The sequence below is a fragment of the Anas platyrhynchos genome, chromosome 1, assembly GCF_047663525.1.
Source record: "Anas platyrhynchos isolate ZD024472 breed Pekin duck chromosome 1, IASCAAS_PekinDuck_T2T, whole genome shotgun sequence".
Taxonomy (NCBI): Eukaryota; Metazoa; Chordata; class Aves; order Anseriformes; family Anatidae; genus Anas; species Anas platyrhynchos.
In genome coordinates this window covers 162,408,797-162,480,490 of record NC_092587.1, presented here as the reverse complement: position 1 = coordinate 162,480,490, position 71,694 = coordinate 162,408,797, and the positions used below count along the sequence as shown (strand labels likewise).

Below are 71,694 nucleotides of genomic sequence, written 5' to 3'. Positions count from 1 at the left end.
GTAACTTGGCAGGTCAAGTCAGCGATAACAAGCGCTGCTGGATATTTAACAGCAGAGAACCCCTAAGTGAAGGTAACAAAAAAAGGACAGTGCTGTTTGCAGTTGCAACTATTGGTAATAATTTTCAATGACTGGGGACAGCTGCTGGCAGGTCCCAACACAGAGGTGCCTGAATAGTCACACATTGGTCTGAATTGTCAATAATTATATAAATATCTGCAAAGTAAGCATTGTGTCCCAATGCAGCAGACTGGCAAAGATATCAGCCAGCTGAGAAGCCTCTTTGGTCTTGATTATGATCAAATGTACAGCCTTCCACAATATTAGGCAGTAGCTTGTGTTATGTCCTCAAGAGATAAAGATGCCATCACAGAGTACTAAAACATATCCACTTCTCCCCCTCCTATAGCTAGCTCTTCAGTCTTGCAATTCTCACAGCATATGATGGCCTCTTGAAACCTTGCCAGGCAAGGGAATTAAGTGAGTAACTTTTCCTTTTTCATCACTTATTTTAATATCCCTTCCCCTAGTCTTACATCAGATGAACTGGTGCTCTTTGGTATAATGAAAATATGATAGGAGTGTGTGATTAGATAAATGAGATTTTTCACTTCAGTTGATGAGACATTGTGTCTTGGTGTCTTGCTACTCTTATTGTATATATCTATTATACACTCAGAGTGGCAAAGAAGACTCCTTCCCAAATGAAACAAGAAAAATGACCAACTTGGAAAAAATATATATATATATTTTTTCAGACTGTCCTCAAAGCAACAGTTTTAAACATTTTTACACACTGTCACAAATAATTTTTTGGTTGGGTTGCATGCAACAAGAACAGCCATTTTACGACATTTGTGATACATAATATTTGTGTTGTGCAGACTGAAAAAAAAATATATTTTTTTTTGTTTCCAAATGCTAAAAATCTTGTCTCACCTGTAAGAAGTAATTAGGATACCCCTTAAATGTAGATTTTTGTTTCACTATTCCTCTGCATTGAAAAAACAAAAAAAAAACAAAAAAAAAAACAAAAAAACAAAACAAAAAAACAAAAACATCAATTTTGTGATGTAATTGCATTTAGAGGGAGAAAGAGAACAAAAGAGTCAGATTACTAATATACAGGAAATATATGTGTGTTCCTTCTTACCATAAATACTGTCATTTTATTTATTGCAATTAATCAATGCATAGGAAGCCTACCAGGAATCATTATAGCTCTACACAGTAAAGACAAACCAGCAGCAAAAGGAAAAATTAAAAAAAAAAATCAAATGTCAGATGAAATACTTAGCTAAACAACACAGAAATAACCATCCTACTCGGAAAGAAATCAATTTCCAGTTAGTCAGTGAATGAAAAAAAAAAAAAAAAAAAAAAAAAAAAAAACAACAACAACAAGAGAGCAACACACAAAATCAAGAGGACTGAATGCAAAAAGCAAGCAAAGAGGGATTCCTTCAAACAAAAGGCTATGAAGACATATATAAACACAAATATGCCATCACTTCAATATTCTTGAAGTAGCACCCACCTGTAACCAAAGGAACTAAAAACTGAATTGCTTAGGTTCATTTCTTTTTAACCTGAGAGTTTTCTTAAAAGTTTTGTTTTCTATAGTTCAGTATAAGCAAATTATGCACTAAATTAAAATAATCAAAAATGCACATAAAAATAATGTGCTAAAAACCAAAGAATCATGAGAAAAACATGTTTCTTCTAAAACTGCTCTTTTTCAAAAATGTATTTATTTACACGTCAAATAAAACCTTGCTTATTTTCAAGATGTTCACATAGTTTCCTTATTTTTTGCTGTTCCTCAAAACAAACAGTCAAAAAAAACCACGTGGGTCATAATGTTGTATAACTAATATACTATTCATCCTTGTAGTGGTAGAATAGGTCAAAAGGGGTGTTCCAACCATTTGTGCTATTTGACTGCTAATCTGTCCGACTGCTTCATTTTGGACCACTCCAACCATCTCCCCCAAAATATTTCTTTCTCTAGATGGTTTTGACATTCACAGCGCTGAGTGTGTAAAGTTAACAAATCTGGGTATGTGAGCTTAGTACAATAATGTCCAGCTGATGAGAGTGATGAAGTTACATATGTTACATGTATTTAAGTAATTTTCTAGAATGGTTGCTTTCCTGAATCTCTACCTGAAGGAATTTATTATAGGTGAGATGCCTCTCAGCCAGTCTGAGACATTTTGTATTTTGGCATTTACGCATTTGTTAATTGTCTAGATTTTATGTAATGGAGAGCATCAGACATTTATAGAGCTCAATTCATCATTTGACCTCTTTAGACATCTACTTTCAGGAGTGGTGAATCACTCTCTTGAAGCCTTTTTTTTTTTTTTTTTTTTTGGTTGCCTATAAAGACAATTAGGTCAGATAGAAACATACAGTTCTAATCCCAGCCTAACCAAGTAAAGTTATAAATGATTCCTTTTCCCTTGGCCTTCATCAGTCCCAAAATATCTTAATAGAAATGAGCTGCTGCTGCCTTAGACCCAAACCAAATAATGTGAATATATTTTGCCCATTACGTGTCTACAATGTAATAAACCAGAATAAACCAGCATATCTTTTCTTTTGGGTATAATCCCATTACAGCAAATGAAAGCAAGGTAGTTTGTTCTACTCAAAAACTCACAATTAAAACATAGCTTCATACACCTATTTATTTTTAAAAATCATATTGATCCATCTCATATGTCAGGATGACAATACCTCTAATATTTAATCCAATGGATGTGGACTCAGTACCAGGTGTACCAGGAGGATGATGGTAATGAGGGTTACAGAAAGCTGTTGTACACAGATAAATGATCTGCAACAGAACTGAACTTGCACATGGCTTCCATTGTGGTTGATAATAAATGAGAAGCATAGAAATGGTTCTGGAGGGTTCTAGCCAAAAAAGCAGCAGTCAGATGTGCTGAATATTGAGGTCCACTAGCAAATGCGTTTGTGTCAAGAATAATATAAAGAAAAAAAAAAAAAAAAAAAAAGAAGAAAAAAAAATAAAGCGAGAGAGAGAAGACCTGAATATATAGGTCAGGGAGCTTATATTTTCTTGAGACTGTGGAAAACAACAGTAGTCACTAATTTCTCCCTGTATCTCCATCTCTCTTTACAGTATTTAGATTGCCTATGCAGCTAATCACTTACATGTACACATAAGCACATATTCAAACCTATCTTTGTATTCTACTCTGAAGAACTTGATTTTCTCTTAAAAGTGGTATAAAGACAGGACATTATGCCAGACTGGACACTACCATGGCAGTATGCAAAGTTCTTCCTAAATTCTACTGCTTGACTGCCTTTATACCATCTGTAGTTTCATTTTCTGTGATTATGAACTATGGAACTTGGGTTTGGCTCTCAAAACTAAGATCTTCATTAACAATGGCTGTGATTCCTCTTACATCTTAAATTAAATAATACGTTGTTAATTTCACTCTTTTTCATTAATAGTCGTCCTCAAGTAGTCCTTGGCAGGGAGAATTCTGAATAAATAAATAAATAAATAAATAAATAAATAAATCTGAGTTGGTGGAGGTGATCACAATCTCTTTTCTGCCAGCATTTCTCGTTTCTCCGAACAAGTGACTTTAAAGAGTATCTAGAAGCAGTGACTATCCAGTACATGCTCTTTGTTGTCAGAAGCATATCAAAACCTTTGTGTCCTGGAAATTTCTTTTTATTAAGAATGCCCTGTCAAACAACAGTTGTTGATATTTCTGCCCATATAAAAATAAGTTTTGGTGCAAAAAAAAAAATTTCAGTCTTTCAGGATTGAACCCAGAGTACCAGGAGCTCTTACAAGGCTATACCAACTAAGGCCTGATAGTGCTATTAAGCAAAGTAGCAGAAGAAAGGGAAATTCCATGCAGCCCCCAAGATATACTTTTAATAGACTTGCTGTAGTATATAGTAAAGATTTTATTATTATTATTATTAATGACTATTTTATTTGAAGATGCTTAGGTAGTGCAATAGACAGATTGTATCTGTCTAATATGTACATAAAGATACAATGCTTAAGCGTTCCAGCAAGATCCTAGCTGAATTCTAACTTGAGCACATTCTAACTGTCCTGCAATCTCAGCTCCATGTTCTGATGGATCTATTAGCAATTTTGCTCACTGTTTCCAAGTTGTTATACCCTAGTTTCCAATGCATTCTGCTGCAAGGCAGAAGACCATGGAGGTTGTTACTGACACTGCATTTCTGCAATTTAGCAATTGTTCTCTTGTTTTTTATCAATAAACAAGAAAGTTTGAACTGTAGCATTTTGATACTAGTGTTCTTTTTGATGTGCTTCCTGGATTACATCAGTTTTGAACAGTCTTTGTGCAAAGTCAGCTATGAAAACTAAGCATTCAGAAAATATTTTTTTCTAAATGTAAGTCATATTCTAATTTTAAGTCACATTCTTTATTTTATTCTTCATTTTTAACAGGGATAACTTTCTAAAGTTCTGCCTTGCGTCTATCAACACTTTGGAATGGCAGTAGGAAAGGGAGGCCCCCAGGAGAACCTGATTTGTGAGACCAGTTCAGATTGTCACTTTTTCATTTGGACTCTGCTGAGTATGATACCACCCATCTAGTAGATAAAGCAGGTAACCATGTTATATGTTAATCCTGGTCTTAATGTTCCTGCTCAGTGGTGAAAAAGCCAGATTCTAGGTGAACCCAGCCTGCAGTGTCACCCCAAGATTATCCTTTACTCCATAAGTTTATATTAAGTGAGTGCATGGATTCACACCTTTCCTTCTGAAATTCGTTCGAAGGGCACAATTAAGGTGTACTTACCTGTGAATTCATATCCTCAGACTGGGAGGATTGTGGAATACCTGGTCTTCTTCTTTATTAAGAGCTATATATTAAAACAACAACAACAACAACAAAAGTTGTGGCCAATTGAAATTCTGATATAGAAGTACCATATGTAGTATATATAGTATACCTAAGGGAAAGAAATTCAGATATACATTTGCCCCTTGTTATTTCTAACTGGCAACCATTGATGTCACAGAAATCAGTGTGAAGTCTCCCATAAATCCCTATATAAGTGTCTAATTCTCTTGTTTGGCCACGTCCCATGAAAAAATGGGTCATCCTATCTTGCCTGCTGACAACCAAGCACCCTTACTGAACATCTGCCCTAGTGATACTGCAGAAGATTGGTAGCTCTTCTTTTGACAATTCTATCTCTGATTGGGAGACCTTTCACATATTGAAAGAACATCTCAGGTAGGATGACTGCCAGCAGTTGAAACAGAAACATAGCAACTCCGCTACAAATGCCTATTCTGGTCTTTGTGGACAGTGGTGAAATATGTATCAGAAGTGCTGAAAAGGCATGGAAAGACAAACTGGACTGTTTTTGCCATTGTCTCTCATCTTCCCTAAAGATTGTTGCAGGTCAGTTGTCTTCTGATCCTTCGATATTGTCATGTCAGTAACTTATGTGATATTTCTCTGATTCTGTTGATTGTTCTCGTGTCTGCACACATTGTTGGATTTTTTCTTCTGCCACTGAGTTTTATTTTACAAAAGCCATTTCAGCTGTTAAATGTCTCTTCTCTATCCAGCTTGCTCTTTTCTTCTTTTGGTATCAAGTACGCTGACTTTCCACACGTGAATGACAATGTTTTAAAAATCCTTAACTTTTACTTCATCCATTTCCTCATGAGAAGTGCTTTAAAACAGAGTAAAGCCTCAGGCTTATAAACACAAGAACATAAGGACGGTCATGCTGCCTCATATGAAAGGCACATCTAGCCCAGCATCCTGTCTAATGGCCAATGCAAGCCGATAGAAAAAGCTCAGGGAAGAACATAGAGCAAAACCGTAAGACACAGTAGTGACTTTGCAGTATACTCCATATACAACAGTAACCTGTGAGACAAGGACTTCCTGAGTAAGAAATGGTATTTCTAGTAGTTTAAAGCTCTTCGTGAATTTCTCCATAATCATACGTTTGCTTTGGCCTCACACGTACATGAAATGTCTGGCATATGCCAGACATATGCCTATAATATGGCACTTCAGAGTCACTCTTTTAAAATGAACAGTAGCACGTCACAGAGTGAGGACCAGGCTTTGCATTGCCAAGTAGGAGACCTGTCTTTGCTTGATTAGAAGATAAAGGCTTAAGGACAAAAGAGGAATGAGGACAATAGTAAAATAGTTATGAGCAAATTTCTTTCAAGACCTTCCCCATGTGTTCCAAGAATCTTCTTACTTTTAATTAAAATGTGACCTGGTAGCAACCCCAAGAACTTCCCAGTTTATGACTTTATTAGAACATGAATATCAAAAGCCAGGTAGAAGTGGAGCACCAGCAAATAATATATCAGCTGCCCCATCAGAGAAAGCCGTCTACTTCAGTCTGCTTCCATGCTTCTGACCCACACCAAGGAAGCAGATTCCTTGTTGGTTTCTCATTTCTTCACCACTTCTCTCTTTTTTAACATGGCTAAATTTATAATTGTTTAAAATGTCTTCTATATTTTTATTTTCAGTAAGACAGGTAGTGTGGAAAGCTGCTGACGTGTTTAAAAACTAAAAAGGTCATTAACAGCAGAAAAATGCAGAGGCTGTAGGGAGAATTTCTGTATCTCTTGCTATTGTATCTTGCTATGTATCTCTTCCTATTCACTTCTCAGTGTTAATCATGATCCCTTTCAGCCTGGCAGAGCATATGCTAGTTTTCTGTAGCCTAATAGTTTTCTTTTCTAGTACTCTCTCTTTTCCTTTGTGCTTTCAATAGATTTGATGATCAAGGCCTAGCTATTTCTTTCAGGTTGTTGAACTTTAGTGAATAAGAACAAAAAATGAACAAAGCCAACATGTTTTTCGTAAGTGATAGCCAACAGAAAACTTCCTCTGGCTGAAAAGTTCAAAGACGGTGTTTTCAGAGGCAAAGAATCGAAGCTATCCTATCATGGCTTTCTAGATAAATATTTTGTACTACTGGGACAGGAAATGTAGTTGTGAGTGAGTATGTAGCCAAAGTCCTCTGTTAAGGATGATTTTCATTGTCTTTGTGTGCAAGTGAGCCTGGAATGGATGTGGTTGGATAGAGGGAAAATAGGAAAGGAGACAGAGAAGAAGGGAAAAAGGAGATAAATAAAAGGAAATGGTAAAGGGTTAATAGTAAGAAGGAAGGAGGGAGACACAGAGACTGAAACCAAGAACAGAAAGAAGAAAAGACAAAAATGAAAAAGTGGGTAGGTCATGTCTACTATATCTTCTTGCAATAAATAAATAAATAAATAAATAAATAAATAAATAAATAAATAAATCTAGTCCCTTCTTTTTCCTTAACCATTTCTTTCAGATTCTTTATGAAGCAAGAAAAAAAAAAAATAAAAATCAGTTATTCATCTTTCCAGGTACAAATTTACCTCTAGATCATATTCAATTTCACATTGAAAATATTTGTCTAGTTGCTTCTTTTAATTTTTTGATATGTTATATAAGCAATTCAATGTTTGTTTTGCTTTTCTTTCTCTCACAGCATAACAATAGAGGTTCTCAGCATCCAACACGTGTTTTCTTGAGTACCTATAGGTATTCCATGTCCTGAATCAGCAAGTTCATGGACTTAATGTAATGTAATGACTCAGAATCACCCCATACAGCAAAACCCTGAAAGTCCCTAGATAATGCACTGTTGAATCAGAGCCATTCATCTCAATGAGATGTACCAAACTTCAAATAATTTGCATCAATTTACATCATTTTCTATTTGTCATCATAGAAACATGACCATTAAAAATAAATAAATAAATAAAAAGAGGGAAAGTGAGAGAGAAAGAAAAAAGAAAGTGAGAAAGGAAGTGTGAAAGTGAGAGAGGAGAGAAAGAGAAAGAGAAAGAGAAAGAGAAAGAGAAAGAGAAAGAGAAAGAGAAAGAGAAAGAGAAAGAGAAAGAGAAAGAGAAAGAGAAAGAGAAAGAGAAAGAGAAAGAGAAAGAGAAAGAGAAAGAGAAAGAGAAAGAGAGAGAAAGAAAGAGAAAGAGAAAGAGAAAGAGAAAGAGAAAGAGAAAGAGAAAGAGAAAGAGAGAAAGAGAAAGAGAAAGAGAAAGAGAAAGAGAAAGAGAAAGAGAAAGAGAAAGAGAAAGAGAAAGAGAAAGAGAAAGAGAAAGAGAAAGAGAAAGAGAAAGAGGAAGAGAGAAGGAAGGAAGGAAGGAAGGAAGGAAGGAAGGAAGGAAGGAAGGAAGGAAGGAAGGAAGGAAGGAAGGAAGGAAGGAAGGAAGGAAGGAAGGAAGGAAGGAAGGAAGGAAGGAAGGAAGGAAGGAAGGAAGGAACCCTTCAGCTTTGCATCAAGAATATGGGTAGTCCTGGAGAAATTCAACAGAATATTTCACTAATATTTCTCTTTTTAAAACTACATGGGAAAAGTGGGGTATAAAAGACATCCTTGCCGGTACAGCTCTGCCTCTTCTTAAATCCATGGTAAAATTCATCCTGATTTCAGTAGGAGTTATGGAGACAATGCAAAATACCTTTGAGTTTTACTCAAAAGGACAAATCTGCAAGGAATTTTATTTAATGTCACAGCACCTCTCCAAAAGATATGCTTTCATAGCAGAATCTGCAGTCCTGAGTCCTCATAAAATGTATAGGAAAGACATGCTGAGGGAAGAAGTGCTGCCGGAAATGTTGAGGTTAAGGATATGCCTTAAGCTTTCACCTTACTCTGCAACTTATTTTGGATTACAGGAGATGTCATCTTCCATTTGATATTCACAGTTCTAAAACCCTGAGTTACAACAACATTTAACTTCCTAGTAGAAGAAGTTTCCTCTTCTAGCTTTTGGATAATAAAGGACCCAAGTAATACACATGTAGTTTTCTTTGCCACATTGAACTACAGTCTCCCACCTCCCAGTGGAGTGCTCCCTTCTCCCCAGCTAGAGCTTTCTGGAATAATTAAGTAATCACTAAGACAGACAGAAAGTGGGAAGTTCTTGATAGTTACCTTCCCTTGCTGAGAAAAAAGAAGCTGGGTTCCAGTTCGTGAACCAGTGTATGTATTTAATACTAAGTAATCATTACAGCAGTGACTGGAATCCAGATCTCTCTTTTCCCCAGTTGACTGCCTTAAGTACCAGACTCTCCGTTTTCTGAAAAGCTTGTTCTTTAGCTAGCTTAATGAATATTTAATCACTCCCTGTGAAGTGGAACATCACATCTCACAAGGAGAGACTGTGAGCAGCCAACCCCAGAAAATCTACTAGACTCATGCTTAGAACATTTTGGTGAAAGATGCATTTTTAAACCCTAAAAAAAAAAATCCAAAATTTCTACCTTAAATGAAAACAAGTTCACAGACTTAACTTAAGGCATATGCTCTATTCTACTTTTATGCAACAAAACCTGAATATCTTGGCACCCCCCATGCATCTATGGGGCCACAAAAACCTGCAAGGTATATCAGGAGTTAAACCTATTCATATGATATTGCATACACAATAAATGTGTTGGCTAGAATAACTTAAAATCCAAACATTTCATAGGCATGTGCTACATAGCAGATCAGATTTAGGTAATTATCAGACTGTCCAGAAGCAGATTTTAGACTCCTGTATAATTTTAATAATGAAACACTGGCTGCTTGAGCACAGTCTCAAGGATGTATATCATCTCCTAATTCCTTTTTAGAAGTTGGGAAAATTAAGAACATTAATTAGGCAGTCACAAACTGCCTAAATTGGGTGCTTAGGCTTCCTAATTGATTACTGGAGAGAGCAAGGCACTAAAGAGCAGTTCAGAGAGTTTACCTGCTGAGAGCGGACTCACTTAAAGATAGCTGTTATGAAACATTAGCCACAGAATATTGCTATCTCACTGTCTCTCTCTGAAGTTTAGGCATTGACGTTAGGAGCTTAATTCAGTTGACAGTACACAGGCATTTAAAGCTGTATAAGATATTTCAGGGTAGCCCTCCATCTGCCCTCTAGCTGCCATTGTTGCCAGAGGAATAAAGGTTGCACTTGGATTCTCTGTCATGTCCATCAGCTCCTCAAACAGATAAACCTGGGGTATTTGAAACAGCACTCAAGGCTTCGATATAGACAACCAAATCAAACCTTGAGTACAAGATTCAACACCACACTGCAGCAACATAAATTTAGAAGTCTGTATGTATGTGTCTATCTAGTTGTCTAAGTGAATGGGGATAATAGCTATGATTTCTACATGAAATGTGGGTGTTCCTTTGGATCTTCTTTTGGATCAACCTTGCATTTTTTTTTGTATGCAAAAATATCTAAGACAGCACTTGAAGCCAAAAATAGGAGAAATGAATCCAGCCTTTAGCCAATATAGACAGCAGGTCTAGAGAGCTGAGTGCAAATCCACTGCATTTAGTTGGGCTGAAATCTGAAATCTGAAAGAGCAGGTTGACAGTGAGGATTGCAGTTACAATGGAATGACTCCTCACAACACAAGATTAGTGGGACCAGAGGGAAGGAAGCTTTATGGAACTGTGACTCAATGCAGGCCAAAGGAAATGTGTGTTCTCTGCTAGAAGGAAGAAAACTGAGAATGTGAATAGTCTGTCTTTCTTTCTTTCTTTCTTTCTTTCTTTCTTTCTTTCTTTCTTTCTTTCTTTCTTTTTTATTTTTTTGAAAAGGTGCATCTATTTTATTTTAGGCAATTCTTGAGTAAAATTCATAAATGATACCAAGCGAAGAGACCAGACTCTAAGGATTTCCCAAATACCAACCTATATATGCTAACATTTCTTTGCACTCCCAGTGACCAATAACTAAAGAGCATCACACTATTGTCCATCTCTAACAGGGGAGAACATAAGTCCTTTACTCCCCACTGACCTAATGGTGTCATAAACAGGATATTCATTGGGATGAGGTTCAAGTCTTTTCAAGCCACAACAAATCCTGAACCCCAACTTTGAACAAGTAACCTAATGATTAGTCTTTGTTAGAGAAAAGAGCACAATCAACTCCAACTGTCTTAATGAGCGTATCTGGCACCTGTAAACCAATAAGACTCACTTGTTTAGGTGGTCTGGCTTCAACACACTGTTGGTTTTGGAGATGGAGATCTATCAGTTTATGCTTATAAATCCTAATTTAGTTGCCCAACTTCCCAATGAAATCCAGAGGGTGAGTAGGAATAAGGAACTGAAATATTCTGTGGGTCTTCCAGGATGAAGTGTCACCTAGACAGAAGGTTAAGTAATTAAATTTTAGACTCAGGTCCCACAGGTAGGATTCAGCTCATTTACCTTTAGTTCTACTGCACAGATGTCCATGAGTAGGACAGTCATTCCAGATTTCCTTTATAGCTGTCAAAGAAAAAACAGACTCTTCAGGGTCATGTCTTTGTAAAATCAACGTCTCGAGTAGGTCTGCTAGAGACTCCTTTTCCTCAGTATATCATCTAGTGCCATTCCCATTAACACAGGATGTCAGGCCTGGCCTCAACTACAATTCGGAAAGGCAAAGTATATAGGTCCTGTTTTGCATCTGCCAGTCCAACACATCATATAGATATGTTGGTTACCCTACAGCCTCTCCAGTGGCAGTTGCTGTCTCTATAAGAAATGTAACCAAGCTCTTTTCTGCTCACCCAGTGAGCAGAAAAACCTATCACTACTCTGTCCAAGACTTCCACATTGCCACCTGTAAAACACATTTGAAGGTCTGGAACAACACCATTTTTAACAGTATCACCTAGCATGTGTTCCACCTAAGGATGGACTATTCCTATAAAAAATAAAGCCGTATCTATTTCATCACAAACTGTTTTATAGTGTAACATCTAAAATCTAGTTCTTCAGTCATTTTGAAATATAAGCATCTTAAAAAGCTCTTTTAAAAGGAAACAAAATCATCTGTATACTCATTAAGTATTAATACTGAAATGTAAACCATATAAACACATAGTTTTACCTTAAGCCAACAATGTTGTACCTTTTTCATTTTTGCGTTAAATATACAACATTATTATGGATAAACAACTACTATAAATATTTTAAAACAAAGTGGTTATAAAATAATATTTTAAGTATATTATTTTCTCATGCTTTTAAAACAGGTACAGGAATAAAAATGCAAGTTATACATAAAAGTAATACATTAAGGAACTTCACCAATAAATGGATCAAAGTTAAAGCTTATATGTTGCAGTGATATTTCTTTCTTGTTTAATAAGAATGTTTGTTCATTACATGGTCAAAGTAAGGTAAAATATATTCTCCTCCTTGTGTTTATGACCATGGTATTTATAAACAATGTGATGAAGAGCAACATGTTCTCATTCTGAAACTTATCTCCCTTTTAAAGTGTTTGTTTCTGAAGACATTGTCATTGTCTGTGTTATTAAAGCTCCTAATGTGTCATCAATACATACTAAATATTTTCTATAAATAGTACAGTTGAACCAATAGTCATAATTCTTCTGTGCAACAGCAAGCTCGTAGGAGTTAATAAATGCTCACCTATAACTTCTGCCCATTTTTAAATGAAAATATCAGTATACCTATATCTGCACAAATTAAATTGGTGATATCTGTGTAGATAGTACAATATGACTTTGGAGAATAATACTGCTTGGTCACTCATTGACTGTTGCTTCCTCACTACCTTTCTGTGAGAGCTCCCTATTGTGGTTACTTATCTCAGCTATTCCTGCTTTGGTTGCAGTAGTTGCATCCAAGCCAAGAAATCACCTCCAATGCCCCAGCCCAATGGCAAAGCACCATCCTGATCAGGATAAGCATACTCACATTGGCAGTGTCCACAAACTCAGTACGTAATTTGTGTTCTTAACTAGGTCTCACAGTGTTCAGGTAACCTAAAGTCAAATTCTGGAGTGAGAAGGGAGAGAGGAAGGGAAGGTAGGTTTTGGTTTTTTTTTTCTTTAAAAAAAAAAGGTATGAGAGATGCCCATTAAAGTAATTTTTAAGAGTAGGTGTAAGTAGCAAAACTTAAACCAAAACAAAGCTATCTTCCTACAAAATGCGTTTTGCTATTGATTATGGGGGAATGGGATTCTTGCTCTTTTCATGTACCTTCTCTCTCTCCCCCTCCTTCTTCCCCTCCCTTGAAAGTCACGAAAATCAAGCTGGATCTCTGAAAGGGCAATGAAAACTTCTGGTACAACAAATCTGTCCCATCAGTCTGCTGTTGCTCCTTTCAGTCGCAGTAAGGCCATATACGAATTGTCATGTTCACACATCTGTATCCAAAACTAATTCCTGAATGAACAGACTCCTGATATTTCCAAACCTTTTTTGAGACATGCCTGAAAGACAGGTAGACCTAGGTCACAAAGGATGAGTTGAGGACGTATAGGTCTCCAAGGCTGGTCAATCTGCCCAGGACTGCTGTCTGTGGTGAAGCCAGATAAAAGGATGGGCACCTCCAGAGAGCTATTCAGGTCAACTACCACAGTCAGCTGTCTTCAAATGAAATAGATCACCATTCAGAAATGCCTACCTCTCTATTTATGGACAATACCAGAAGTCAACTATTAGCTTAGACTAGACAATTTGTCTCTTTAAAGCTAGGAGAGATAAATGTATAGCTCATTGACCATTTTCTTTGGTCACAAGGTTCACTCTGCAATGACTGATAAATACAGAGCTGCTACTCAGAACTGCAGATGTACTTATGAAGTCACATTTAGGCCATTAATTACAGCATGTACATTGGGGTCTCATACCTCAAGGTGACTTAGTACTGGTGGTAACCACATTTATTATGATGGTAAGAAGCACTGATTCAGTCACATACAAAGCACTGTACAGATTAGTGCCAGATGTAAGGTATGAAACACAAGAAATTGAAAAAGAGCAAAACATGTATATAGATGAAATGAGTTCATGTGATGACAGCAAATTCAATGTTTCCTCTGTTAAGAAGTGAGGGGTGGAGTATGAGGATGAAATGGGATAAATGGTGAAGGGTAGGTGAAGGGACTCGAGGTCAGATAGGTGAGAGGGATGCTGTATTTATGTCATATCCAGAGAGTAACACATGAAGGTTTTCCTTGGGATCAGTGGGCATTCCAAACCCATGTGATGCCTTCAACTGGATTTAAAGGAACACTGCAGCTTGGTGGTGGTAATTATTGTCCACTAGAGATTGTATGGTGACCACCACGTTCATTCCTCTTCAAATTGTAAAATGAACTAAAATTGAGGTCCTCCAGGTGAAAAGATAGTCTTCTTATCCACTATGCTAAAGAAGTCATTCTTTTTTTTTTTTTTTCCGATAAGCAACTGTGAAAGGCAAGATTGTGCAATGACTAGAAGCACACTGTAAATATCAGGGTTACCAAAAGTCACAGAGAAACCTTTCAAATAATCTGAAGTAGTGGTAGAAAGAGTGATACAGTGAATTTGTGTTGACGCAAAAATCATTAACCCTACACCTTCACTTTCATTTGCATTAAAGGAGCAGCTGACTGTTTTTATGGTGTTCATTGTTTTTATCCCACTGAAATTTTTTGGCAGGTTGACAAGTTTACTGTCTGTGAGTACACACATGCATATGTGTGCATGCATGTGTTTAAACAAGTATATTGGGAAATGCATTTAATACTTTAAGGTCCCTATGTTACAAAATAGTGCAAAAGTTATTCAAATATTTTAAATATGCACTACAAAAGACCACTCAGGGTTGCTTTATTATGTGAATCCAGATTATGCCACTTTAGCAGCTAAAGACTATTTCTTCAGGCAATCCTACCTAAGCTGTAAAACTCTCAGGGAATGAGCTAAATGTTCAGAATCTGACCCAACCTGTTATTTCCACAAAACACTGTGAACTGTTATTTGCAATTTTCAGTGTTGTGCAGGAACTGTTGTCACTCCTGCCTTATACATTCTGTATACTCCTGTCTATACATTCTGTTACTAGTCCTATCCGTTATAGGTGAACCCTTGTAAACATAAAGCTCATTGGAATGTCTGACACCATTAGCCACATAAACCAGCAACTATTCACATCTTTTTTCAATGGCAGTGATCTGAAATCCTATACTGGGCAGGAAATTTTGACTGGAAAACTGGGAAAGGCTATTTAATACAGAAATAAGTAAGCAGGAAGCAAGTAACCATGAATCATTACGGTGGTTATGGGAAAAAAAAAAATGAAAAAGCAAAGATAAAATTAAACAGCAATAATGATTTATAGTAAGATAGTCTGAGACATGACAGAAGTCTCAGTACACCAAAAGGAAAATCTTGTTTGCTCAAATTATTTGTTTCTTCTGTCTAATGAATGTAATTCTAATATACAAGTGATAACACTGGCATTTCTTTGAAATGTTGATTCAGTTTAATTATGAAAATCACCAAGGTATTTTCTGGCTGCTGCATCACTCCCTGTACTAAGATTAATCACATCAACATCATTCATTTAATCTTCAAAGAGGAAGCAGTTGTCCACAAAAGCCTTCAAATAGCTTCATTAGTGCAATTTTTCAGACTCAAACACTTAGCTGGCAGCATATGATTGAGAGTAAGGAAGGTCATTATATTCATCTGTTTCCTAATCCGATTTTTTTTTTTTTTAAGATTTCACATTTTCCTGTGGATGTGCATAAGCTTTCTTGCCCTTTGTTTTGGCCAAGCAAACCATGTGCTCTTCAAAAACAAGGAAGAGTAGTTGGTGGCAATCATCCTTCAATCAGTTTCCAGTAAGATGAATCTGAACCAGAATACATTGCTCTCCTGAGCCTGGCACTGATTTAACATACAGCTTGTTTTTATCAGCAATCACTAACACAAAAGATCTTAAGATATGTTTACTTAAACATGCAAACAGGGTTAAAAAGGTGAGACACAGAGCAATGTGCCTAATGTTTTCTTCATCAGACTGAGACCTATTAACAATGTTTTAGAGAATAAAAATTAGCCCAAGTTCTCCCTATTATTAATATTTAATTGCATGCTAAGAGCATCATCCTCTTCAGTCTCCCATGGATGCTGAAAATACCTTCCCTGTTACTGCTTCATATTACTGTAAAACTTCTCTAACACCGCCCTATGCATTTTCAAAAAATCATGATACCCAATGTCCAATTAGCTGCTGTTGTGGCACAGTCTCTGAGCAGTTTTAATTTTTCAGAAGTGTAGTATTGCAATCCAACATATCACACAGAGCACAGCAGCTCACCATCACGATGACAACATGGTCAGGCACAATTATCCTATCTGCACAGCACTAAAAGAAGCCACTGATCAAAATGTACTTAGTTCTATTACTAAGAACCAAAACTGCCAGCTTAGTTTTGAAGCTCTTAAAAACAAAGACTTTATTAAAGTTTCTGCTAACACATTTGCCTGCAGCTGTCAGTGACTTGTGTAAAAAAAAAAAAAAAAAAAAAAAAAAAGTCAGAAAAGTGGAAGCTTTGAGATGTGAGGCAGCAAATGCAAATTTAGTAAAAAAATATTTGAAGGAATTAAATTTTTCCTAACTTTTCATTTTAGGTGAGGAGAAATATAAATTTTATATTCAACAAAAAAGACTTGGGAAAAACAGTTTTCAAAAATGGATCTTAATGCAGTGAAGTGATGGATTGCCATGATTGCAAACACACCAGTCATTTAGAAGCTCCCTAAAAGGATGGAAAGATGAATTTGAACCATGACTGCATTTCTTCTATTAATTACCAGACTTAGTTTAAAGATGAGTGTGAGATAACTCCATAGCTGCAAGGCTACTTCAGCTGTCACTGTCTCTTATTCAAGTACTTACATTCCTTTCCCTGGCATATAAAGAGTGCTCACACTCCATCCTTCGTTCAGAGTGCTAAAATCAATTGTTATACATCAGAAGAGCATAAATATAGACTGTACAGTCCTCAGTTCAACCACTCAAACCATAAGCAAGGTTTTGATGCTGAGGGGTCTCCTACACAAGCAAGGAATTTATTTGCGCTTGTAATTTAAGAAGTATAATTACTATTCTCAAAAAACAGTCATGCTGTCTAACACCCCTCTTACACATTTCTGTAGAAAAGGATTCCTACGCTCCTATTCGGGCTGAAAAGCTTAAGTTATAAAGTTTTATACAGGTATGACATTCTATTCATGGCAGATAAAATGAAACGGTATCACAGGGTGAATTTACGTATAGGTTTCAGTCCTTGAGCCAATCTACAAAATGCAGTGGACTGTTTTTCTCCTTGTGAGCTCCTTGGCTATTGAAGTCATACAAGGGGATGCCTCATTCCCGACAAGAGCCTGAACAATAGTTGTGAAAATCATTTAATTTAGGGCAGAGGTCATGGGATAATGGATCAACATGGCAGTAAAGTCAGGGCAGATGGAATACTGAGTGCTGCTGAAGTGACACAAGAGCCACAGAAGTTTGTCTCCATTGGTCACCTTGGTATGTTAAGCTGTGTTGATATCTCATCCTTGTCCAAGGTGTTAGGGACTCCAAATGCATTCACTGCTACTCCAATATACATGTATGTATCAGAACTTTCCTTGCAGAACTCGAGGGCTTCTGTGGAGGATATTTTTTAAGGAAAACTGAAGCTAGAAGTTGGGGTGCCTGTTCTTTATTAAATCTCCCCATGAGTTGCTTTCAGAGTCTATCACTGGCTCTTGGCAGGTAATTTCAGCATGTGAACAACTAGGAACAACTAGGCTGATCCTGCAATTTGTCCCACTTCACTGGAACAGATAGAAATTTTTATGAAAGTAAGCTTATTTCTGCTGCTGTCTTCCCTCTGCAGGACATGGGGAAAAAGTAACAATTCTACTGTGCACTTTTAAACAAGTTTTTAAAATAAAACAACAGCTGTATCTCCCTGGGATCATTCCATCCATGGAAGCATCTACCATCACAGTTCAGTGCTATAATCAGTATGTTTCTAATATCTTATCCTTAACAGGTTATACTCCTTCAGCAACATTTCCTTCCAAAAGTCCTTTGCTTTTTATTCAGATGGTGTTATCCTACAGAACCCCAAGGCTTCTGGGTCTCAGTCAGGCCTTAAAGAAGGAAAACTCTTCAGACAGGTCTTGCTGTGATAAATGTGGGTGTTATGTGCAACTGTTCTTTTACTGCTCTCCTCACATCTCAGTTTTCCTAATTACACTCTAGTTTTCTGAAAACTATGAATTATATAAAGAGTCAAACCAAGATGTATGCTGCAAGTTTCACTTCAGTTATTAGGCAGAGATATGAAAATAAAGCTCATCACAGGGGAAAGAATTTTCAATGAGCCTGCCTCACACCATCCATTTACAATGTATTCATTTATTTTGCTTGCTTTTAATTTTAACATTAAATGAACTGTTGTTAAACTAGGAACAGACCCCTGAGTGAGTGACAATGTGCAGTGGAAATGAAGAATCATGTTAGGATTTAAATCTAAAAAGTAAGTTAACTGCTCTTATATAATCTGAAAAGGAATAATCTGCAAAGGTGACTAAGAATACAAATATATTTAGATCACAGCTAAAAACAAATCAGGATTCACCCCTCCAAGGGTCATGCTCTGCCTTTTCTTGTACTAACAATACACAAGGTTTCAATCAAAATTGGTACCAAGTGAAAAGCCTTCTTCACAGAGCATGAAGAAGTAGAGATTCACCTTTCTGACCACCTTCTTTCCTGTCTTCTATATATCCTCATAAAATATTTACTCTGCTTCTGAATGACCACTCTGATTATCCTTAGACTCCTTTTCAGATTCCCTGATGATGTCATGGAAATGTTAAACCCATTATGCTAAGCTAGGACCTCCATCTACGGTGACCTCTTGGCACTAGCTTCTGAGGACAGCATGATACTTTTACATAAAAGTTAGTCTTCCTTCAGGTCATCAATAGATGGGCTCATAAGATATCAGCACTTCAGTCAACACCAATAAAATTTAAGCCAGACCATATATATGTCTATATAAAGTACGACTCTGATTTGTATTTGCAACAAAGCGATTAAAATGCCTATGAAAATGTACAATCATCTTCCATCGAAAAAGAAGCATTTCTATTATTTCATGGGTCTACCCCATAGGTAATACACGACATTCCTTTTCATTAAGCTATTAGGGAAGTGATTAGTGACTAGCACCCTGCTCTAATTATCTTTAATGTAGTGTTTCAAATTGATCATGCATAATGCAATTAGAAATCATAATTAAATTAATTTATATTGATTTAAGCCTTTATAAGTTGTTAATAACGGTAGCCCATTACATTAATTCCTACAAGCCAACATTAGTATTTTCAATATGCTGAAATATTTCGCTCCCCCCACCACTACCACCACTCCTTCCCTTCTCTGCTCATGATGGAGCTCCGGGAGGGGGGGGGAGAGGGGCAGCTGCCACCAGGAGCAGCCCTGGCCCCGCACAGCCCAACAGTCACCTTATTTCTCCACCCTCCCCTTCCTGAACCTCTCCCCAAAATGAAAGCACGCCCTCCCCCCCCCCCCCCCACTGAAAGTTATCTCCAATTAAACTTCTGCAGCCTGCCCCCCTTTTTGACAGGTTTACGCATAAGAACTAAAGGTAGACAGGCCCCCAGCGCTCCCCAACGCATGCTTTTCCATCCCATCCTTGCTTCCCCCCTCACAATCATCACCGGGTGGCCCAGGGGTCAAAAAAAAAAAAAAAAAAAAAAAAAAAAGTTCTTTTTTTTTACTACTTTTTTATTTTTAAGAGAAATATCCTGGCTATACTAAAACCCTGCGATGGGAGATGTGTGGGTCTGGGGGGGGGGGGGAGAAGGGTAGAGGGTGAGGAGTGTTAACAAAGTATTTAAGAAAACAATTTATCCTTAAGTAATATTTCTTTTAAAATAAAATCGGGGTTTACAAATCAGGATTTGATTCGAGAGGCATGAATTCTATTATATGTACAATTTAATCACGGGGTATTTAAAATAGACATTTCCATCTAAAATCCAATCAGAAATCAACACAGCACCTCGAGGCATTAAGATGATCATCTCCATTTTGCATTTGTAAACTGGTAGAAATAAATGTGGCTTGTGGATACCAAGAGGTCAAGTACGGCTGCTCAAATATTTTTCTTACAAAATGACGGATTTATTAGACAAATAAGTAGCCCGGCTGATGCAAAACCCCCAGTGATTGAATTTTGACGTTGAGTCAACAACAACTCGAACTACATCAGTGCTCCAAGATTTAGTTATGATGGTAGAGATTACTGAACAAATAGGAGGCAGAAATGAATACAGATTTCCTAGGATCTGCCCCTAGCACCCTCTTCTTGACATTCCCCTCCATATGCTATCCCTATTCACACTGTATTCTAATTAAAGGACCGGGCTATGTCTTCTAATTTTATAAGAACTTTTAAATAATTAGTCTGGTGTGTGTTAAAAGGGAAAGCTTCAGACATAAGGGGATTTCGGGTCCCTTTAGGACGTCTCCCCGGCTTTGCAGTTATCACGGTCCCTTCCAGGAGGAAAGGGGAAAAACGCCTCTGACTTGATTGCAGGCAGATATGAACTCTGATCAAACTGCCGTCTGCAAACACAGGCATCCCCGGCTCATTTTCAGCCCGTTCAAAGAGGGTGGTTTGTAGAGTGTGGAGCCTTTTTTTTTTTTTTTTTTTTTTTTTTGGTTTGGGGTTTATTTTTACTTGGGATTTCTTGCCGGATTATTTATTTATTTATTTATTTATTTGTCCTGCCCCCAGAGGAAGGCATCAGAGGGTCCAGCATTCCTGGGAAAATCTCTCCCACAGCCCCAAAGAGCCTCTGACACAGAGCTGGGCTGCAGCCTGCGCAGCCTCGCCGGCGGAATTGTTCCCTCTGAACCTGCCCCTTCCCTCCCTCCCCATCCCCTCCCTCTCCCCCTTCTCCCCCTCCCCACCCCACAGGTGTAGCGGCTCGCAGACTTCCCCGGGATGAGCGATGCGAGCCGGCAGGGAGCTGGGCATGTGCTGGAAAGGCGACGTGAGCCGTGGGAAGGCGATGTTATTCTTGCTTCATTTCTCCAGCGCTCTGGAGCGTTACTTTTACTTGCTAATCACGAAGGGGCGCTTAAATAATTGACAGTACGTTTAAGCATAAAGCAGGCCGTTTCTAATCTTTTCAGGGGAAAAGGGACTAATCTGCACCTGCTGTGAGAGCCCTTTTTTTATTTATTCTGTATATTACTTCCACTCCAAGCTGGACCTGATGGCTCCAATTACAGTTGAGCCTTGCAGTCTCCATACCCTCCCTTTCCCAGCCCCTTTCTCTGCTCCCCTCTTCCCCTCTTCTCCGCAGGTGTAAAACTTTTCCTTCATGGAGAGGGAGTGGAGGCATCTTGCCAGGCACCGTTTAGCTGAGACTATAATTATTTTATTTAAGAGAAGCTCTCCAGAATTCCCAGGCTCTCCAAATCTGCCTACTTTCTGTTGCACCGCATGTATATTCGTAGAAAGGGGAAACACGCTGCCCGCCTCAGTGATCTGGGTTGTAATTTAATAGGGGAGATCTCGAGAGCAGGATTTTAATGCAGATTCCCTTCCACTTAGCACTCGGGAAGAAATTGTTTAATAAACCTTTATTCCATTATCTATTTTCCCTGCCGAGTTTCTTACACTGGGTAGAGCCTTCTCATAGTATTGCCAAAGTTAATTCCGGATTTATTTTTCTGTAACCTACTTAGGATGCAAAAAAAAAAAAAAAAAAAATCCTGTCAAATTAAAGTGAGTCCTCCTGTCTTGCCTGCTCCCAGCAAATAACTTGCAGCACCTAATAAATCCAGATGGAGTTCCTCATATAGCCCGGTGCAGAAATAATTATTGTCCTGGCTTGTTTCATGTCAGAGGCCTCTTCGGCTCATCTGTCATGAAACCAATTTCACTTTATTTACATCCATTTGCTAGTTTAATTACTGTGCTGATGAATAGCCTGAAGGAATTAAGTTACGAGTCTTTGGAAACCTAAAACGACAGATATATGGGTTACCTTTTAAATAGAGGAAGAAAATGATGGGTGGTGTGTGCACCAAAATTTAAAGGTAATAAGAGCCTTTCTCTAGCTAGGTGGAAATGCAGCATCAGCTGATGCTCAGCCCGTGCATTTACTTCTGTCTTGATGCAAAGTATTGCTTAGAAAGGCTTTCATTTTCTTTATCTCAGGTTAAATGCGATCTGAGTTAAAGAAAACGTTCCGGGTGCAAGGTTTAGATCTAAGCACGGATGCGCTCATTATTTTTCCATCCTCCAAAAAGGGGAAAAAAGGTCAGCAAATAAGTCTGTTTTAAAGACTGGCTCGAGCATTGGCTATTCAATGCGCAATACAACCCCAAACTGTCTCAAACCCTTCTTCACTCTAACTTGCCTCCCTGCCATTCCCTGCACCATCAGGGGGAATTTGGGCAAGGGAGACGGTCTTGTGCGTTTTGTGGAACCCTACGAAAAAGCAGACTTTTTCAGTGCTTTCCGTGTCCCTGGACTAGCCCACGTCCTTTTCTTTCCCCCGGGAGCTTTTCAACCATTTCCAGCCCATCCGTGCGTGCAGCTTGGCCTGGAGAGAGGGGCTGGCACGGCGGGATCTGCCCGATCCACCGCTCGATCCCCCCGAGGGGATCCTGCTGGCGCACCCCGGAGGTCCCGTCCTCGCCAACCTCCACCCCACGGCGACTCGTCTCACCCCCCACCCCCGTCGCACTTTTTTTTTTTAAGGATAACCTGGAACGGCAAAACTTCACGCCGCATTATTTCCGAGGGGAAGACCGGTCGGTTTAATGTCCCCCTTCCCGCATCACGGAAGAAAAGCCAAAAATTGCGCGGTCCTAAAGTTACTCTGAGGATACTGATTGCGGTGTGTCACCTATAGCTGACCACCGGGAGCCAGGAGGAGCCCGTGTGAGCATGTTCACACTGACCCCTATGACATCCCCAACATCCTCCAGGCAGGGAGCAGGGATCAGCCCCGGGAGCATCTGCACCTCCTGGGGTGCAAACCCTCGCTTTAGACGTATGGGAGCATCTTTATTAGCCTGAACCGCAGAAATTTGGCAGGTCCCGTTCTTAGGGCAGCATCAAAAAGCACGAAAAACTCCCACACACGGGGGCTTTGACACCTCTCGTCCTGCGCAGGCTTCTCCTTCCCCTGCTCCCGGCACTTTTGGGGGGTCCGGGACTTTTGAGGGTCCTGCGGGCTCAGTCACCGCGGAGCAAAGCTCCGGTACAAGAAGTGGTGATGTCCTGCGATGGGGTGACAGGCCACAGGAGAAGGAGGACAGAGAGGGTCCGAGCTCCGGCTGCCAGCCTGCCCCGTGGCCGGGGGTGTTGGGGGGGTGCTCAGCTCGCCCGCTGAAGCACCCCGCAAGGGAGGAGGCTGGAGATGGAGGGGAGGACAGGCACCCCCCTTTTGTGGCACAAGTTGAGCAGCACTTTACAACTAAATCCTCTGCAGGGGGAAACGAGACACAACCCCCCCCACACACACCACACACCCCCTCAAATCTCTCTGTCGGCTGGCCTGAGCTGTTTACACGGGGCTATAAAAGAGCGGATCAAAAGAGAATTACAGCTGCGTGGTCGAGGTGCTTTGGCTCTTTGCATCCCGGAGAAATGAAAGGAGAGCGTACGCGGCAAAATGGGGAGGGGTATTGAAAGCTCCCCCCTCGATTCCCTCTCCCTCTCCCCCCCTCTCCCCCTTTGATTAATAGATCCATGTGGCTAACGGCCTGACATATGGCGTGCGCAGCAGCTTGAGATGGCACCTCGGGCGTACCCCAGGGCCATTAACACAGCAAAGCCGCCCCGGAGCCCACCGCCCACCGCCCCGAGCAGGGTTTTTGGAAACCGGAGGCTTTAGGGGGACAGAGCTGAGCGGCTGGCAGAAGAAGGAGACGCGAGAGACAGCAGAAGCAATCCATAAAACAGAGGGTTCATGTTTTTTTGGGGTCTCCCCCCTACTTAGGTAAAAAATAAAACCCACATTGCTATAAATAAAGCCTTATAAATAAAACGCACAAATAGCATTGCAAGGAAACCACCCGCATTTAGCATGCAGAGCAGAAAAGGCAGCTTTCTGCAAAAGTTAGGAAACTCTTCTCTGCAAGGGGATGGCACCTGGCACAGAGGGAGTGAAGCCAGCCCCTGGCTTGTTCTTTGGAGAGGGGAATTGTAATGCACGATGCGGTGGCTGGGAATGAGGCGAAACATAAGGTTTATTTAATCCGTTTCAAGGGTTTTGACAGAAACATAAATCACTCCCTGCACTTTGCCTTTTAGTCTCCCGTAGATAACTGCCCTAGCTCTTTTGAACTTTGTTCTGGCTGTTTTGTTGGGAAATAAATGTTAACACTAGATTAAACGTTTCAGGTAGCTTCATCTTCTGATTTCAGGAAAATAGTGTTAATAAGGAGCTTTGATGTTGTTTTACTTTCAGACTGTATGCCTTAAGGCAGAAAAACGCATAAAGGTAGCTGGGAAAGTAAATTGCCAGAAGGGAAGAGCACCCTCGCTTTCAAAATCCTGCAAGTACTCCTCTCTGCTACATCAAACCGATCCTATGCAGAGCAGCAAGAGCTGGGTTGAGATTTCCTCGCTTTTGCCACCATCTCCCTTTCCAGTGCACAACCGAGGATGTGTGCGCCTGCGGTTACGTGCGTGCACCCCGGTCTCACCAGTGGTTAATGGAAGGGAAGGTGATGGGGGAAAATAAGAAAGGCTCATCGCCTTTTTTTTTTTTTCCCTCCCAATAAGAATATAAAATCCCGTGGAGAAGAGATTCCCAGGGCTTTGCGGTGAGGAGTAAAGCCGAGGCAATGTCAGCAAAGAGCTGCAGACCTCCACCACGCCGAAGCAGCCCGGCATAAAAGTTTGGCACGGTGCATATTTGGGGTCTTGCTAGCTGTGCTGCCAGGAGCTTTCCCCTATTCTTTCGGGAGCCCAGCACATCAGCATGGCAGGTCCTTGCACACAAATCAATACATTTTGCATAACGCAAGCCTCTCCCGCACGCCCGCTCTGCCTCGCCCTCTCTCTCCCTCTATTTTGTTTGCCTCCCGTAGGCGGCTGGGCTTGCTGCAAGGGGCATTTCTGTAAGAAATTAGCGCTGACGACACGCAGTCTCCTAAGAAAGCCGTGGCTGGTGCTGGTCGCTGCTTCCTCGGGTGGGCGATGTGGCAGGCACCGAGCACGCAGCCTTTTGAAGCTTTTTTCCCAGCCCGCGGTTCGGTTTCAGACAGACCCAGCTCACCCCAGCCTCGCCTCTTTCCCCCCTCTTTCCCCTCGCTCTTTCTGGTCTCCTCGTACAGCAGCGCTTTAATAAAGTCACATAAGTGATTGAAATTAACATAAATCATTATTAGTTATTAGGATTTGCTCTAAATTACTCCGTGAATATAACACCAAACCCCATCTGCCACTCCTGCTCTAGCAGCAATAGATTGCAGATAAAATAAATGTCCTTACCCCATTAGAATGTTCCTGTCTCTGTAGCCAAAAGCCAAACAAAAGCAATAAATACAGAGCTTTTTTCTCTCCACTATTCAGCTGTGACTGTTTTCATCAGCTCTTCCTCTAGAAAAGCTCGATAGCTGCCTGAAAATATTGCATTTTATATCACCAAAGGGCGATTAATATTGCATTAACTGTATTTAACATTTTTTAAGCGCGAGTAATCTGAAATGAGTAAGTTTCTGTTACTAAATACAGGGGATGTCAGAGCTGGTGAAAACAGCTTAAAATATCTGTATAAACAGATTATTTGTTTCATACTTTGTATTTTTATAATGTTATGGTATAGTGTGCTCTGTTTGAAGTAGAAGAAGCCATGCTAATGGTCTGTTTAAAGTATTCTGACACTGTCTGGAGACATCCAAGTCTCTGCCTTCATTAAATGTTTATTGTCAACACTTCAGTGAAAAAAAGTCTTGTGTAAGTGAATTTCCACTGCTGGATGCTGTCAACACTTTGTTTTATTCTGATCTGCGTGTACAAAAGTTTGTATACATTATGCTGAAGTGAAGAGAGGCAGAGATTTAGCGAGCTATAATTAGTTACCAAACAAACTTTTGGTAGTAATTCCGTTTACCTAATGACCGTAATCAAGGACTAGGTTACAGATATCGGCGCCTCGTCTTCTTTCGACGCAGCCCGTACAAAGATGTGCTCATGTTGACACGCTATCCTCTCGTCAAGGAGCATCTTTTGCAAATAAAAAGAGGATGGAATGGAAAAAAAAATAATAATAAATAAAATGCAACAAAATAAATAAATAATAATAAAAAAAACCTTCACAGGTGTTAGCTTTGGCTTACACTTTTAACTCTCTTTCTTTTACCTGTGAGAAGGATATGGGGCTGCTGGCAACCCAAAATATCCTGGCTGCAGCCGCTGCTCGGTGCCGCAGCCTTGGCGGCCAGGGGGGACCGGTGGCTGGGCGACCCGGGGGACTCGACGGAGGACATCGGGGCCAAGTCACAGTTTCCCCGCAGCGTGGCAGCGCTGTTTAGTTTCGTTTTAGTTTAGGTTTTAGTCTTGATATGAAGCCTTTTGAACGCTTCTGTCCTCAGAGCTTCTTATGAGATCAGATTTTTTTTTAAGTGACCCCCCCGTCTCATTTCCCAGTATACATATTTAAACAGAAGCGTGTAAGAACTTTTAATTTTATTATTCCCCCCCCTTCAGAGTTCGAGATGCTCCGGCAGACTTAGGCGAGCAGGCCGAAGGAGTTAAAGCTCAGTTCAAAGGAGGACGAATATCTTCCCAGAGGGGAAGCCCAGAGAACAATTTGGGACCGGCAAGCTCCCGCCCCACAGCAGCAGCCGCGCTGGGGCCGGCTGGAAGCTGTGCCCACAGCCTACAGGAGGAAGGGCAGGGGTGGAAAACAGAGGCGCAAAGTGCGCAGCAGTGTGCGGAGGCCAGCGTGCCCTGCCTGTCCCCTGCTTGTCCCCAGCCCTCGTTTGTTCTCCTGAGGGCAGGGCTTGGGCAGTTTTCGGTGGCTGCTGCTCTCTTTGCTTCTTCGAAGATTTATATGTCAGATCCTATTTTAAATGAACTTTTGAGCCTCGGATTTCATCCGACTGTCCATTCATCCATCCACCCATTCATCCACCCTTCTACCTTTTCTTCCTTCCTTCCTTCCTTCCTTCCTTCCTTCCTTCCTTCCTTCCTTCCTTCCTTCCTTCCTTCCTTCCTTCTTTCCTTCCTTCCTTCCTTCCTTCCTTCCTTCCTTCCTTCCTTCCTCCATCCATCCCTCTACCCTTTCATCCATTCACCCATCATCCATATACACATCCCTTCTATGCCTCCATCCCTCCATCCCTCCATGCCTCCTCCCTCCATGCCTCCATGCCTCCATGCCTCCATGCCTCCATCCATCCATCCATCCACCCATCCATCCATCCATCCATCCATCCATCCATCCATCCATCCATCCATCCATCCATCCATCCATCCATCCGTTTGGCCACAACGCAAAGAGGTCTGTTTGTAGTTCTACCACCCCGCTCCCATCCCCATTGGAGCTGACCTATATATATATATATATTCACCCACTGCCAGCCCCGCTTCTCCCCCGCACCGAGCCTCCTTCAGGTGCTGAGGGGGGTTGCAAAGGAGGAAAAAAAAAAAAAAAAAAAAAAAAACGTTTCCCAAAAGCGGAAGGGGAAGAAGGAAGAAGGGGAAGCTGGAGGGGTGGTGGTGGGGAGGGGTGTCGTGCAGCATGCCTCCCATCAAGCTGTCTTGACAACAATTACTAAAGTTTTTAATTAGCCTCTTGTTATAATTCATTTTATTAATTTTCCAAATCTCAGGCCATGAATTATTAACGGCGGCTGTGTAATTGTGTTTGCAGCAACCCTTCCTTCCGCGCCGCACGTGATGGAAGCGGCGCTGCAGCACCGCCGCTCTGCCGGCGTGGGGCCGGGCTGGGGAAGGAAGGGGCCGAGGCGGCAGGCAGCGAGCTCTAATATTTTATCAACTCTTAAATAACATAATTACTGATAATAATCTGCCTGTCTCGCAGGTGGAAACAGGTTCCCATGCGGATTGGAGTTCTGCTGCCTGATCTGTTAAAATCAATTAGGCTTTTCTCTGCTTCGGAGTCAGCAGGTAAATACAATAAAGCCTTAAAAAATAGCACTGGCTCAAAAGCAAGCCATAAATAACCGGGGGAGGGGTTAAACCGTTTGGGAAACGCCAGAGCACCGCGGGGCAGCTGGCGCTTTGTGTCCCGTTACCTGCGGACGGACCCGGAGGGCAGGCGGCGGCCGGGCAGCGGGGCGCCGCCGACCCCAAACCCTGGCCGGGAGCCCTTTTGGTGGCCCAACCCTGCCCAAGAGAGTATGAACAGCACCGGCGAGCACGAACCAAGGCGGCTACCGCTAGCCCGTTGGCGACTGCCCAAGCCCCGTTGGAAGCCGCCGGAGCGCAGGGACTGGGACCCGGGGGCTCGAGGGGCTCACCCGGGGGCGGCATTTCCTTTTTCCCTTTTCCTTTTTCCCTTTTCCTTTTTCCCTTTTCCTTTTTCCCTTTTCCTTTTTCCCTTTTCCTTTTTTCCCTCTTCCTTTTCCCTTTTTCTTCTTCCTTTTCCCTTTCCTTTCCTTTCCTTTCCTTTCCTTTCCTTTCCTTTCCTTTCCTTTCCTTTCCTTTCCTTTCCTTTCCTTTCCTTTCCTTTCCTTTCCTTTCCTTTCCTTTCCTTTCCTTTCCTTTCCTTTCCTTTTTTTAACAAGGAAGCAAAAGTTTTAGCGCTCCTTCTGTTCATCCTTACAAACACGAATATACACACTTTTCTTTTCTTTTTCAGTTTTATTTCCTGAGATATGTTTAGCGAGGCATTTATTAAAAACACCTCATGAGTATTTCGTGTATTTTTTTTATGAAATATTCAGATTCATCCGACGGAAAGCAGACCGTTCCGGTTTTGCACAGTTTCCTACCATAAAAAAATAGGAAACCCTGCAAAGCTTTTATTTTCATGATCTGGTTTATTAACGTATTGTTTTTTCTCTGTACTAGATAAGGATTGTACTGATTACAAAACAAACTCCTTAACTTTTCAATACATACATTGCCCATTATGTATAATACAAATGTGTTTTCGCTTGTAACATTTTAATCGTCTGGGGCAGATGGGGAAAAAAAAAAAAACAACGTTGGTAATTATTTTTATTTGTTCATTCCTGACTCTCCAAAAATGATATCCGGTAATACTTTTCTATAAAATAATATTTTTACAAATGCATTTATTAAAAATTCTGATGACATTTCAAGTTAGTAACAACAGAAACAAGTCAATTTCCGGTGGACGAGATCTATGTTTTTAAAAATACCTTTAGTGCTTATTTTTCAACATCAACAGTTGTTTAAAATCACAGCTTTTTTGAACGTATTATTCTTTTCTGAACATCACGTGTCTTGATTCACAGATTTACCGGCGAAATCAAAAAGATTTGGCTAAAATATGTCTACAGAAGAAATAATCCCAGCTATTAAGTAACTTTTTACATTTGGCATCTGATCTAGTCACAGGTCATCAGAAAATAGAAAGAGGTTCTTTGATCACTTGAAGCAGTAGGTGGCATCCTATACGTTCCTAATGAACAATGGCATTTACAACATAAGGAGAGATCAGTTTAGGATTTTCATATTTATTAACCCAAAATAAAAATAAAGTATTTTGTTACATAATTAAGTGCAATTAGGCCAGTCAGAACAACATATAAACCTGAAACCACCCAAGCTTTTCTTCTTTATACATATTTTGTAGGTGCATAATCCTTTCCAGCAAACTGAAAAGAAATACTTCAGAAGTCCTTCTTAAAATTTTACTTTGATTTATATTCTGCAGTTATAGAATAAACTTCAAGAAACACACGCAGCTAATATATAGTTAATTTTATTCAGAGCACCGATTTTCACATAAGAGCTATCTCAAAGTAATGATTTCTGGATTTAGCAGAAAAATACATCTCTCACTATTTTCTTTTTGGTAGAATTAGTCCTATCGGCTAACTGCTCTACTTTGAATTTACCAGCCGTGTCTCGGAAATATTATTATTATTTTTTTAAATGCACCCAATAATAATAACTATTCTGTTTTCACGTTTGATTTATTTGTAAGTATGCTGGGACGCATCTCCCTGTTGTATTTTGGCGTACAGAAATATTTCTGATAGAAATAAAAGTAATATAGTAAGGACACAACCAAGGAGAAAGCTCAGCAAACATACATGGACAGGTAGATTATTCAGTGAGACATTTCAGGATCCACACGTGGTTGCAGTTTGTAACCTTTTTTTTTTTTTTCTTTGTGCATTAAAGAAAATATTTACAATCGTCCTCTTTTTTTTTTTCCTTTTTTTTTTTTTTTTTTTTTTTTTTTTACCTCTTTTAAATCTAAATACAAGAACGTGACAAGAATGTTTGTGTTTTCGGTGAAAACAGGCAGTTAAACTGTGAAATTACACCATCCACAAAAGATTCTACCAGAAGCTAGTCTATTTAGTGCTCAGTTTCAAAATGCATAGAATGTTTGCGCTGCAAACAATGATACACAAAATAATAATAATAATATTAATAATAATAATAAAATAAATAGTTAAATAAATAAATAATATCGAGACTTTATCACGGATCTTTCTATGCCTTTTTTCTTCCTTGTCTTTTTTAGGTCATGCATAATTTCAGTCTATTGTTTGTTTTGATTTAGACGGGAGGGTATTTTCCCTTCACAGATACCGCCTTACTTAAAAGCATTAACAGTCATTCCGTAACAGCCGGACCCTGCAATGGCTTCTGCACCTTGCTGGCGTTTCACATGAGGAGCTCTGACCTTTTTCTTTCTTTTTTTTTTTTTCTTATTTATTTCCCTCCCCCCTCCCCGATCCGCGAGACACCCTGCCTAGCAGTACCAGCACCGTTATTGCGGAATAGCATCGCTGCCGAGCCGGGAGGCTGGGATAGTGCAAACGGACCCCCCCCACCCCCATCCCCAAAAAAGCCAGCAGCCCCCCCCCCAAAGGTGTATTATTTCCACCAAACGACTTCCGAGCCCCTTCCCGTTGCCACTGAGCCAAATGTCATTTCAGCCCCTGCCTCCTCGCACCGGGGCTGCGGTCGCTGCCCGGCTGAAATAACCCCCAACCCTCGGGGGGAGCCGGGCCGGGACCTTGCTCACGAACCCCAAATCCAGCGGTTTTACGGGGGTGCCGGGGGATACGAGCCCTGCTGAAGCTCTCTGCACCTCCTCTCGGGGTTAGGGGGAGCGGAGGGAGCATCCCCGCTGGGGCAGGGGTGGGAGAGCCAACCCCGCAGAGACAAAGGGGCTCGGAAGTAACTTTTTGGGGTACGGCGGCAGCAGCGGGGAGCAAAGGGGCTGCTCCCGAGCGGCTGCGCTCCGGGTGCCCAGCACCGAGGGGCAGGCACGGATCCGGCCCCTGCTCCAGCCCCAAGTCCCGGCCCCAGCCCGGCTCCCTCCGCTCCCCCGGCGCAGACAAGACCCATCGCCAAAGCCTCGCGAAAAACAGCATTCGAGGAGAAAAAAAAAATAAGTAAATAAATAAAAGCAAAATCACAAAAACAACCAAAAAATATAAACCAACGCCAAACAGCCAGAACCAAAGACAAAAGCCGCCCCCAAATCGAGCAACCCCACAGCCCCCAGCGCCGTCCTCCTTTACCGAGCAAAGGGAAAAGAAAGAAAACTCTTAAGAAAGAAAAAGCAACGCAAAGAGACCCAAAGCAAAACAAACGCAGTAGCATCGTCACCGACAGTTTTCGCCTTCGGGTTTGTTGTTCGGATGTTTTTTTTTGTTTTCCTTCTGAAAGTTGTGACTTAGGTTGGTCGGTTTGTGGCTGTTGCTGTCACGGTATTTATTGGTGTGTGTCTGTGTGGTTACGCTCTAAGTTGCTCTTTCTCCCACTTTCTGCCGGAGGGGGGGGGGATCTGAGTTGGGAGTGATGGGGGGGGAGAAGGGGGAGAAGGGGGATGGGGCTGCAGAAGTGACCCCCGCGGCTTCCTAGAGCATTTCCACCTCCTCCCTCCTCCTGCTTCTCGGTGGTGTCCCGGCGTCTTTGCGTTTTAATAATTGAGAGCGGCTCCCCCCGCATCCCCCCCCCTCCCTTCACTCTCCCCCCCCCGCACCCCCTCTCTTCGAGTACTTCGCGTTTATTTCTACATCGTCCCTCGGTCCCCGGCAGCTTCCCACGGCCTCGCGGGGGACAGCGGCGGTCCCCGCGTGTCCCCCACCCCCCAAAAAAAAAACCACAGTCCCTCTCCCCGCAGCCGGGGCCGCCCCTCCCGGCCCCCTCCCCTCTTTTTTTTTTTTTTTTTTTCTCTTTTTTTTTTAGTAGGTGGCGGAAAACTTCATCCTTTTCTGCTTCTGTCTCTGGTTGCAAAACCAAACCCGCACCACGTTCTTTTTGAGGTCCAATTTCTCGGCGATGGCGGCGATCTTCTCGGAGGAGGGCCGGGGCTGGACGGCGAAGTAAGCCTCCAGGGAGCGCTTCTCCGGGGCGGCGATGGAAGTCCGCTTGCGCTTCTTCTCGCCCCCGTTGAAGAGCTCGGGCTTGTTCATTTTTTCCCGCTGGGCGCCCTCGGCCTCCTCCAGCCAGGCCTGCAGGATGGGCTTGAGGGCGATCATGTTGTTGTGGGACAGGGTGAGCGACTCGAAGCGGCAGATGGTGCTCTGGCTGAGCGAGCCCACGCCCGGGATCTTCAGGTTGGCCAGCGCCGAGCCCACGTCGGCCTGGGTCACCCCCAGCTTGATGCGGCGCTGCTTGAAGCGCTCGGCGAAGGCCTCCAGCTCCCGCGGGTCCGTGTCCGAGTCGCAGATGGAGGCCAAGCCGGCCGCCCCCACCACGGCCGCCGCCGAGGCCACCTGCCCCGCCGCGCCGTGGTGCGCGGCCACCAGCCCCGGGTGCGGCAGCCCCGACGGCATGTTCATGGCGGCCGGGTGCGAGAGGTGGCCCAGGCCGTGCATGTGCGGGTGCGGGTGGGCCGACGACGAGATGAGGCCCCCGCCGCCCCCGCCGCCGCCGCCGCCGCCGCCGCCGCCTCCCCCGCCGCCGCCGCCGGCCCCGCCGCCGCCGCCGCCCGCCCCGTCGTGGCCGCCGCCGCCGCCGGCTCCGCCGCCCCCCCCGGCGGGCATGAGGGCCAGGGCCGGGGAGGTGATGTGGTCGAGGAGGTCGCCGGGCTCCAGCGCCTGGTGGTGGTGGTGGTGGTGGTGGTGGTGGTGCGCCAGGGGCACGGTGGAGGTGGAGGTGCAGGGCACGCTGTTCATGGTGTGGTAGGTGGCGTCGGGCTTGAAGGGGTGGCTCTTGCCCTGCGACACGGCGATGTCGACGGCGGCCAGAGCCTCGGCCCGCGCCAGCAGGGTCTCATCGAGGCTGGCGAAGATATTGCTCTGCAGCTGCAAAGGGACACAAAACAGAGCGGGGTGCGGGGAGGGCGCCGCGGGGCACAACGGGGGCGACCGGCGGCCGGGGGACGGGGGACAACGGGGGGGAGCCCCCGAGGGGAGAGGGGGGCGAGGGAGGTCGGGGGGACCGAGCGGGGAGCCGGGGGAGGCATGCGGAGGGTGGGGAGGGGGGCGAGCGAGCGGGGGACAGCGCGGGGAAGGGGCAGGGGAGGGGAGAGGGATGGGAGAGTGGGAGAGGGACGGGGGACGACAACGAGAGGGAGCGAAGGAGGGAAAGGAGAAGCCAAGAGTCGGCCGGGGGAGGATCCGGGAAAAAAGAGAGAGGTGCGAAGGGGACAAATGAAAAGGAAAAAAAAAAAAAAGGAGGAAAGAAAAAGAAAGGGGGGAAAAGAAGAAGAAGAAGAAGAGGAGGAGGGAGGAGAAGAAACGGATCTGTAACTCTCAGCTGGGGAATTATGTCAAACACAAGAGCACATAAAGCGCATTCCTTTTCAGAGGCCGAGTCATAAAAATTAATACAGAAAGTGGATGAAGTCGGAGACTCGTGTGAACACCGCTTTCAAAAAAGATCACAGGCGCTCAGATGATTGCAGAGGAAGACATGAAAAAAACATTAAGCGCCGCTTGTCAAAATGTGCCTCGCAGCGGTTTTTTTATTAATGCACATACACATACATGCAGTGTACAGGAAAGAGAGAGAGAGAGAGAGAGAGAAAGAGTGCGTGCGTGCGTAACAGAGAAAGAAAGAAAGAAAGAAAGAACAGAACAAGAAGGAGGAAAAGAAAAGGAAGAAGAGGGCTGCAGCTGCCTGTCCCTTACCGGTGGAGTTGGTAGACATGCTCTTCTTATTGCTTCCGAGCTGGAGTGTAGAGAGGGGTATTTGTGCTCAGGTAGGGTGGGATGCATGGCAAAATGCGGCTGCTTGCTGTTCATGGACATCATCTTGAAGGCTTGGCATGTAAATCCACAAACACTCCTCAAGTCGGGGCAAAAGTGCTCTCGGGGCGCTCTCCTCCCGACGGGGCTCGGGGAGGGGGGGGGATGCCGAGGACGACGACGACGGCGGCGGCGGCGGCGGCGGCGGCGGCGGCGGTGGCGGTGGCGGCTCCGGGGACCCTGCCCCCTCGGCCGCCTCTGCCGGGGTGGCCGGGGCCGGGGCTGGGGTGGGCTCCCTGCGGCCCCCGCCTCTCCTCACTCCGCTGCCTGCCGCTGCCCGGCGCCGGGCGCGCTGCGCTGCGCTCTGCGCGCACCTGAGCCCCGCATCCCGTGGCTACAGCCGGGCGGGCTCTCGCGAGAGCGCGGCGGCTCCGGCTTTGACAGGCATCAGCTGTCTCCCCCCCTTCCTCCTCCTCCTCCTCCTCCTTCCCCTCCTCCTCCTCCTCCTCCTCCTCTTTTCCCTTCCGCCGCCCCCCGCTCCCTGCCTCTCCGCGCCTTGTTGCATCTCCCGCAGCGCTCGCCCCCTGCGCAGCGCCGGCACCTGTGGCTGCCAGGAGGTGCTGAGCAGGGTGCTTAGCGGGGGGATGCGCGGGGGGATGCGCGGAGGACTCGCCGCTTCCCAGGCTTGCACCTGGAGAAGGGTCCCGGCGACGGGCACGGCTCAGAGGAGGCCGGCGATGCCCGCACGGCTTCGTCCCCCCCTCCCCGTGTAGTTTTTGTGTCGGGCACTGCTTGCGGCGGCCGCTCGGCCCGCCAGGAGCCTGCTGCACGGGGAGCGCTCCTCAGGGGAGGCGGTGCGTCTGTCTGGCTGTCTGTCTGCTTGTCTGCTCGCTGCTCCCCTGCGAGACCCTGCTCCTCCAGCGTGGGAAAAACAAATTGCCAAACCAAAACGGCGTGGTCTGAAGAGGAAAACAGCCACAGACAGAACCTTCTTTTCTTTCTTTCTTTCTTTCTTTCTTTCTTTCTTTCTTTCTTTCTCTCTCTCTCTCTCTCTCTCTCTCTCTCTCTTCCTTCCTTCCCTCTGTCTCTCTCTTCCTCTTTCACTCCCACCCCCCTTTCTGTCTTGCTAAAGGGGAAACTCTAGATGCAAGAAACAAGTCGATTGCTACTTGCAAAGTTTCAGCCTGAAAAGAAAAAGTAATCTGAGAAAAACTTTCTCTCTTTTTGTCTTTCTCTCTTTTTGTCTTTCTCTCTTTTTGTCTTTCTCTCTTTTTGTCTTGTTTTCTTTCTTTCTTTCTTTCTTTCTTTCTTTCTTTCTTTCTTTCTTTCTTTCTCTCTCTCTCTCTCTCTCTCTCTCTCTTTCTCTCTCTTTCTCTCTCTATTTCTCTCTTTCTCTCTCTCTTTCTCTCTTTCTTTCAGTCTTTTCTGTCTTTCTGTCTGTCTCTCCTCTCTTTTCCCTCTCCCTCTGTGTTTTATTCTTCGAGCACTTTCCCATTTGACTGAAACGGTCCTGGAGAGCGACAGTAGAGCCAACAACCTTCTCTTCCTTTTCCAAGTGACTTTTGGGGCTACCGCCCCGTTATAGAGCAGATTCTTTTTATCCTCTCAGCCGCCTTACGGACTTGTGTAAACTCGGAGCCCAAACCCCCGGGGGAGCGATGCGGGGAGGGCCCCGTCCCCGTCCCGTCCCCCGGGACAGGAGGAGCCGCTCGGGGTTGCGGCGGCCCCGGGGGGCTCCGGACGGCTCCTGCCGGCCTCCCCCTGGGCGTGTGGGAGGCCGAAAGGGCGAGCACGAGTCGAGTCCACGTTTGTCTCCATAAACCCTTCCCCAGCTCCCCGGCCAGCCCGAGAGGAAGGAGGGAACGAGTGCCAATTACTTGGGCGAGAGGGAGCCAGGTCTCCATCCATTACCGCCTCCCCTGGGATGCCTGCGTGCAGCTCGCCTCGGAGGGGGGCACCGGAGGCAGAGACACCGCTCCTGGGCTCCCCTTATTTACCGAAACCATTGCAGCAGGGCAGCCAAGTATCACCTCATGCGGATTTATTTCTTCATTTCTTCTTTTTCCTTTTTTTTTTTTTTTTCCTTTTCTTTCTTTTTTAAAGTCGTAACTTATTCCTAAGCTACCATAAAGAGAAAGTCTCCCGGGAAGGGGAGGAAGGCGGGAGGCACCACCACCTTTCGCCAAGTTGCTGGGAAGTGCCCAGCTCCCGAATAGTATTAATAAAAATAAATACATAAAATAATAATAATAATTAAAAAAAAAAAAAAAGGCTGAGCATCCCAACTTTCCCTGGCCTGCAGCACCCACAGGAACTGCGGCGCTGGGGAAAGGGATCCCCAAAACCCTGTGGGGAGGGGTTGGGGCGGCGTCCCCCGGGGGCTTCCTGCTGCCACGGGCTGCGCTGGGAAGTTTTGGGAACTTTTTGTCTGCAGTGCGGCGAGGAGGAGGCAGAGGCCACGGGGAGGGAGAGGTATTATTATTATCATTATTATTATTATCATCGTTATTATTATCATCATTATTATTAATTTTATAATCTTCACCATCATTATTCCTTTCTGTCCAGACAGCGCTCGCTCTGCCCGGCTCGTCACTTTCCAAGCCCTAGAGCAAAAACTTCCCTTCGCAGTCCCTGGGACATTTCCTGACCGTGATTTCGGGAGAGGGAAGCTCAAACGCCGGGGGCGCTGCCCCCCCTTACCGCCCTTCCCCTGCTCTTACGGCCCGAGATGCTCGGTACAGGAGGCATATATCTGCCTGTAATGCATCCACTTGTCTCCCGCAGTTTTCTCCGGCTTCCAAGGCAAGGAATAGGCAGATTTCCTTAATTGACTGAACTGCCTATCTCGAGAAAGTAATAAAGTAACCCCTTATTCCCACAGTGAACCGATTTATAAATTAATTACTGTAACCCATTGTATTTGATTTCTCTTTTTAGGATTCCCCAAAGATGAATATACTAAAGCCTGGGATATTAAGTATTAACGTCTGATCAGAGTTTGCTATACAGCCTGACTTTTTAAAAAAGAAGTCGATGTGGGGCTTATAGAACCGCTCATTGTAAACCTCCTGGATATTTTTATTCCACCAAACATTAGCTTTGCATTTTTTACTGTCGCGGTATTTGTCCTACCCCGAGTGTCAGTGAGAGCACCGAGAGAAAACCTACAGTACATGTGTTATTTGGTGAAGTTCACGGAAAGTCAATATCCCATTTAGTGTAAAAGCTATTTTCCCTTTAGATGATAAAAATCAACCTTCTGAAGGAAAAAAAAAAAATAACCCTTTGGGTGAATGCACAAAAAGTATTTCCATGTCCTAATGAGGACTTTCCTTACATCAGCAAAGACCTGCTAATTACTGATGTACAAGCTGCAATAATTGCTTTTGCAGCCAAAGTGTAGAGTGTTGTCATATTAAAAATTGAAACGCTCGGTGGTGATTGGTGTCCCAAGGTGGCTGGCGACATCCCTTTCGGGAAGGCAGGGGGCCGGTGGGGAGCCCCGCAGCCTGTGGCTACCAAACTTCTTCCTCGCCCCCCCCTCTTCAGCGGTGCCCCCCCCTCCGGCAAAACCCCTCCCGGCCCATGCTCGCCCTCAGCACCGGCTCCGTGGGGGTCCCGGTGAAGGACGAGGGGCTCAGAGGGGCTCGGGGGGGGCCGCCGGCCAAGTCCAGCCCCCCCCCTCCAGCTGCCAAAATGGGGCTCGGAGTCCCGTCCCCCCCCCTACTCCCGGCGCGAATCAAAGCGAGGGGCTGGGAAGTAGTTGCCTTGTCATGTAACACATTGCCCTGATTTATTATAAAATTTTAACGAAATCATGCATATTTTAACAGCCTTTAATCACTGCATGAAAATTTAATTCATGAACTGTAGCGCGTTTAAATAAATGAAGTGTTAATTCATTAGGATTAATTAATTTGTTAAAGGATTGTGTGCAAGGTTAAGGTGGGAGAGAAACTCTTTGTTAGTTTCGCGTCTTAATCACCAGGTTTGGGTAACAGAAAAGGGGGGTGGAGGGGGGGGAACACTGCCTGGGGCGGCAGCACCGATGGGAAGGGTGAGACCCCCCCTTTCTTCTCCCCCCATCCCCGGCCGGTCCCTCCCCGTGCCGCCTCCCGCCAGCAGCGGGGACCAGCGGGACCCCCCCTCCACCCCCCATGTCCCCGGACCCCGGGCTTTGCCGGTGTCCCTTTGGCTGCCCCGAAAACCAGGAGAATGCAGGCAGCAGCCACGTAACCTGCAAAAGCAGTAGAGGCAACGCTTTCTACCAAGAAAAAGCTGAAAAAAATCAGAAATAGTAAACTTTTTTTTTTTTTCTGCCCAGCTTCATCCTCCCGTGATACATTCCTGGCTTCTAAGGCACAGCCACGCTTTCCCCTGCAGCAGCTGTTCTTGTTTCTCTGTCCCTTTGCTGATGAAGGGTTTCCCAGTTGGCGTTAAGTGGCACCAAGGCAACAACGGCAGGACAGGGACAGCACCTCCCCAGTGGGTGCCTTGCTTGTCACCTTTGACTGCAGGCAGTCCCTGGGATAACCCCAAATTCCCATTTCTGGTTACCTTGCAGTTACTTTTCCTCCCATCCGAGGAGAGGAGAGGAGAGGAGAGGAGAGGAGAGGAGAGGAGAGGAGAGGAGAGGAGAGGAGAGGAGAGGAGAGGAGAGGAGAGGAGAGGAGAGGAGAGGAGAGGAGAGGAGAGGAGAGCCCAAGTGTATTCACGTGGGACATTTCTACACCAAGGTGTGTTGGCTTCATAGCTTGCAAGACATTTGCCTTAGCCACAGTGCAGAGAAGGTGTGTAAAGACTTCTCCAAGCCTTTGGCTGATGGGAGTCAGAGGCAGGACTCTTTTCTAGCAGCAGTGACACGCTTTGATGCTGTGTGAGCATTAAGATCAGAGTAAGTTGATTCAAACTACCTTACTTACATTATTTGGTGTGAGAAACAACTGTAAAATGGAGAAGTGGGGTGCAAGTTAGTGCACCTTGTATTACAGACATAAGCTGTACACTAGCCCTTGAACCCCTTTTGAAGATACTTTAAAAAAAAAAAAAAAGAAAAAGACAATAAAACACAGTAAAACCCAGACATATCCCAAGTTGGTATCTGATGCCAATCAGTAGAGTGACTGTAGCACGAGCTTCGATCTGAGGAAGCAGCAGCAAGCAGAACCGGGCTCTCTCGAGGCCTTCAGGGGGCTGGGGAGGAACAGGTCATCTGCCAGATATCCCGTGGGTAAAACCATCTGCAAAGAAGCCAAAACCTGACCCATATGTTGAGTACAGCCCAACAGCTTCTACCAGCAATGAGCTGAGGCTGGCAGCAACCTCACTCTCTGTATCATCAGTACCTCCTGAGACTGTTCTTCTACGTCGAAACTTGCAAGTTGCCTGGTATTTAGTACAGCAAGTATAATTAGATTGAGTAAAACATTTACGAGCTATTAAATATCATTAGACATCACCACTTTGAAAAATCTCCTGTCTTAATCAAAATTGCGATGCTTCAGTTTTAGATCTTGTATATTCCAAGCCTACATTACTACATAACTATCATAAAAAATGGATAGCAATGGACCCTTGTTTAGGCTTTTATTCAGAGAACATGGTAAGTACAGCAAGAGACCAAGCAAGCACAGCATTGACAGAATGCAACCCGAACTGAAGCCCCCCATATGGCTAATAAGTTTATAACTGAGGAAACCTGTAACCGAGGAAATTCATTAACCTTTTTGAACTGAAATAGGGTAGATTGGATGTAAGGAAGGAATTTCTCAAGACGAAGGTGGTGAGACGCTGGAACAAGTTGCCCAGAGAAGTAGTCAATGCCCCACCAAAGTCACGTTGGAGGGGGCTCTGGGCAGCCTGATCTAATGGAGTATGTCCCTGCCCACAGCAGGGGAATCCAACAGGGTGATCTTAAAGGGTCCCCTCCAAGACAACCCATTCTGTTATTACATAGAGCTAATTTTTTGAAGTTGTTAATGCACCAACTACTCTGCCAAACTTCAGGCCAAAATGAACACAATCTACATTAACCAAAATAAAATGCAGAATTTACAGTGGGGTCGCTGTTTTAAAACAAAACAAACACAACCAAGATTAAGATACAAGAATTCAGATATGTTTAAGCTTCCCGAGTCATGAAACACAAAAAGCTCCCACTTACAGCACTGGATGCAGTCACAACCTACTCACTGTTTTTGCATTTGAAATCTGAGTGTGAGTGAGCAGAGTTGGGAAACAGCCAGTTATAGACTACTACACTAAATCTTGCCACAGTGCTGGAAGTTACCATCCCTGAGCAAATGGAAACCCAGAACTTGTCCTGAAACATCTCTTTGTCCCTGCTTGAGAATGAGATATTAAGTTTATGACTGTGATCTTCAGATTTATTTATTTTTCCTAATCCTAGGCTCCTCTTTTCCATCTATCCAGTTGCCTGACATGTAAAGCTAAAATGCTCATTTTGAAGGACAAGCCTGTAAGTGGTGTTCGTGACCTAAGGACTAGGAAGTAGCATTAGAAAAGCTTTTTCTTTTATTCTAGCTTGATTTCACACGTATCAGTTGTATTCATATTCTCATCTCTGAAAATTACCTTTGAAGAAGTATACAATTCTTCTTTGAAGAAGTACACAATGAACCACTGCAATGCATCCCACCAAACCACAGTGAAGCAATAGTGACCTTAACACGTACACTGATTGTTTAGCAATATAAAGATATTTTAGAAATGTACTTGAGATACCCTCACCTCTTCCCTGAAAGGGTGAAATCAAGGCAGCATCTTTTGACTTAGTGAAACTGGTCAAAGTATCAGCTCATGTCCAGATGTTTATTAAGGATGCTCCTTTATTTCAGAAAAAGTGGAAATAAAAACCTAAATTAAAACAGAATAACTAGATTTTTCTTTGAAGATTAAAATCCAGATGGTACACTGTGGAAAGTAGTATACAAAAAGCACAATGTCATACTGCATGTCACCAGGAAAGATGCCTTGCATATATGGCCTGAATGATTTTTTGGTAATTTTATTTCTCCAAAAACAAACAAGCAAACAAACAAAAGAGTCCCACTTCAAAACAAACACCCCGATTGCAATGTATGCACACATTCATGCAATATGAAATGTAATTCCTGGTCAAACTGCTTACAAGACTTTACAAAAGAGCCAGTCTATTGAAATTTTCCCAGTACCTATCACTCTGCAAGGGGACTAAAGGCAGCGTATGGATTTTTCATATCATACGTATTGATGAATTGAGTATGTCTGCTTGTAAAAAATGCCAGCAAAGGCCTATACATATGGGGGGGGGGGGGGGGGGGGAATAAAAAAAAAAAAGGTATCTTACAGTTAAACATGCCCTTAGGAAAAAAAAAAAAAAAGGATACCCACCCTGAAAAACAAAAACAAACAAAACAAACAAAAACCTTGAAACACAATAATGCAAAGAAACCAATTTTGCTCTGCTGCTTAATTAGGTCTCTTGCCTGTAGTAGGCCCTCACATTATGTTGACCTATGCAATACTTCATGGAAGAGTCACCTCCAGAGAGGACAAAAGCCATTTCCATCAACTGTATCGATGCTGACACCAGAATGGTTAATACATCTAATAAGGAGGAGAAAGGGAAATTTTTCACGAATAAGCTCACATTTGTCTTTGATTAAAAAAAAAAAAAAAAAAAAAAAACCTCAGATATTTTCCAAATCATGCAAAAAGAAGTTTCTCTCTTTTTTTTTTTTTTTGCTAATTCAATATTTGAGAGACAACATCAAGGATTACAGTGCTTATAACATGTTTTATTCAATTCACATAGAAAAGCATGCAGTATTAATGTAAAATGGTACAGTATTAATGTAAAATGTTCAGTGCACATTAGGTAAACAAGTCATTAGCATACAAACCCATTTTCATGGTCTACATAGGCATACTGAACACGTTTAGAATTACAACACTTTTTGGGAACTAAATTAAAAATTGTGCTTAACTTCAAAAAATACAAGCCATGTTTGCAGTGTTAAAGAAGCAACGTTTTCTAACTGAAGTAGTGTAACCCTGAAAAGAAAGAGACTGCTACCTTATACCCACTTAAAACAATAGTTTCAGTACAGTACAGTGCTATGAAACAGTCAAAGCAGCAACATTTCCTCTTGGAGGCAAGTTTTATGGCAAAACTGACATTGTTTTATAGCAATTTCATGAATCCATAGGATATATAGCCAGTAGCTGCCTTGCACACACAAAATGTAATCTTTAGGAATGGAAAATGTAACCTTTAAAACAAGTTCTTACATAAGTGATGGATTTGACAAGACCACTTAAAACTGTCCTGTTCAACGGAGCCATTCACTGTGCTCACAACTGGAAGATCATGATACCTGAAAACTTAAAAGGTAAAGAAAAAAAAATCCCACAAAAATTCCAAGTAAACATGATTTCCAGCCAAAGAAGCAGATCTGGAATGGTTCTTCCCTAGGGAAGGCCTTGCAATGGGCAAGGGAATGTTCAGTTTACACTTAGCCAGAAAAAGGCAGGATCAGACTGCATGAAAGTCATTAAAAATGAAGTTCACTTGGTAAATATTAAACGTTTGCAGGTTGACAACTTTGAGTCGCGTTTGATTTCCACACAGAGTCAGTTCTTGGTAGTTTTTGATGGACTAGCGCTAGAAAGGCTGCTCTGAATTTTCCTCTTGGTTGACTGACTGACATTTTTGTTTTTCTTTTCAGCAATAAAGGAAGGCACCCAAGGAGGATTAAGCTGGGTGTGCAGGTCAGATGACATCTTTAAAAAGCACGAACCAAACTTTTGTTCCTCAAATAGCCTCTGTGAGTTACTGAATAGTAAACTCTGGGAAAATTCTCTTTGAAATAAACAGTTCGGAGGCTTGATTTCACTAGCTGCTACGTTTTGGCCCGTAAAAAGTGGGAAGTGGTCATTCATATCTAGTCCAGATGGGGAGAGAATGGAAAACATAGCAGGTTTCCATCCAGCTCTGTCAACTGGTAGATCGCTCGTCTCCGAACACTTCATGCTCTGTTCCTCATTCATCCCTTCCAGTTTCTTCTCAGTTTCGTTCAGAAGCTTAGAGCACTCTGTTGACTTTGAAGAATTATCAAGATCAGAGGACTTAAAATTATAGCAAGGACTCTTGCTATTGTCTGATTCAGACATCATCGAGTCCAACTCGGAAATTTTATCGAGGTAGGCGGCATCCATAGATGTCTCGCTGGAGGTTCTTGTGCGATTCATTTCGGAAGAGCAGAGAGTATGCAGCCTTTTAGGTAAGCATGAACTTGCTTTATCACTGGACTTTGCTGATGTTTCAGCTGACTGGCCAGCTACTGAATTTTGCGCTGATTCATCAAAATCTAAGTTCTCAGCAAAGTTCGTTGGGCAAGTCCCCCAAAACCCTGATTTTCCCATAGTAAAACAGTCCAGCTTCTTTTCACTGCTTGTGCTGTGCTCTGGAGAATCTTTGCTGCAGTCATCTGAAGTGTCACAAAATTCTTCAAATTTCAGCTTTCTCAGGAACGTTGACGGTTTCCCTGCGTTTTCTTTTCCATCGGGAGTGTTCAGCTGAAGACGACTGAGAGACAGAACCGGAGTGCATGGCGCTGGAAGATCATAAAGTTCTTCATCCTTATATGGGGTACACTCCTCAATTTTATTCCACTGCTGTTCTAAGGAGGTATCCATATTTGTAGTATTCTCATCCAGGAGAGCTCCCTGACATCCTGGAAATAGCTCCTTCTTTGGGACGCACTGGCTGTTTGAACCAGCTGAACCATCTTGACTAGAAGAGCTTGAACACGTTCCGTCACCTGACAGCTGTTCGAGGCTGTCAGAACTTTGACCAGTAGTCACAGCTTTCTTCTCCTCAGCCTGGCTTTTCAAACATGTCGTGTCTTCACTGCTCTCAGTTCCTTTAGCATCTGCAGAAAGAGCTCTCTCACTAACAGCACTCATGGTCTGGGTTCCTTCACCTGCATTTTTCAGCTGTAAAAGCTGACACTCCATTTCCTCTATGTATTTATCACTTCTTTCCAGTGCCTTTTTAAGACGGTTCATTTCACGTTCGCTTTGTTCTACTTTGGACTGAAGTGCGGCTACTGTAAACCTACCAAACCTGCAAGTAGTAAAACAAAACAAAACAAAAAACAAACAAACAAAAAAAACCATTAAGCTGGAAAAGGACATGCTTTTCAAGTTAACGTAAAGAAAGAACAAAGCTATTAAACTGGTTAAATTTGAAAACAAAAGCAAGAACTGTATTTCTTAGCTAATTAAGAAAATAAATAAATAAATCATCATATATAATGTATAGGTTGCAGTGAATACCTGAAAAGCCAAAATTAAACTATTAGTGGTAGTAAGGCAATAACAAGCAGATTACCCTTCCAGGGGCTGGTTCCATCAATTCAACTCAAATATGCATGAAGAATTATCCCCTAAAACAATGGCAAAGATTTATGATAACATTTGAACAGTGGTCCACATCTTGAAATATTTACATTCAATCATTTTCCTACAGTACAGCACTGTTTTACAATACATTTCCTACACAATGTCACCTTGTCAAATACAAACTGCCAATACGAAGTTCAGAAATTGCAATAGTCCTTTGAGGTGGTTTAAATACTTATGCAGACCATTGCAATTGTGTTCCTGTTAGATATACGGCTTTTCCTTGGCCATCACAAGTGGGTACTCCCACTTACTTCAGAGCTACCTTTTTTTTTTTTTTTGAGCTTTACAGCTGGAACAATGTAATTTCTTCCTCCACTCCACTCCAATAAGCCTGCCACTTGTGGTTTGTGAAAGTTGTGTGTTTGTGGGGCTTCCAGCTTGAGCACATTTTCTGCTGCCAAGATACAGACTTATCTTCCCCCCATCCTCCACCAGCTTTAAAGACTGACCTTCCCCAGAGGGCAGGTGAAGGTTTCAGCTATATGCCCTGACTAATTCTAACCTGTCACTGACAGGTGGGCACCAGGGAATTTCCTCCTCCATCCAAGACTTTCAATTTACAGAAAGGTAGAACAATTAAAGTTCTGGTGTTATTAGGAAGGAGGGAAAGACCTGCAGTCACCCTATTACTCTGACATGCACGGTTTTATATCGCAAAGAAATGACAATTCTGTATTTGGGCTTAACGTAACACTCACTTTCCACCTTGCAGCCCTGTGTTATAGCACAGCTTTATATTCACTCTTCCAGCACAAAGACTGCCTGTTTATTTCCACCCTTTTTCTCTGTCTATTCCTCCTTTAGCATCCCTCAGATTCACAGGGAATTCCTGCTCCATTTCCCCCACAAACTTCCTCATTTTATCCGCTTACCCCTTCATGAGATACTCCCACTGCAACCTTTAGACCAATGAGGTCTGAAGGAGGTTTATCGGTGGCCCATGGCTATGCTGGTGAAATATCCAAAAGTCTGCGTAAGCATTTCCAGCAAGTAACTAAATTAAGCCTGAAGTAGCAGGAGACTGCTCAATGCTGACAACTGCAATGTGGTCAAACCAACAGTGAGGGAAAGAAATAAGGAGTATCACAAGCCCTGAACAAGTCGGGCATGAGCGACCAGACCTACTGATGTATGTCACTGTTCAGCTGCTTCTGCATATTTAAAGGACTCTGAAGATTTTGATTTGGGCAACTTAGTGGTGGGAAAAATCCACACCACAGTCCCAGTCAGTTCTTTCACAGAATTGCTACTAGACCACTTTTTAAATCAGATCAGCCTAAGTTCCACTGAGTTTTGGTATCTGCTACTCTCAGCTGTGAAGGTATGAAAATGCAAGGGAGTAGTTTTATATTTATGAGTATTGGTGTTCTAAGATTTTTGCCCCCAAAAGAAGCTGACTTGATTGGAACTCTCATGGCAAGGAATCACAAATTAGCTCTACCCAATTATCTTTGTCTTGGCAAAAATGAAAGTAGGCCTTCTCTCATCTGCTCACTCTGTGTAACAAGCTTTCTCCTCTCATTGCAGAAGTTTCTCCATTTCTGTTTGCTTGTAAGAGGGGAAGTGGAAGAAAAGTTGTACCAGCCTACCACCTGTCCCCATATGAAACCAGATAAAAGCAGAATCACAGTGAGTTCAGAAATGCTGCACTTACAGGTGAAGAGGGGGTTTACAATGAAATAAGCGTCCTCACATGCAACACATTTTGGCTTATTCCCCCCTTTAATTAACTCAGATTTTGGTTTAAAACATTGAGTGAGATAGCCACTACGGCATGGCCAGGCCCAATCAAGGTTATTCTTGCTTCCTAGAGATTCAGAAGTACTTATTTTGCCTTTCTCTAAGGGGCCTGTTCCTTACTGCTTTGTGAACCTGTACTGCTCAATAAAGGATATAAAAATGATGTAAAAATACAGCTGGATTAAGAGACAAGGAAACATGCTTATGTAGAATAAGCAAGACTTTCTGGGGTCTGCTGTAACACACATTTTGACATACAAATTAAACGTGTTTACATTTATATGCATACCTGGCAACTCCTATTTAATGGAAGAATGGTGTAATATGTTTATTTAATGCAAATAGCACTAGTGACAGCCTGAGATTTGCTTACGAGGAGGAAGCACTGTATTCTCAAGTGCAACTTTTATAACAAGTGTCCTCAGGTTAAAAAAAAAGTGCAGCATGTTGTTCTAAGCCAAACAGCATTACTAATATGTTAATTGTTGTAGAGGGATGTGCTTGGGAATTTTGGTTTTCAGAAATGGAGCGGCTGACATACTGAATACAAACAGTTACCTCTGCAGTTAAACACCAGAGCAGTAGTTCCTTTCTGTTCCTGCTTTGAGACTTACATGCATTTATCTCCCAAGTTTTCAAGGACATTGATTTTTAAGACAGACTTATTACATTGCACATGTTTAAACCAACTACTCTAGACAAGAGGATGACATAGGTGTTTTAGTGACTGTTCTGGCAGGTCAGCTAACAGGTTAGAAGACATGCACATTTTGGGTAAAGAAGCCAGAATCCTCCCTATCCTGTTAACAAAACCACTTTGAGTGATTTCCTCTTCCTTTGGATGTACATTGAGCTTGTCATAGTCAAAGAGTTATAGCTTGATGGTAGAAATAATTAAAAAAAAAAAAACACACAACAGTTACATGAAAATAAGTGAAATTTTGGCTTGGCACTCCAGATAAATTGTTTTCCTTGAAAGTATCTGAACCATTTCACACCTGGGAACAATAACAGACATCCATCAGTAGGAGTTTAGCTATTCAGCGCATGTGGTAAAGAGCACATTTCATACTCTCCACAATATTTCCAATGTTGTGGACTTGTTCTTCAGTCATATCCCTTGAACAGTGAGTTTGTATCTCACTACATCTGTTTCAAGTACCTCCTTTCCAGAAAAAACGGAAAGTCCAGAGAAACTAGTGGTCACTCAAAGTAAATGAATACATTTCAGCTGGGATTTGGATCTTCTAGCACTGGCAGCCCATGACATAAGGTCCTTTACTTGACTACTGGCCTTCACCTGTCACTCTGGGAGGATACGATCTGCTATAGGTCCTGTATCACATCTACCAGCCCTGGACGAATGTACTGGATATGTTACAGCACCTGACGTAACGCTGGATGTCTAGATGAGCACCTAAATCCTGTATTTCAGGGCCTTTCCTCAGCCAGAGTCCTTCACCTTGCCCCAACAGTATTTTAGCCTGATACCATCAATCAGAAAATTAGCAGTCAGATCAGTGCACAAGAACAACTAACATTACAGTTACAACACTCGAGCAGCCTTCTTTCATTATCCCACAGCTGCTCCCTCAGTTATGTTTGAATACTCCTGAAGATGTCCATTTAGAAACAGTTTGGAAAGTTTAGTAGTCTCTCACCTACAAAAGATCAAGTTTCTTCGGTTGTTTCTTCTCTCCTTATCTATTGGTTTCACAAATTCACCTTTAGGGTTTTGTTTACACACATCAGTGACCACGGACTATGACCCTGTCTAGTTTAGACCTTAACTCCATATGAACCCCCTTTAAAACCACATAGACTGAGATAAACATTCCTCTTTCCGTACAGCAAGCAACTGCAGCCAGAGTTTTCCTATATAACCATACATGAAAAAGACTGAAATCTTAAGGATACCGTGGCAGATGATTCTCCAGTTTTAATCACCTGATGGTCCAGACTCTGCAGTGCTCTGAGGCTCAGAAACATGAGCATGATCCATCCACCAAATGAAACAAGGCTAGGAAGTGACAACGTACAGCCAGTGCTTGTCACAGACTGAAATTAGGGCAATGCCAGACTGTGCATCCAAACCCAGTCCCATTATTTCAGTACGTTTCATTTGGATTTTGCTGTTAAGGAGGGAAGAAAGCTAGGAAATCCAGCAAAACATCTGAAAGCAATACTGTGTTCTACAGCCTTTCTGTGAAGAGCATCATGTACCAGATGCAGCTGGACAAGAATGAGTTTTGCAATCTCTACAGCAGCTATGAAAGGCAATCTGCAGCAACATCTTGACAACGTGCCAGGCTATAGGCAATCTCCTTAAAGCAGCGTGTAATATCAATACAGGAATGTTTAACAAACAAACAGCTTTTTTTTTTTTTTAAGACAGCTTTATCCTAACAAGAAAAAAATAGAAAGAGAGATAGGCCTCAAGCATCTTGCTCTATTTCAGATCTGAATCTAGAAAAATGGTTCAGTAAAGGAATTTGGTTGCGTTTAATACAAAGCCCTGAGTATAGCTGAGTACTGCTTTCCGTTCTGCAGAAAAGATGACAGAAGAACGTAGGCAATAGCTCCTCCTTGAAGGATGCAAGAGAAACTCTTGCCAGAGCTAATTTCCTAAGCTTGTAAGAAAGCAAGTTCTTTTCAATGTGGGCAGATAGGAGCCAGTAAATATTCTTCATAGCACCGTTCAAAGAGTATAAACTGATCTAGAGACATCTCACAAAATTCTCTCCTGGATGCCAGGAAATCTCGTTTCCTTCACATCACGAGTAAGACTAAGCTTTGCTGTTTATTGGACAACCATAGAGCAGCAGGGTGGTGAATGCCATAAGCCAGAAGAGGTTACCTCAGAATTACTATAAAACAACCAAACAAAAACTCCACGAACACAGCAGAAAGCCCACAGAACCAAGTAACATCTAAACATCCTTACCAACACACATCTACTCCAGGTTTAAATCTTACTTAAACTAAGTGCTTCCTCATGTTTTAGTGCTATGGGTCAAGAACTCAAAGTTGTTTTCAAGGCTACTGAATAGTAATTTCTCCTATTTAATTCTAAGGCAATACTGCAGCTGGTCTTTGAAAATAGCCACTCCTCTGGGACAGCCAGCTTGCAGGGAGATTGAGAAAGTAGCCCAGTTTTCTATCTAGGAAGATAGAAACCTGCATGCAGGACACAGGTTACTAGAAGCTTATTGGTAGGCTCAGTGAAATACAGACTGAATTGAGTAGCCTGGCATGAGTGGAAATATTTGAATTGAATAAAAACTGGACATTGCACAGAAGACCTACAGAGTCAACAACCTAAGATTTTGGCGTGCATATACCCAAAGTCACGAATTTAGACAAGAAAAATAATACAACTGGAGAAGGGGGGAAAAAAAAAAAAAAGACATAATGCAACAATTTTCAGCATGTTACAGACTGTTTTTCATACTGGGATTTTAACTGGCAGAAGAAATTAAATATTTAGGGGAAAGGCTCCTAGGAAGCCTAGGAGTCTGATTCAAGCTAATTTGAATCTAACCATTCATAAAATACGCTATGCCCTGGAGTAGATGGACTTGCTAGTTATTTTCCTTCAGGTAAAAAGCAAACACTCTTTTGCCAAAAATGCTTTTAGATCCACTGTGCTCTGCCAATGGACCTAACAGTTTTCTATTTTAAGTAGAGCTGGAAGTCATAGGGCTTAATCATCCTGCAAAACTTAAGTTTTAGAAGTTTTCCTGTTCTGTACCAGAAAAACAGAAGTCACAGAGAATTCCTTCGGAGAAAGAACAAGTAAAGAGCACGCAAGCAACTACCAAACAATCTGATTTGCCTGAGAAATGGGAGACTAGCATAGGTTTCTGGTAAGAATCAGAGCATGAAATTTACCTCTACTTGCTTTTCAGGCTTATGTCCCAACTTCATGATGGTTTGGTATACATCTTTGCCTTTCTATATGGTTTGCTCAAAAATTAAACTCTGGGTCTGAGGAACTATTCTCAAAAATGTTTCAGGAAGTAAAAAGAAGAAAAAGAATAAAACCCCAATCAATGACTAACGTCTATTAAAAAAAATTGCATAAATCCCCCCATCACTAAGATTGACCCTGCAGCAATGACATACGTGATATTTTTCAGCAGGTTTCAATGGATAATCAAAGAAAAAACAACTCAAGATTATGATAAAATGGAAGTTTTTTCTTCAGTTAGCCAGTGAAGAAGGCTAACTATACTTTCCCTGTGATGTCAGATGTAAAATCCATGTTACAAAGGGATCTTTCACTTGCTATCAGAGTTTCCTTTGCTATAAAGCAAGGCCTATTAAAATTATTTAAATTATGATAATTAGCTCCAGTGTCATTATGCAGAAAATGTGTTACATCCAGGATAAGGAAACTGAATACTGACAAATCCTTTCCCAAATCAATTGATTCAAGTATTAGTCAGTTACCTAGCTAGTTGTTTAAATGTGAATCCTTACCTGGCAATTCAAAGCTAAGAAATATGACAAAGGAAAGAATGGTGGTGACATCAAATTACAAAGATGTAATTCAGTAGCTATTTTAAATTGTACTAGAAACCCATTCAGAACGTTCTCCCTAAACTTACCATCCGAACAATGAATGAAGTGCACCAAAACCAACTGCATTTGCAAGTCAGTACACCCACACAGAAAAATTTAACTAACACAACATTGTTGGGTTCTAATGTTAATGCCTTACATTCTGATTTCTTAGGCAAGGCTAAGTTATTACAACAACTATTCAGGATGTAAAGCTTAGTTTAGAAGTCTTATAAATATTAGTTATCAAAGTTTGACATCAGAACTGGAAGAACATTTCAAAAGTGTCTCAATGTTAGGTCTGACCTAGGTATTGCCTAGACTAATGACCGTAAGGATCAAAAAATGAATTTATAAGATATGGTAACAAAACAAATATGGTAGGGACTCCCTACCATGGGACTAGAATTCAAAACAACTGTTTAAAATTTGACGTGAGCATCAGACCATCAGCCTGAAGAAAGCCAGTAAACAGGTCAAGTCCCACACTTGTAAGGGGACGTTAGCAGCAGAAGTGCAAAATGTGGTACTGGTTTAACTCTTAAAGTAGCTATTTAGCAGAACTGGTACTGGGCACTTCTGCTAGAAATGCCAAATAAAAAAGGAAACAACAAAAATGGTACTGCAAGGTATAAGGACGGGACAGTTTTTCTGCTGTAAGTCAGTACTACCGAATCTTCACTTGGAATGCTGTACCCAGCTCTAAGCATCACAGCTTCAGAAATCCATAGGCAATGGAGAGACCTTAGAGTATACAGCAACACCAAACAAATCAGAAGCTTACTTTCCATCCTAAGTCACAGACGTAGAAGAGTTGGATGAATTCATTCTAGAATACAAGACTAGGACTGAACGGGTATAGACAGGGAACATCAAAATTACTAATTTTAATATGCTGTAGCATTTCTTCCAAGATATTTTTTTTTCCTTGCGTATACTTAAATTCTTGTGGTACACCAAAGTTGAAGATAACAGAAGCAGGGTACAAGCATGCAACTGTCTAAACTTCTGAAGTGTAGAAACCATTCCTGAGCCAGCTAAAGCCTGATCCAACTCATGTCCTCCCAGTCACCATACATAGCTCTAGAGTTACCTTGGGCAAAACCATTCCCAACATGCAGGAAGGATGCAACTAGGCATCTGGGTTGCAAAACCAGGTCTTAATTATGGCCAATTTCTAATAACATTTAATTCTATCTGTACTTCTACAGATGAAAATCATTAGCTATTCTTTTATGCTGCATGGGCAAAAGATGGTAAAACAACCAGTCTGCAAAGTCTGGTTCCCCCTCCCTTTGCATCTGATTTTTTTGATCAACAGGACGGTACAGGTAGAAGAAACTGAAATTCCTTCCACTGGGGAGTTTACCTGACCTTATTGAAACAGAATCGAGGTAGATGATTTGGTTTCTTCTGGCTCTTCTTTTCTAGGATTTATTTGGTTGCATCTATTTATAAGTTTCCCATCCTTGCCATCTCACTCTCTAGCCTTATGGGAGAAAGGTATTTGTTGCCATTAAATCCCTTTCCACTGCCAAGACCTTTAGCAGTACTTTATCACCCTTATTAGGGGACATCAGGTCCAAATGTACCTTTACACATTTAACATCACATGCACAAGGATCATGCATCTGCTTTCCTGGGGTCTTAAACAGTCTGACAATGAAGCTCTCTGTAAGGATGAATTTAATCTTCCAGCAAGTTAGCTGTGAATTAGATCGAAACCCAGAGAGCTCTCCTCTCACATTATGAAGGATGCCCCCCCAACCCCCATTCCCCAAAAACACTGTATAAAACTTTGGCCAAAATCGCTCTTATCTTTCTAAGACAGAACTTTAAAAATGTGATCACTTTGCTTTACAAAGTACTTCCAAGGAGGGGTACCTTAGTACACAGCTGTAATCAGTACGAAAAGGTTTCTGCTTTTTGAGGTAATTGTTGTTGATGTTTTCACTACTTAGAAACATCAAACACAGATGTCAGCTCTGGGAATGATGTCCTCATGCTGCATAAGCCTGATTTTGCATGCCTTGCCCAGGCACAAGACTGTCAGGGACACTCCTTGAATGAGAAGTCTAAGTTCACAGAACAAACCCTGAAGGCAGCAAAAGGAAGAAAACCAAACCACCAAACAAAACCAAATGCAAACAATGAGAACCTCTACAGAGTAACAAACCTGCATTGACAAAAGGATGTCAAATTTAAGTGAAATGTCTCAGTAACAAAAAATAAGTTATCTGTAGAATTCAATAAATCCATTTCTCCAGTGTTGGCCAGATAACACAACAGCATTTGTAGCCAGTGCATATTCCTTCACTGCAGACTTGCCACTATTCTCTAAGTTGCATTTGTCACTCAAGTCTGTGAGGATAAAAACTCCAAAGTCTACCTTGAGACACATATGCAATGCCATGTACACCACCATAGTTTTAAGTTAAAGTCCTACAACAGTTAAAGAGTCTATAAATAAAATATAGAAGCTTTTAAAATATTCACATACTTTTGGGGTGATCTACTATCAACTTCAGCTTTTAGTCGCAAATTCTCTCTTAAAAGGCTATTGTTTTCCATGCTCAGTTTCTTATTTGCCTAAGGAAAAGAAAAGGAAAAAAAATCAGTATACAGTAAAATAGAAATGGCTTCCAATATTTATAGGACAAGCTGTTTCTGATTTTTTTTAAAGAGACAGAACTAGAAATGTGAAGGCAGGAAACAGCCTTTCAGACAGGGACACCACTTAAAAATCACCATGGGAAATGGCTTGCAAAACTGAATAGCGAACAGACATTTTTAATTTATATTCCCAAAATACATTGCAAGTGTCCTATCTAGGGAAATAAACACAGCTATGTTAGTTAGTACAGAAAGTCATTAAGGAGATGTACTAATGGCAATTCCATGTTTTTTTTTTTCCACATGACTAAATATGTTAAGTGCATTAACATTACAACGTGCAGGTATCAGCAAAACTAATGTAGAACAGCTTCCACCATCCCAAATTAGATTAAGATTACTTTGTTTGTTTGTTTGTTTTTCCTTTTTTTTTTTTAAGCTTGTTGTTTTCAAAGCAGTTATCCTATGGATGCAAATCCAATATGACAAGCTATTTGCAGTCTTTCTTCACTTTCTTGCAGGACTTTCTGATTAAGACTCTTGATTCAGAACCCTTCTCGTTCCTTGAATTGAGGTCAATTCCTTCTTTTCAGTTCAGCAGATGCTCTTGTTAACAAGGTACTTCATATAAAGAGAAGCTTTCCTGCTGCCGTGTTTCAGAACAACAAACACCACCATCCTAACAAGTAGGATGAACTCTTTGCATTTCATAGTCTACTCAGTCTCCGTATGTTGAAAACTGTACCACCAATCCAGGAGTTGTAAGTCACAGTCTCAGTTCTAGTATGCAGTGGAAACATCATGTAAGTATGATACAGATTATCTGGGCTTGTGAGTGCAATGTACTTTGTTACAAGCATCAAACTGCAAGAAGAGAGGCAGAAAACTCTAAACACTTATCAAAATATCCCCAGCAACCTTCCCAAGTGAGGCTGAGACAGTGGAGAGGGGAGGGAGTAATGGAGGAGAAATAAATCAACAAAACACAAAAACTACAATATTACTAGAGACAAAAGTAGAGATTTCTGGTATAGAAGGAATAGAAAGGGTAAGCTCAGGGCCTGGGTCTTTGAGTGTCAACTCCTCTATTGAGTATTAAAAGAAAAAAAAAAAAAAATGAAAAGCTATTCTGAAGGTATTAAGAATCCAGAAACATCAAACCATTTGCCACCACAGCCAAGACCTTTCTCTCTTTCCAGAGACATAGTTCCTCCAGACACACAATGAAAGAGAAAACTGCACAACTTGTGTAGAGCTGGTACACAGGTTACCTAGCTGGCACACGGGAAGGTAGACCCCAACTTCTCTGGTCTCCTTCCATAGAGTGCTCTGACCTCCAAGCCAGTGATCTGCAAGGAATCTCCCCGCAAGCAGTAGTGTCTAGATTAATGACTTCATGTAACCACGCTACCAGTGAGCATACTTATCTAATATTCCTAACCACTGGGTTTGTATCAGCACTGTCAGATTTGCTCTGACTCCACTCAACGTTACAATGTCTACTTTGGGAGTCTCTGCCCTAGGACACTAAAGGATAAAGTTGACTCCTTTCCTCACATAGACTGGTTTAGAAAGTGACAGGAAGAAGAAGAGGAAGAAGAAGAGTCAAGTGACTTCATGTACTTCCAGAACTGAGCAATCTTCCAACAGATTGGAAGAAAGTATCTGCATCACAGTTTTCATCCCTAAACTCATCTAAACATTCTATTTGTATCTAAACCTTATTCAAAATCAGAGACTCTATAAACATAAAACCCTTTTATTGCTGGAGTTATGCTGGAGAAAAACAAAACAAAACAAACACACACACACACTACCCCTGCCCCAATCTTCACTATATATTCTTATTATCTTGGAAAAATCGTTATAAACCTGTCACCACAGAAAGAGATTGTACAGTTTAATGTAATGGAAAAAAAAAACAAACAACAGACAACAGACAAGAACTCCTTGCTGTGAATCCCCCTTTAGCCAACTAGACTGATGCTCCTGGGATCCCCTGAGGAGGCCAGCTGTGTCCCTGTCTGTAAAGCTGAGGTCCAAGTCTAGCCATGCTATTGAAAAAAGCTCATTTTGGAATCTCAGTTTACTTTGTCTCATTTTTAGTGTTTACCATGCACAGATTTGTCTAATCAGGACCAGAATTTCCTTTAGGCTGCACAGACACAAATCTAGAAGTGTCTCATTAAGAACGACAAAATGGCAGAATGTTATGATGTGCACCTTTGAGTCTAGCCGAGGGAACGAACAGTACTAATTCTTAAGAAAGAACCCTATCCCTTTCAAGTTAATCTCGAAATTTCACTCTAAGTCAATGTTTAACATGATTTTTCCTGTGCCCATAGGTAGATTTTGCAAAGTATTTTTATTTACTTGGGTTTTCACCCCTCCCCCACCCCGTCTGCAACACCAAGTTTTCTTTTCTGTTACATTCAAGTTGTATAAAAAGCTGCAGGTTTTCTCTAAAGGATCTTTGGGTCATAAAATGCTGAAGCTTGTCTATTTTCGGTCAAAGGGTCAAGTTACTCTGTCTCAGCAAATTGCACCAAAAATATTGGTTAGCAAGGAGGGCAATAGTGCAAAATCTGCCTCAGCCAACTGTACTGCGTTTGGCCATTGAATGTTGTAAAATAGATATATTATATAGATTATTGCAAGCCTGAAAATTCTCGTCATCAATACTGGTGACAAGCACTACTATAATCCAATTACCCAGTCGCAGAGTGACACTGGAGTTGAGGAAGAGCCATATACAAGGCTCACCAGAACAAGCAATAACATCTGACACGTGCAAAGGCTGTATGGAAATACTATGATACACCAACAATCACTGGAATTCATTTCTTCCCCCTTTTCTTCTAGATCTATGAAGTACCCAGAGGTCATGCCAGCTCTCACCTGTTTAACTAACATAAAAATTACATGGCCAGATAGCTAAAAAAAAAAAAAAATGTATTTATTACCTCCTTCAACTTTTCCACATTATCTATCACTTTTTCACATATATCATTGGCAGCTTTCAGCTTTTTGCTCCATTCCTCTGGGGTTTCTGGGCCACTGGTACTTGCTTCATCTGCTGACTGGCTAGTTTCCTCATTTTGGCAAGAGGAAACTGGCACTGTAGGATCCAGAAGAGATTTCAGCTGTGTCTGTAAGTTGAGATTTCTGCCTCTCAGTTCTTCCACTTCTTTTTGCAGGGATTCTATTTCATCCTAAAGATGTCAGAAATTCACAGGAATTAAAATAATGTGAGAGATTAATTAAATAATACTGGCAAGTTCCCACAGCACTTTAGAAACATGGGTTCTCTGGCAAGCCCAGATGCATGCCTTTACTTACGCATCTATCTAAATATGCTTATGTATTGTGCTCCAGGCAGGATTTTAATCAACCTGCACACTCAAGCATAGTGAAGGTTTTAGTGAAGGGAATCCCCTGACTACATAAAGGACCCTGAACAAACTGGTGGGCAGACCAAAAGCTTCAAAGCAGTCAGCAACATGAATCTATTATTAGGGCACTCTGTGGGAAGGTTTCCTGTATAAAGTGTATTCTTAAGGTCGTCCTCTGCTGACTCATTTGCTGTTATTTGAGAACGATATGAGAGATCCATTCTGAAACATCACATGGTCAGATGCTGAAAGTCTCAACATTCAAAATGGACAGAGCACTGCCTGGAAAAGGCTGTTCCAGCTGCATAAAAGTAGAAGCATTTCAGGAAAGACTAGAGGAGAAAAAAAAAAAAAAAAAGAACAAAGCCAACTAGCTGTGTCAGTCTGGAGCCACAGTGAAGCAAAAATCTTCAAAAGCCTGTTGCTAAAGAGATAAAAAGTAATTTATCCTGAAAATGTTTTCTTCACTGTTCTTCAAATTACGACTTACACTGCTCAGGGTAAGATTATTAAAGTAGACCATATGATGGTATTTATTCAAGGCCTATTTGCACAAAATAAAAAATCAAACTCTCCCCACCCCCCTTAAAAATTAATAACCATTTCTAAACAGATTCATTTTTAAAGACATTTATGTTATCCTGTGCCCATCTGTGTCATTTTGGTGTTGATTCAATAGAAACACAGGAAACCTCCCTCTCATGACCGCTCTATGAAAGAAACTGAGCTATAGGCAAACTTGTTGTAAGGCAGCCCTCACCTCCCTTGCATTAAGGATATTTATACAGCGTCTGTTTCTTTTCTCTCATTCTCCTTGCTGTGAGACAGGTTTCCTTGAAAAATTTGCGGTGACTTCATACTCTTGCTACTCCGGAAACATTAACTGAGAAGACAAACTAAGCATATTTCTTATTTATACCTTTTTATCTTGTTCTTAAGATTTTTTTTTTCCAGCAGAAGAACAGAGAGGTTTCCAAGCATTCCTTCATCCGTTCATTCATTCAACAAAGCAACAATAATAGAAGTTAACCTATACCAGAGGATTCCAGTGGGCATTACTCTTTAAAAAGAGTTTAGTCTCCCCAAGTAATAGCAAAGTACTTCAGAAAATGTTTGTCTTTGTACCAAATACAGAACAAATACCCCAACACCCAATACGCATAAAGAAAACCCTCCCATAGTATCTTAGGGTTGAATTTCCAGTCTCTGGAACTGGCTGCATTTGGGTACCTGTAGCTTAGACAGAGCATCACCATGGCATCTGCCGGACCTCTTCAGCCACCAGCAAATGCTTAACGCAGCTCAGATCCATGTAGATTCAGCTTAAGGCTTTGCTCAAATTAAAGACACCAGGACTCAAAGCAGGAAGATCAAGTTGCATACAGTAATTTAACAGTTGTAGTTCATCTGGGAAATCACAATGCTCCCATGTGCTTACCTCATATTCTTTGTGGAGCAATTCAAGCCTTGTTTTACGCAGGTGTTTTCTGACTGTCGGACTAAATATAGGATCACTTTCACTTGTTCCTCCTAAAGCAGCACAGAAGGAAAAAAACAAACAACTAATATTGTTTTTTTTTTTTTTCAGTCAATTCAATTCTAGCAATCCAGCTTGCAGTGCTTTTCATAATATCAGTTACAAATACAGCTAATATTGGACCAATCTACCACCATGGGAGACTACAACCTTTCATTTTCAGAACAGGTTAGACAGGAATATCTATTAGTGATGTTTAGAAGTCAAAATCCTGTCTCACAGCAGGAACACAACATCTGAATTTTTTCAACTTCATATTATCCTTGACAGAATCATGCCTTATTTAAGACCACACTATTAAAACAGATCTAAGGGAGGGGGAAAAAATGCGACGTAAAACCAACACACATACATTTATTTAACACATGACAGCATACGTTTCTAAAGTAAGACTATTCATACATATTTTTCCTATTAGAACCAAATAGCAATGGTGACATTTTATGTCAAATCAAGATCCCAGTATTTTCCAGCCTTGGGGAAGTTCATATCCTCATGCAAGTTTTGTAGCTTTCACATTTTCTTAAAAAATAAAGCAAAAGGGGCATGGTGAACAATCCCCAAAAAACAACCAACAGTCAAAAAGAACACACGCTCATTCAAGGTTCTGTATTTAAGCACACTATTTCTCAGCTAAATCCTGTCCTCTTAGGTCAACAGGCTGCAACATACAGGTAGGATATTTGAAGAGAGATGCCTTTTTTCCAGCAAAAGGCACTGTCCAACTAAGATTGAAAATAATAATAATTACAGTGGTGGGGTGCTTGCTGCCTTTGAATAATCAAGCTGTTATTATACACATAGTCTCTGGAATTTTTACCTTATATATGCTTTAATAAAGATTTAAAGTCAGAGGCTGGTTTAAAAAAAAAATAATAAATCCAGACATCTTTGGACCCAAAAGAACTTCAACCACCAGTAAATATCGGAAGGCTATTTGAAAGCCTAAAGTTGTCCTTACCTATGATTTCCTTGCAAGGATTTTCAGGCGTGATGGGAATCCTGCAAGCGGGACACTGATTATTGTTCTTCAACCAGACTTCAATACAAATGGAACAGAAGACGTGGTTGTTCACACAGATTACAGGGTGACGAACCTTTCCGCATCAAGGAGGAGAGGAAAGAAAGAAAACAAACAAACAGAAAGACACTATGAATACTTAAAAACCCTTTCAGGTAACTGAGTATGAAAACATACTGCCTCAATCTCTCAGAGGAAGTCTGGTCTCCAGCAGGAAAGAGACACTGATGTTTCTGCAGGCTAGAATGGGCTCCTGACTTACAGCACCAAATTTCCCTATTATTAGTGACACCACAGCTGTAACTTTCTTTGCAAAACTCAACATTCTTGACCCCCAGAGCTCATCTACACACAGTGTGGCAGAAGCCTTTCCCTCATCCTACCATCTCCATGAACTGCAGCCAACCAGTGAAATGAGCTCCTCCGTGGAGGAACCAAAACGTGCATGTTCACTCATTCCCAACAGCGAGGGATTGAGAGATTGCCCCAAGCAACAACCAGCACTTTGCCTTGAAAGAGCTGCCACTGAAGTGGCATTGCCGATTATCCCTAGCTTGCACATAATCAGCTTCATGGAAATAAACTAACGAGGATATGGGCCAAAACCACAGAGCAGAAATATGAACCAGCAATCACTAATTCAAACCTCCTGCTGGATATGCATTGCTACTGGTAAGTCAATACCCAAGAACGGGGCAGCTTAAGTATTGCAATCAGACACAGTTCCTCTCAAGTACACATAGAGGGACCAAATATGATACAGAGAAGACTTTTCCCTATACCTTCACTTTACTGAGGTGCCCTGGTACAGTTTATGGTAATACACTCTCAAATCTCGCAAGGCTTAACGTTAGTATCTCTGTTAAGGTCCTTAAAAGTAATTATTTGTTTTTATTCCACCTCTATCTCTGCCCAAGAAACATACTTTGACTCATGGGGGTAGAGGCGTGTTCGACTTCAGAGTCTGCTTCACGGCCCCTGCGAAGCTGTTAAAGCCCACGCTCATGCGAATCCTTTCAGCTTCAAAAAAGAAAAGCCCTCACCAGCCTTGAGATTTCCCTTGCTCATTTTATCAGCAAAGCAGACAAACTAAGAAGGAAAAATGAAGCGTTGGCAGGGAGAATCAAGAAACTGGAAAGGACAGCTAAAAACCACCTTGGAAAACAGATTAGATGTGCCCTGTAGTAATCATGCCCACACACTCAGTGTTGTACAAGCTAGAAACCAAGTATTTTACCACTGAGATACACTTTTATCTGTATAAGGACCCAGGTCTGTCAGTTCCTTCTTCATTTTGCTTTGTGTGCGGGACAGGAGCCTAAGGACTGTCTGTACACAAACAGAAACTCAAGTTACTGAAGGTGTGCATACAGAGACTAAGGGATTTCTCCAAGCACCTGCACATTTTTGCTTTTAATTAAGGTGGCTTTTCGGGGGTTTAATGCAAGCATTAGCACACCAAGGCTTTGTAAACATTTAAATATTACAATTTCTTTTATTTAAAACACATTCTTGTTATTGACTGCTTTTCTTTACCAGAAAGAGAGCTTTTTCCAGCTTTCCCATCAGCAGCTAGAAGAAGAAAATAACTTTTTTTCTCTAGTTGGTCTTTTTTTTCTTCTCTTGTTTTAACCCAGGAGCAGCTATTATATGAGAATAGTTATATGGATGGCTATTATAGGGTACAGAGCAGAATAACATAAAGTAGTCCAAACAGGGAAAGACATTTCAGGAGTGCAGGTCTCCTCCCAGGGGAGCAAGAGACCCTCAGTTACCCCAACCCTGACGTGGATATACACTTCTTGCGAGTGAATGATTACTCCATATCTCTAGCAAAATAGTAAGTCACGTTTATTACTCTCTGGGGGACAGTGCTCCTGATTTACACGCATTTACACGTTTCACTTCAGGGCTGAGGTTTACACGTGCGTTAGCTCAGAATCCACACAAAGCAATCCGTGCCCCGGCAGCAGGAGCTGCTACCGAGATGTCATCAGGAAACACCGAGGCCGGGGGCCCCTTCCCCTCACCCTGAGCCACTGCCTGTGACAAGCCTGGGGGTGGGGATCATGACACGCTCATTACTAAAGAGCATTTTACTTGAATTACAGCACCCTTTCAGTTCCTCAATTGACCATAATGACTGGAAAGGCTACAGCTTATTTAGGAAGACTTGATTAGCTCGGTGAATTTGAGTAATTCCCCCCCCCCCCCAACGTGGTTCCCGCATGGATCAAAATCAGATCCTGCAGACATCCATGCCTCTTCTGGGCCTTTAAGCAGCATTAAGTGAGGAGCAGGCAAAGTAAAAAGCAGGCACACTGACACCAGAGAACAAATCCCTGGACATATCCCATGGGATTTCAGCACACACAGAACTGCAGGCCCAAGCTGAAGCAAACCTGCACCACTGAAATCAACAGGAGACCTTCAGTCACTGTGCAGCAGGCAACCTGAAGGCCTGATGCAGCCAGCTTCTCACCTCCTCGCTAATTATGAGCACAACTACATTAGACACTAGCCCAGCCGATGTTAATTGAACATTCAGGTTACAAAGATGAAATTCATACAAGCTATTAGCACTTGTGATAAATGGTTATTTGCCCATCTTGCAAACATTGCTTATAAACTGTTCACGCTAACAATTTTCTTTCATTTCCTATTTTCTATCTAACATTTTCTATCCCTCCCTCCTCCCAAAAGATCTCTGCTTCATTAAACACGAGCGGATGACATTACTGAACAAATTTCTATTCACTACCTCTTTTTATTCCCTTACCACTAAGCATAGTGAATAGTTCCTGGTTTGCAACCAATCCTCTGCAAGTTTTGCAGATAGCAAGAGGGTGGGCTTCATATTCAATTTGAAGCCCACGCTACAAAACACAGAAGTACTAGAACATGTCATCCCTCTGTTCTGCTTTCTGTCCCCCCAACAAGTTGGTAAAAACTGTAAGTTTTTTTCCTTATTTTACTGAATAACCCTTTTCCCCCTCTTCAGCCCTACTCTTGAAAAGAAAAGAGCTTTTTCTGATGCTTTTCAGTGATGCACAAAGATGTGTGTTAAAAGGACAGTCAAAGCAGCCAACTTTGGCAAAATTGAAACTTAATGTAACTGAAAAAGGAAGCATTCAAAGACCTTCATTAGAGATGTCACCACTAGATCCACTTACATAATGTTAATAAATTACCTCAGTGCAAGATACCATGAAAGAAGAGTGTGGAAATCTCTTCCAGTACAAACTCAGTTACATCAGTCCCTGGTCAACTCCAGAAGAGAAGTGGAAGGATGAGGCAGTGGCTTGAGAAGAGCCAGTGGCTTTATAGCAAAAGACAAATGACTACACAGCAAAGCTATGAAGCGCTGACATTATTTTGAAAACCACCAAGATAAGATTTAACACTGAGTACCTTATCGATTTGATTTTGCTCTCCTCCTTGTTGAGGAGTATCTGCTCTGCATTAGACACAATAAACTTACGCTCTCCTCCATTTGTATTAAATAAATTGAAAGCAAGGGATAACAGCACTGCATTCCTGCTTGCTCGTGTCCCATTGGAAAGCCAAGAAATGTGTAAACGTGGCTGCTAAGAGCATCACTCTCTGCCACAGGTAAGACACTGGAGAAACAGAGGTGTGCAACCACCTCCACTGCCAGCGCTCCGCCTGCCTGACACATCCACTGCTCCTCGTCTTCTGTGACCACACAAGCAGAAAAGGCCTCGGAGCCGAGCCCACGTGGGGCAGAAAGAGAAGGGACGGTAAATAACAGACACAAACACACAGGTTATTTTTCCCTTGCAATCGATGATTTGTTTTATGAGGCGTGCTGTGGAGAAGGAGGAAGCACGAAGGGACCATGAGGGACGAGAGGAGGCTGAGAAGCAACCGGTGACAGCCCCGCAGGCGGCTCGGGGGGCTCCCAGCGCCCAGCTCCCATACCGGGAGCAGACACCAGAGACGAGCAACGCGCCCGTGACCCTCTCGGGTCAGAGAAAGGAAATCAAAACTTTTCTTTTCCTCCAGCCAGCTCCGATTTTTGCTCATCACTTTCTACACCCACTCGGTCCCGCACCCCTCTTCTTTGTTTCGCTGGGCCTCCACGACACCGCACGGGGATCAAACGCGAGCCTCGCGGCATCCCAGCTCCTTCTGGGATGGAATATCCCCTCCTCCCAAAAAAAAAACCAGCTTCACCCCAAAAGCACTACGTCCAAATTCCGTCTTTTATTATTATTATTTTTTTTTGGGTGGGGGTGGTGTAACCCCACCGGTGCCTGCTCCCGCCGGGGTCTCCCCCGGTCCCCCCCCCCCCCCCAAGCGGCGCCACCGCCCCCCGCAGCGGGGCTGAGCCCTGCCTCCCCCCCGTCCCCCCCGGGTGGGTGTCAGCGAGCCCCTCCTGCCCCGCACCCACCCCCCGGGCCCCTCGCAGGGTGGGAGCAGAGGAGGGAGAGAGGGAGGGAGGGCGGCGAGGGAGGGCAGCGGCCGCCCGCGGGGCCGTTACCTTCCCCAGGCAGATGTGGCAGGTGATGGGCAGCGTGAGGGACAGCGTGACGCTCGGGCCGTGCTGCGACATGGCGGCGCCGCCCGCACGGAAGTCACCGCGGGCAGGCAGGGAGGGAGGCAGGCAGGGAGGCAGGCAGCGCTAAGGCGGCCCCGCTACGGCAAGCCGGCGAGGCCAAGCCGCCGCCGCCCGGTGCTGGGGAGGGGAATGGGGGGGGAAATGGAGGGGGAGCGGAGCGCAGCGCGCAGGCTTTTGAAGCGCCCCCCCCGGGAAAGGAGAGGGGGGGAGCGCCCTCATGGCGGCAACCCCCCCCTCCGCCACACACACACAGCGCCGCCATGGCTCGGCCCCGTGAGGGGAGAGCGGGGGTGGTGGGGAGAGTGTGGTAAAGGCGCCTGGCGGGAGTGGGGCCACAGCGGTGTGTGTTTGCCTCAGGAAAACATTCCTGCTTCAGTAAACCCTTCTTGCCTCAGTAAACCCTTTTTGCCTCAGTAAACCACTCTTGCCTCAATAAACCGTTCCCTCCATGGTCTTCATTGTGCCACTTAAACGCCAGCCTTTTAAATCCCACTAATTCCCCCATGCCTTCCTCCACATCTTGCTCTGAAATAGCACAAACAGGGCTGGGTTGTGGATCCCATTGGGCTGAATATGAGCCAGCAGTGTGCCCAGGTGGCCAAAGAGGCCAATGGCATCCTGGCCTCCATCAGGAATAGTGTAGCCAGCAGGACCAGCGAGGTGATTGTCCGCTTGTATTCTGCTCTCGTGAGGCTGTACCTCAAATACCCTGTTCAGTTTGAAGCCCTCAGTACAAGGACATTGAGGTGCTGGAATGTGTCCAGAGAAGAACAGCAAAGCAGGTGAAGGAACCAGAAAACAAGACTTATGAGCAGCAAATGAGGGAATGGGAGTTGTTCAGTATGGAGAAAAGGAGGCTGAGGGGAGACCTCATCACTACCTACAGCTACCTGAAAGAAGGTTGCAGCGAGGTGGGTCTCAGTATCTTAGGTGACAAGTGATAGGATGCAAGGACACGGCCTCAAGTTGCACTAGGGAGAGATTCAGAATCACAGAACCATCTAGGTTGGAAAAGATCTTTCAGATCACCAACAACCTGACCTATCAAGTCCTATCACTAAACCATGTCCCTTACATGCCATGTCCATACATTTCTTATGTTTCATACCTCTAGGCATGGGAACTCCACTACTCCCCTGGGTGGCTTGTTCCAGTGCATGACCCTTTCTATGAAGAAATTCACCCTAATGTTCAATCTAAACCTGTGATGCAGGCCAGGATGCCATTGGCTTTCTTGGCCACTTGCTGGCTCATGTTCAGCTGGTGGTCAACCAACATGGAAAGCACCAGAATGGTCTCCTCTGGGAAGTGGTGGAAGCCCCATGCCCGGAGGTATTTGAGAGACATGGATGTGGCACTAAGGGACATGGTTTGGTGATGGGACTCAGTAGCTCAGGTTAATGGTTGGACTTGGTGATCTGGAAGATCTTTTCCAACCAAGATGGTTCTATGATTTAAATTACCCAGGGCACAATCCCCCCTTCCCCACTACACAGAGCACTCGCTGGCGCTGGCCATTTTCCCCCGTGCTACAGGATCAGCCCTGTGCCTCTACAACCTCATGCCCAGTGTCAATCACCAGCTCTGTCAGCCAAAACCTTTCACCCCTTGCTCAAGAGGTTGCTAGTTGGTGGGATTTTCATGGCCCATGCAGCTGGGGCTGTGAGGGCAAAGAGGAAACTGTGACTCTGAAAGCCCTGCAAGAGCATCAACGCTTGTCTAACAATGCCCATTGGAGGCTTGTTGAGAATTCATAAAAGTAAACCCACGGATGAAAACTTGGAAGCTGCCCTGCTTCCACCAGCGCCCCTCCAAATCCAGGATTTGTGCTTTCCAGGCTGCCTGACAGCAGCTGGGAAGCAGTGCTTGTGGGACAGGACTTGTAGGAGTCTGTTAGCTTGACCTTGGTCCCGGGATCCCTGTAGTTTCTTGTAAACGTGCCACAGCATGCTGAAAATTACAGACCTGAGTGATTTAACATTGCACCACATGATAAATGCTGGGAATGCTGAGCAGCTAATTCAAACAAGCATAAAGTTGTGGATGCAATGATTAACAAGGAAAGTATCTTAGACCGACACAGCAGAGTTGCACGGGTGCATTTCAATTTGATATAGGTGAGTTACTGCAAATAAAGTGAGCAAACTAATCCGTACTGACATTGCAGTGCCAACAGTGCCTGGCAGCTTTCATGGTAACGTATTCCTAGGTGGGAAAGGATAGTTCTGAGTAAGCTGTACTCAATAAAAGTTGAATATTCACTTGCTAAAATGCATCACTTTTTAGTAAGTTTCAGAAAAACTGATTTAATATCAATTAAAAAAAAAAAAAAGAATCAATTAGCGACATAATATATGTACCATTATTTGTTAGAGGCTGAGGGGGACGTCTCCTGCGAGGAGACACTTCTAGACCTGGCATGATCAACCTGTTGATTAGGTAAGAGGCTGCCTGGAGGATTTTCGAAAATATAAAATAATCTGGTTTTGAACTTTAAAGGGAACCACTGGAGCATGGTGTGAGTTAAGTGAATTTATTGTGCAGCAAGCAAAACATGCAGGAATGCAACAAACCCCTGTTATTTATCTTTCTTTGCTGCTTTTGTATATTGATTTTTATTGAAATTGACTATAAAAAGAGCAGAAAGGGTAAATACATGAAAGAGAAATCAAAAACAAGGAAATATGTCTTACAATTGACACGTGAAACCCTTTAAAATGAATCTGGGATGAAGCAGGAACCCTTTCAACAGCATGACTTCCACCACTTCAAAAAAATTGTACAGAACTGGAAAGTGACCTGTTAGAGGACAAGATCTGTTGAGATGTATATATTTTCTCTTAAACAAAAAGGCTCATAAAGGAGCTTCTTTCTCTGAATAAGCTGCTAAAAGGAATACATTTTCTGGGTAAGGAGGTTAAACTTATTTGTTTAGCAGATTTCTGCTGAAGTTGGATGCCTAGTCGGTGAACAAATACTTCAGAAATTATTTGTGATCTAGTAGTGCCTGAGGTTTAGTTGAAATTTATGGGATGATGTTACCGACTCTTCAGGAGCATGGAAAATATTTAATTCTGTAGTGCTGGGAGAGAGAGAGAACACAGAGAGTGAGAAGAAGGGAGCTGGAGGGGTAACAATCTGCTGCAGTTAAGGGGAGCTGAGAAATATAATACGACTACAGGAGGTAACAAGCCTTTAAAGGGTCCAGGCCACTTAACACTGTAGTACTGAGTGGTGGGGACACACACAGGGCTGCAAAATAGATTGCAACAGATAAAAACCTTCCTGGGATGCCTGCTATGTTTGCTGAGGTTCTTAGGCATAAGGATCAAACAAATGGGTAGGAGATCAGTGTTTGGCCACTGCTAATACATGTACAGAGAAAGGGTGAAAAAGGACAGGTCGAAAGCCAAGAACCCAACCACTGATGACATCCCAGGATTTGGGTTCTGTTTGTGAAATTATTGAGCCATGTGCGCCTGAAATATTGGAAACCTTGGGACAACGAACAGCAAAAATAGAAAACATTACTTATTAAAAACAAAAGTTTCTTTGATGAGAGCTTTGAAGGAACCAACTTAGGACAAGATAAGCTGGTCAGAGCACTAAATTGAGCTATTTAATTCTTTTAAACTTGGGATTCATCTATAATTTTTTTGACTCCTGAAGCTGAATAAAGTCATTGGTATTTTTGGATTAAAGTCATGAGTCACTTATATTTTAGATCTGTGTGTTTCCCACCAACGTGTTATGCAGAGATAGCTAGGAGCACAGGTGAGCATGTGAACAGCGTTGTCTCAGTTAATTAGCCCATGTGGTAAGCAAGAGGTAGCTAATGCATTTGTACTGGTTCTAATAGTTTGGGTATGTTTGGATGTATGTCTTTATGTTATGAAAACCTAAGTTGAAGGTCATTGTTTACACCTGCACAAATAGGTGTAAAACACTATTTTTTTCCCCTCGTTCTGCTGAGGTAGAAATATCTGGATGCCACCAAGCTGTACCAAGCCAGAGTATCCCCTGTCAGTATCTGCTTCTGCAACAGTGAAGTCTGTTAGAGCTTGCCTTTAAGAAATGAGGCTGGATCTTTAGCTCTTAAGAAGGGTTTCCCAGGTGATTTTGCCTGATTTAGGAGAATGTAGAGTGAAATTTGCCCAAGAGTAAAGAAGTGATTTAAGCTTGTGATTCCAGTGCCTAAATTCAAAACTGTTGTGCTTTAAACCAATTACTTTCAATAAGGATGAAGACAGGCCCCCCTGCTCAGGATTTTACTATTGACGAGCCCTGCAGAGTGACAGCCCTCCTGTGCAGCAGCATCTGCCTCGCTGGTTCCTGGTGCCATTCAGAGGACAGTGGAAATTTGTAACTTTCTCTATCTGTATGGTAGACTACTCTTGTTCTTTGTGAGTTCCCATTCAGCTTTCATTTTGAAACAATAGTGAATTTCGGCTTTCTCTTTAAAACGATGTTTTGTTTCTGACTGTAGAAAAATGTTGTGCTACCAGAAAGGAAATGAAAAGAATGCCAGAGGCCAGAGTGTAAACCTCTGCCCTTTGGGTAAGTGAGCTGGGGGCAGAGTAGGAGCCTCACTTTAGCAATTTAATAATGCTTGACATTGGCGGCCTTGGATAAGCTTAGTGCAGTTAGTCTTTTTCACACAAAACAATCAAAGATGACAAATTACGTTTATAGATGCAGCTTTCTTTTTGAGTTTAACTGCAGTAACATCTCATCGTAAAGTAGAATGTACCCACTCTCAAGCTGCATTGTCCACAAAGGGACTTAAAGCGACTAGCTTAGGCTTCTTACTTTTAGATGCCCAAACTGAAGTGAAGAACAGAAAACCCCTGTTCTCTATGACCTGATTGAGACTTTTTTTGATCTTGCCCTTCTAACACCTTCATTTTTCTTGCCATGTGTCAGCAAGGAACCAAAGGAGTAAATACAAATGCTGGGTTATATCTGAAGTTGGTACAACTTGCATGCCTAGGAGATTAGACTATACTCCTTTTTCTTTTTGAGGCACATGTAAGAGGTTGATTTCCTGTCAGACTCCTTTTCAGATGAATATTTTATCCGAACAAACTGAATTATATTAGAATGACATCCTAGGGCAAGAAGAAGTTCCAGAAGTATTATGCTGTGCCAGCTCTCTCTGACACACCTGTAATTGTATGTCTTAGCCTAAGGATATATCCACGGGCTTTTCAGGCAGTTCTGTTGAGCTCTGCCCACACTGTGCTGCAGGCTGCCTTTTTGCACGTAGTATGGCACTCTGTCCTAGCAGAGACCCGGGCAGAGGTCAGGCTCATGGCCACCTTGCAATACCATGTAGACACGCACTAAAGCCAGGTCTATCCTGCTAAAAGCAAAATGTCAAGGGGTGCTCTCTGATCTTAGGGCCATGTGGTGCTCGTGTCCACATTGCCTAAGCTCACTCCCTACAAAGAAAAATAAATAAATAAATAAATAAATAAATAAATAAATAAATAACAGGTTTGTGCTGCTTGCTGGGCTGTGCCTGGTGGCTGTCTGGTGGAAGGCTGGTTGAAATGACCCAAAGGTGCACCAGGCAGAGCCATAACTATCAAAAGGTATGGGTAGTATGGGTACACAGTCTGAGCATTGCATCCTGTGCTTATTTACAAGTAGATACAGAGTCTTAGTGAAACAGGCAGTGTAACAGAGAAAAGGGTGCATTTTATCTATTTTTTGTGCATGAGAAACCTCTCTCCAAGCCTTTCATCTGCAAAGGTTTAACCGATTTAAGGAGACCTGTGCTTCTGTTCAGCCACACAGGGAACAGCTTCAAGATCGGGCCATTATTCTGCAAATTTTGGCTACTACTGAATGTTCCTCCTTACGCCAGAGTTTTTGATATGGAGTATATCACTGAGAAAATATTGGACAGGCCACTTTCTTCTATTCTGGGAGCAAAAAGAAACAGTCTGCTACTTGAAACAAAAATGATGTCCACCTGCTGCAGCTGCTGGGCTGAGGCTGAAACCCAGACAGAGGGACTGCAACCTCCCCGGGCAGATGCCTACACCCAGACAGGCCTCGTGAGGACTGAAGGAGCTGCCCAGACCCTCAGGTTCAGCGAACTCCAGAATCTGGAAGACCCACTAGGGACTGAAGGCAGAGGTAGGTGGGCGGCATGGGTGTAAACATGCCCAGATGGAGAAACTTTTCAAGCACATTGACATATTGCGAGAAGAGCTCACCGGGCAGCGTATTATCCAGGAATCCAAGCAAGAGATTGATGAATGGTCTTGTGCACTGACATGGCCTGAACGACAGCCTGGAGAAGACAAGGCTCTGGGAGACCTCATTGCAGCCTTTCAATACTTAAAGGAGGGTTATAAAAATGATAGCGACGTTTTATGTTGGCAAATAGTGATAAGACAAGAGGAAGCAGCTTTAAATTGAAAGAGGGGAGATTTAGATAAGGTGTTGTAGTGGGTTTACATGGCAAGGTTTTGGTAGTGGGTGGGCCATAGGGTTGGCTTCTGAGAGAAGAATCCGGAAGCTGCCCCATGTTAGACAAGCGCCCCACTGCTGGCCAGAGCCGTGAGAAACAACCTTGCAGGCACCAAGGTCAGTGCAGGATGAGAGCAGGAGGTGCTCCAGGCTTGCAGCAGCAGTTCCCCTGCAGCCTGTGGAGAGGCCCCTGGTGGAGCAGGCTGTCCCCCTGCAGCCCATGGGTCCCACATGGAGCAGATCTCCACACTGCAGCCCATGGAGGAGCCCCCGGTGGAGCAGGTGGATGTGGCCTGGAGGACGCTGCGGCCCATGGAGAGCCCCTGCAGGAGCAGGGGGTCTGGGGGGAGCTGCCGCCCACCCATGGGGGACCCGTGCTGGAGCAGTTTGCTCCTGGGGGTGGACCCCATGGTACGGAGCCGTGTGGGAGCAGTTCCTGAAGAGCGTGCCTGCAGGCTCAGTTTGAGAAGGGTGGCATCCTGTGGGAGGGACCCCACTTGGAGCAGCGTCGGAGAGTGACCGTGAAGGAGCAGCAGAGATGAAGCGTTAGGGACTGACCGCAGCCCCCATTCCCCTGTTCCCCTGTGCTGCTCGGGAGGAGGAAGTGGAAGAGGGTGTATGGGGGAAAGGCATTTTTGGTTTCTTTCCTTTGTTTCTCACTTCTCTAGCTTGTTAGTAGTAGGCAATAAATTCTACTATCTCCCTACTCTGAGTCAGTTTTGCCTGTCACAATAATTGTTGAATGATCTCCCCATTCTTATCTCAACCCTTGAGCCCTTTGCACTGTATTTTCTCTCTCTTCACCTTTGAGAAGAGGGAGTGAGAGAGTGGCCGTGGTTGGAACTCAGATGCCCACCTCAGTAAAACCATGACAGATGTTAAGGGGAAATTCTTTACTCAGAGAGTAGTGAGGCACTGGAACAGTTTGCCCAGCAGAGGAGCTGTGGATGCCCCATCCCTGGAAGTGTTAGAGACAAGGTTGGATGGGGCTTTGAGCAACCTGGTTTAGTGGAAGGTGTCCCTGTCTTTGGCAGGGGGGCTTGG

At 42.8% G+C, this 71,694-nt stretch overlaps 2 protein-coding genes across 2 annotated transcripts; both read right to left on the bottom strand.

The window, feature by feature from the left end:
• Positions 1 to 32,177: 32,177 nt before the first annotated feature.
• Positions 32,178 to 34,729, bottom strand: POU4F1 (POU class 4 homeobox 1). Its single transcript, XM_027442907.3, has 2 exons — positions 34,193 to 34,729; positions 32,178 to 33,364 (listed from the first exon to the last, which is right to left on the bottom strand). Exons 1-2 carry the CDS (start codon positions 34,313 to 34,315, stop codon positions 32,300 to 32,302), a joined length of 1,188 nt encoding a protein of 395 aa, XP_027298708.2. The 5' UTR covers positions 34,316 to 34,729; the 3' UTR covers positions 32,178 to 32,299.
• A 7,301-nt stretch (positions 34,730 to 42,030) lies between these two features.
• On the bottom strand, positions 42,031 to 64,297 carry OBI1 (ORC ubiquitin ligase 1). The gene is made up of 6 exons (XM_027442916.3): positions 64,093 to 64,297; positions 59,529 to 59,664; positions 58,469 to 58,560; positions 56,602 to 56,850; positions 53,526 to 53,614; positions 42,031 to 44,381 (listed from the first exon to the last, which is right to left on the bottom strand). Exons 1-6 carry the CDS (start codon positions 64,162 to 64,164, stop codon positions 42,887 to 42,889), a joined length of 2,133 nt encoding a protein of 710 aa, XP_027298717.1. The 5' UTR covers positions 64,165 to 64,297; the 3' UTR covers positions 42,031 to 42,886.
• Between the last annotated feature and the right edge of the window lie 7,397 nt (positions 64,298 to 71,694).

Excerpts from the sequence above, each read along its gene's own strand:
- POU4F1 (XM_027442907.3), bottom strand. The coding sequence starts at position 34,315 with ATGATGTCCATGAACAGCAAGCAGCCGCATTTTGCCATGCATCCCACC. Across the intron at positions 33,365-34,192 it reads CATGTCTACCAACTCCACCG|CTGCAGAGCAATATCTTCGC; the intron begins GTAAGGGACAGG and ends GTCCCTTTGCAG.
- OBI1 (XM_027442916.3), bottom strand. The coding sequence starts at position 64,164 with ATGTCGCAGCACGGCCCGAGCGTCACGCTGTCCCTCACGCTGCCCATC. Across the intron at positions 56,851-58,468 it reads TGCTCCACAAAGAATATGAG|GATGAAATAGAATCCCTGCA; the intron begins GTAAGCACATGG and ends TGACATCTTTAG. Across the intron at positions 44,382-53,525 it reads GATAGTAGATCACCCCAAAA|GTTTGGTAGGTTTACAGTAG; the intron begins GTATGTGAATAT and ends TACTACTTGCAG.